Below are 63,354 nucleotides of genomic sequence, written 5' to 3' on the forward strand. Positions count from 1 at the left end.
CAGATTGTTGTATCTTATGCAGAGAACCGTGTTCAGTGCATTTAGAAAGTGCCATTTTGAATTGCAAAATGTGTGTAAAGCAGGAAATGTGTTTAGAGTTTTAGAGACTTGAGAAGAGGTTTTGCTCTCTGTGTGTCAGTTTGAATAATTGTGCTATGCATGTCATTTTTGTGTGTTAGCAATTGTGAAAAACTGTAATCCCAAGGGGAAATTCACAAATATGTGAAGGGAAGTTTTTTTGTTCACTGACTGTGGTATTGTGCACTGCACATGTAACCTTTTGCAACTGTACATGTAATTTTACTGTATAGCAGACCTGCAGTATATTGATCTGCACAATGTGATCTTTTTCTGTATTTCACAGAGTTTTGCAAATGGATGCGGAAGAAGTCCAGCATGATTTTATATGCATTGGTGAGGCTGGATTTAACCTGAGAACAGTGAGAGGAGGGGAAGAAACATCATTGGCCACTTAGCTATTGTCAATATGCCAGGGCAACATGGGGTTAACATTTCACTTTGTGCTGTCATTTCACAGAATGGGGTCCTCCACCGCCATGCCAACTTGAGTCCTTACAACACTGACCTCATTCTAACATTTCTGAACAGATTACACAATATCTGTGTCATCTGGAATAATGTACTGTATCTTTTCATCTTTCTGCTGAGGTTCAAAACTGGTTTCATCAACAACCACAATTTACAGTCCAATACGATAAACCATACTCCCTCTTCCTAAACCCCATTGAGGAGTTCTTCTCAGCATGGCAGTGGAAGGTGTATGATCTCCAGCCTTATGTCCAGATGCCCCTCATTCAAGCTGTGGAGGACCATATTACTGTAAGCCTGTGACCAAATTAATGCAGTATCAATACAAGGGTGGATTTGTCATTCTAGAAGATTCTTCCCATGTTGTCTTGCAAATGAAAACATAGCTAGCAATGTTGACGAGGCCCTGTGGCCAGATCCAGCTAGGAGGAGAGATGATGTTTAGTGTTCTCTTTTTTTCAGCTCTGAACTGGATGCTTTATGTTACTACTGTTAGCTTACACTGCAATGGTATGTTCAGTAATACTGTATAATATCTGGAAAATGTTTCTTATGAATATTTTGTTGAAATGTTCAGTATTGACTGACTTTGAATACATGAAAAGAAATAAATATTTTCATTGGTCTTCCCAATTGGTGTCATGTAGTGTTGGTGAATATATTTTTACACTGGAGTATATATTTTAGCACAGGAGTGCTTAACTGATTCAAATAGAATCAGACCATATGATGGATGTGTTTATGTTATGATAAGAAAATAAGGTTTTTGTAAGAAATTGTATAGTTTTGACTAAAGTGTTCCATTTTTCAAATAATCTAAAGTGTTGTGCTACTTGAGTGTAGTGTTGTGCTAATTGTGTGAAGTGTTTTGGAAAACCGGGTCCTGTTTTCAAAATTGTGCTTTAGCAAATGCAAAAAAACTGCAATTGTAGACACACCAATCAAGTGTAAGCTCTATAAAAAGGCAACAGGTGAAGAGGGAGCATGAGGATAAGATTGGAAGTTTGTGGAGGAGGAGAAGGAGGTGGAGGAAGAGGATGAGGTAGAGAATGACCCAGAAGAGGGGGAGAACATGCACAAAGGAGAAGAGGACCAAAATTATCAAGTGAAATTCGTGCTACACAAGTCAACCATGTGGTAAACAATGCACTAACACTGAGGGAAGCTGAACTGAGAATTCAGCCAAATCGCAGCAGATGCACAATGGTATTAGTAATTCAGATATTTCATCAAGAACACAGGAGAAATACCTGTCTTCTGTATACAGTAAATCAATAGCTTATTGTTTACACTACATCAGCACTTTTTGGTACACATCCCTGTAATATTTTACAATAGCCTACATGTATTTTGTTTAGTCTACATAGGATTGAGGGTTGAGAACACCAAGGAGGGGCCCCATATGCACACAAGAATAAGAGAAAGATCATAAACATGATTTCGGTCAATAACTCAATAGATCATAGAGATATTCAAACTAACATAGTCAATGACCATGTACTTTTCAATAATGTCCATCAGGTCCCTCTGTCAACGCTGCTGCAAATCCTTAAAAAACATAAAGTTCAAATGAAACAACTTTATCTTCCCACGTTGTCTTGGCAATGAGAATATAGCCTATGATGTCAACTGAGTCCTATGAACAGATTCACCTAGGCAAAGAGATTATGTCTAGTTTTTTTTTATTACTGTACAGTGCTGGATACAGCAATTTCTGCTTTTGTCTCTTCAAATGTGTTTTCTGAGCTTACAGTGGTATGTACAGTAGTGGTGTGAAAATTGTGATTTTTTTTTTCTGATGTTCAGTATTGACTGTCTTGAGTATATGGAAAGAAATACAGTAAATAAATATTTCCATTAGTCAGCAGAATTGGTCTGTGTAGTGTTTGGTAAATTTAGTTTTGTATTTTCTCCCTGTACTTTACTGTAACTATTACCCTTATCTCATCTGTACTTTGATGTTGTCAGCTTCTTCTTACCTCTTGACCTACTCCTATTCTGTCACCACTTCTCCCTCTTCCTTGCAGGTTTTTCAGCTCAATTTTACCAAACAAAGATCTTACCTGAGTCCAATTTCCATGTATGCCTTGACATTGCATCACTGTTACCTCATTGTTTGATTCAATAATTCTTCTAAGAATTAAGACAGCTTGTGTTTAGATCATGACAGCTGTGGGTTGATTGTGCTGCACTGAAGGTATGGGGGGTCTTGTGTTTTAAGTGGCTGAATTTTCTGTGGGACAGAATGAGGTTAACTGTGCATTGCCACGACACTTGTGTTTTGGTTTATGAAAGCAGTGTTTATGAAATTTGTAAATCTGTGTGTGAGAGGATGTTTTGTCTAAAGTTGCGCAAAAGGTGTTATCAATATGGCAACAGAGGTTAAGCTTTGGAGAGTTGTTTTTGGAGTAACAGTTTTAGCATCTTAGCAGTTGAAAAAAACTGCAACAATCCTGATGCTCATACTTAAACAAGACATCCGAAGACCACCTAAAAAAGTAAGATAATTTTGGTGTTGTAAAGCCTCAATTTTGCATGACAATGGAGAACACCATGATTACATATGGCTGCACAGAGTGTCACATCACGACCATGTTGGCCATGGACTTCAACAATGACACATTGCCCTCTCTTTCTCCTCTTCATCAGATTAAACCCAGCTTCATCTTCAAAAATGTATTCATTTTTTTTTAGCCCCTCTACGGAATTCAATTCAAACACTCTCAATGAATAAAAATAGATAAGAAGTAGTTATGTAATTACTATATAAAAACTGACAGCTTGAGAGCTAGGGAGTTTGACAGTAGTAGTTGAGGCCATGCATGTACGGTGGAGGATCTCCTCATGGGCTTAATTGAAGTATGTAATAATTCACTGGGCCATTCTCTTCTACATCTCTCCATGCAGCACTGAGAAACTGCCCAGAGAGGGCACTTAACTCCGCCCCTTCCAGTTCCCCAGCTATAAGAAACCAGGCTGCCCTAAAGGATGTGTCTTTTGCAACCAGAGCAACCTGCTGGATGGAGCTCCTGTTCGATAGACCCAATCAATTGTTTAAGTTAAGACAGAGGGTGTTATTTCCAAGAAGCATCATTTCTATTGGAGATTTTCAGACAATTAAATGGGACACCCTGGTTGGTGTCTTAGTATTTATTTTTGTATGACCTATCAGTCCTGCACCTGGCAACAGTGAATAGTATTGTACTGTAAGCATTAGCATTGAAAGTGTCAGTTTGAAAGTACATTTACTTGGACATACTGAAATCAGTGATCGTTGACCTTTTCTGAGCCACATTGAAAGGGCATTCTGTACAGCTGTTTCATGCATACCCTCTTGTGTTGGAGGACATGGTCAATGACAGAAAAGCTGACACTGCTGATTGCTTCAAAATTCACATTGTCTTCAACCTCTCGATTTTGTATATTACTCTGTCTAATAGCATTGCTTTGAAGGACTATGTCAACAATGAGAGTCTCTAAGTGTTGGGAAAAAGAAGTCCTTCCACCCTCACATGACAGGCTTGTGGTTCTACACAAAGGAAAGGTGTAGTTGGAATTACATTTTTTCACCCAAGTCTCCTTTCTATTGGTTCAGTGAGGTGCTGAAATATCAGTGAATCTTGAATGACCATAACAGACAATTATCTGATCTCATCTGTGAATCTTCTGATTATAGTAGCCACAGAGAATCTTTTTCTTATGCTTCTCAGATACTTTACATCCTTTTTTGATATCAACATCCAGCTCACCTGTGCATACTGCACTAGCTTATATTATATTACTTTGATTTTGTCACATCATGAAAAATAAGTGTAAACAATTTTAAGTTGTTGTGTGTAAACAAGGACATCTGTGAGGTATTTGTGTTTAACTTCTGCCACCTGCTGTTACTATTTTGCATCACAGTGCAAAATGTGTTTTGACAAATGAGAATGTATTTAGAATTTTGCCAAACAAGTGAATCAGTGTTAAAGCAGATTAGGGAGCATGGGCACCCTCAGCCCCAAAGAAGGCACTCGGAGTCTCAGGACAGGCAGCAGAATCGAGATTTATTGTATGGCGCACATGCAGACTCAATTCAGATGACTTGAGCCCCCAGTGATGAGCAAACCTTATTTTTATTACAGTTCTTATCAAAAAGTTTACCTCACTCAGTATATTTAACACTCTTACCTGACTCCAATTTCCCATTACCTTGGTTCTAGCTTTAATTAGTGCTACCAATATCCTATCTTATTCATTATGGCCACCTGGCAGGGCCTCTCCTCTCCTTGAACCTGCAGTTCCTGCCACTATTATCTCCAATCCTTGACTCACACTCACCACCTGGAGAAGAAGGGGGCTTGCTTATTAGTCCCTCTCTTCACACTTGACCCCTAATAATTTGATTTTACGTTATTTATTCAGAATTCAAATAAATGGCAAAAAAAAAAAATCATAAAAAATAAATATTTGTAAAAGTCTACTCTTTGTGCTTATACCGTATTCGGATTCGGCTCCACCCCTACATTACAGGGTAAGGCAAAACGTTTAATCTGGACCTAAACCATGTGGTATATTGTGAATTAAGGTTTTATATAAAGTTGTTATGAACCAAATAACCAACATAAATATATGAATAAATAAGGGGAGTGGTTAGTAACAGAAAGTAATGGAGACGGCCGTCTTTTGTAAAGTTCTGTTTAATATGCTTTAATAAATCAAAAGCTTTTCTGAGTTAACCATCTGCCTTTCACTGAATCATGTACTGAAGCTTCCAGAGCGAACAAAGAATATGACAAACCAGATCCAGAATGTCACATAAAACTGAATGAGCTCACGTTCAAGTTCTTCACTTACAAATACGTTACGTTAAATTCACCGTTCTTAGAAAAATAAGCTTGTTCAATGAAGGCGCTCTTTTGAAGTAGTTCATGCACAACACTGGCCAGTGTGGAGTTTACACGTTCTCGTCATTTCTGCATGGGGATTATTCTTGTTAAACTGATTTCGTGAGTTTCGTGTAGTTTTAATTAGGTGTATTAAATTGACTTAGTGCGGGTTTGTGTGCGTGCGGGACAAGGCACTGCGATGAACTGACGTGCTGTCCAGAGGAGATTGCTGCCATTTGCACGATGCTGCCAGTATAACCTCAACGGCACCAGAGGAGGACTGAAATTGTTACACTAAATCCTCGAAAAATGAAAGTAATTTACACATGACAGTCAGAAGAGGGAGCTGTCGTGCTGCTAACAATACCGGATCAACCAAGTAAGCAAATCCACTTTCTGATTGCTACAAAACTTAGAAGAATGGCAAGTAGAGCTCTTAGGTGAAAGCGGCCAATAAAAGGCATCTCTTCTCGTGATGCTACGCAGCTTATCGTGAAAGAAAATACAAAGAAGTTTAACAGTGTTTTCTAAATTTGACCTCTTTAAAGAATTTATTTGCTTGAAAATACTTAAGAACGGTTTACGATTTTCTTAGAAGGGAGAAGAAAGCCAAATGAAAACATATTGTAATGTATTTCTGCACTGTTTTTTCCCCCCAAAAAAGCTAAACATTCAAGAAAGACAAATATAACAACAGATAATTTATTAGATAAATCAATAGAAAATGTTGTTTATTCAATCATGGCATTGTTGAAATGATTTCAAGGGTAATGGAAATAACTAATTCTAATTTTTCAGTTTCAAAAGTAATTGCACACTTTTAAAAGTAAAGATGCCAGAATGGTTTTTACAGAACGATGCCATAAGGAAATCATTGTTCCCTAAAGACCCATCCACATGAAGGTTACAGAAAGAAACATTTATTTATTAAGATCCATAACAGGCTCCATGCAGTAAATAACCATGAATAGATGGTAACAGATTTGTGAAATACCAATGGCTCATGAGTTTAAAAGAACTATCGCTGCTTACAGTAACACAGGTTAATCTGTTTGTGTCCTGCCAGGATGCCTAACATACAGTTCAGTTTTTTATTCTAGTAAAGAACCATGAAGTTCCATTAAAGAACCAGTATTTTTAAAAGTGTAGGAGGGCTCAGGAGTCTTTGGGCCATAGATTTTTATCTTCTCTAGCATCTGTGCAACCTGTAATTTTGTGTTTGGCAACTGGAACATAAAATATCCAATATTGTTAAATCAGCCACTGACTTTTGCCACTAAAACAATTGCAGACCTTCTTATTCCTATTACAATTTGTTTTTCTAATTACAAAATCACTATAAACTACACCTTTCTATGAAAATGTGCAATTTAGATAACTGTTGCTGTTCACATTTATAGTATTTATGAGTTGTAATTCATAATTCCTTAATCATGTTTCTAAGTACTCAAAACACTCAACATCCTTACAATACATAACGGCTGTGTGGTAGTTATTTTTTTCAATAAAATCCCAAGGAGTAGCTGATATGTTAAAATAAAGAATGAATTGGGCCTTATTGAGGTTAACAACTTCACCGGCTGCCTATAACAGCAGTTCATAATTAGCAACAAGAGGATGTTTGGTTGTTTGTTTTGAGAGTGAAGATGGAAACTCCGTTATCTACTGCTTCCCTTTGCTGTGTTTCTTGAATACTACCTTCAAATGTGTGTTTGCATTTAACAGTATTTTCATCTTACCTTGAAGAGGAGATTGGGGAAATCCTAAATGACTATTAAATCTAAAGATTTTAAATTTGTATAAATTAGTTATTTTTTTCAACTAAGCTGACATAGGGAGCTTTTTCTTTTAATATTATTTATTTTATATAATTTTGGATTGAATTAAAGACTATTGGTTTCCACACCATTTGTAAAGAAAGCTACCTGACATTGTATTTGGGCTTATTGAAATAATCAGTTGTTCTATAGTTTTTATGATGTCCTAATTTTGCACTAATTTTGATGATGAGTCAGATTTATTAATTCCAAATGGTCATGAGGCTTATCTGTGATACTCCAATGTCTTCACAAACACTATTAGAAAAGGTGGGCTATGAAATTACATCTATCTATCTATCTATCTATCTATCTATCTATCTATCTATCTATCTATCTATCTATCTATCTATCTATCTATCTATCTATCTATCTATCTATCTATGTCTGTTTTATAGTGCCTTTCAGATCTATCTATCTATCTATCTATCTATCTATCTATCTATCTATCTATCTATCTATCTATCTATCTATCTATCTATCTAAGGAAGTAGATACTGTACATGTTTGTGTAATAAATAAAGTTTCGTGCATATCACGTTATGTGGAACAAGAGAAGAGTAAAGTTTCTAGATATTCTTTAAGATCTTTTTTAAAAATAGAAAAAAATGCAATTTGTTGCCACTGAAAATTCTGATTCTCTCAACTTAATCTCTGCCCCCTGTTGGGTTTCTTCTCACACTTATATTTATTGAAAAAGCATGCTTATTAAAGTTTAATTACCTGTTTTGTGGTTTAATTCATTATGATTCTGAGTAAAGTTAGTGCACACCAGACACAACTCACCATCAATGTTAGTCAATTGAGATTTCACTATGAAGTAATAAAGCAGTGAAGGCCCTAAACACCACTAAGTCATATGCAAAAAGAACAAAAATATGGACAAAAAGTATACACATTTACTAGGATAGCAAAATTAATTTAAGTGCATTTGCAGTTGCAGTATGAGCAATAAAGCAGGATGTTAGCTCAATGACCTTACACACCAGTTGTTTATTGTTAAATCAACACTGCAGGTGTCAAATCTTAGCTTTTTTTCAATGAGTCCATGACTCCACAATATAAATTAACAGTTAACACTTTTGAAATAGGCAAATCTTTCATACTACCAAAAGGCAACTTATTTAACATTTTGTAGTCTATCAATTTCATTTTAACAGAACATTGTCAAACCCATTTTATTCAGTTTAGGACCATGCTGCCCAGAGTTCTGGGCTTATGACAGAAAACAGCCCTGGACACAGCGGCTCCAGTCCATTGCAAGAACAATTCAAACACACCCATGTCCATAATTGATGTAACCAGCACCAGCTTAGAAATCTTGGAGAAGAGGAACAGCAATATCCTACAATATCGTGGTTACATCAATGCCAAGAAACCTGAATGAACATACCACTAGGATAGATGGCAGAAAAGGGAACACCTGACAGAGGTGCTTTAAGTAAGAGAATGGATTTGGTCCAAATGATTTTATTGGCAAACAAAGCTACATAGGAATAGGTTAATGATGTTGAAGGAGAGCTGATGCGGCATTGCCCTGAAGAAGAAAGATGACATTTTAGAAGGAGATTTTCTTGAGGACATTGTTATCAAAGATGGGGTCAATTAGATTCAGTTTATGGAGTGCAATGTCAAGACACTGAACAGAAAGATTAAAAAGCTGAGAAGGGGAGCATTTTATTTCACTTTCATAAATATACAAATAGAAGGCATGAGAATTCATTAATAGAAGTGAAGAAGTGGGGGATTAAAAAGGTTTAGCATTGTAATGAATTCTACACTGTCACTGAAGCTTCAAAGTCCTCAGTGAAAGTGGATTCATGCAGTCAGATGTTTTCTTCAAATCTAATAAAGAAGGACATCTAGTTGAAGTAACAGTGGCAGTGTCTGAAAAACATGAAGGAGGCAACAGATGTTACCTTCAGAGTGATGAGAAAAACAAAATCAGTCAGAGTGGGAGATTTAGTTTGTGCATGACTGTCATAGTTCAATCATCCTCATTGTGACATTTAAGCTGGGCACATTGAAAAAATGGGGTAGTTAGTTCAGGGACTCTTAATGCCTCAGTGCATGTTCTCCTGCTTTCTCACATACGTGTCATGATTTTGCTGGTGACTTTAATTTTTTCTGACTGTTCCTTGGTCTTTGAAGATTTTTTGAACATTATTTCCATTGTGCTGACGCCCAAGGAATCAAATGGTTTAAGTTTGTTTTCAAGTTCAACATGTTTTAATGAGTTGAAATTTAATTATCAGAGGCGTTCAGATGTAAACAGCTGCACATTATTTATTGAATATAATGAAATGAATTATACACCGTTTCTCTATGTAGTCTCCTGCCACTGCAATCCACTTGTCCCAGTGCTTAGGAAGCTTCTTAATCTTAAATTAACGTGCAAAGGTTCGCTGACAACACTGCTATCGTGGGCTTCATCAGGAGTGGGCAGGAGGAGGAGTATAGGGACCTAATCAAGGACTTTGTTAAATGGTGCAACTCAAACCATCTACACCTGAACACCAGCAAAACCAAAGAACTGGTGGTGGATTTTAGGAGACCCAGACCCCTCACAGACCCCGTGATCATCAGAGGTGACTGTGTGTAGAGGGTGCAGACCTATAAATACCTGGGAGTGCAGCTGGATGATAAACTGAACTGGACTGCCAATTCTGATGCTCTATGCAAGAGAGGACTATACTATACTTCCTTAGAAGGCTTCCGTCCTTCAACATCTGCAATAAGATGCTGCAGATGTTCTATCAGACGATTGTGGCGAACGCCCTCTTCTACGCAGTGGTGTGCTGGGGAGGCAGCATAAAGAAGAAGGACACCTCATGCCTGGACAAACTGGTGAGGAAGGCAAGTTCTATTGTAGGCATGGAGCTGGACAGTCTGACATCTGTGGCAGAGTGACGGGCGCTGAGCAGACTCCTGTCAATCATGGAGAATACACTGCATCCACTAAACAGGATCATCTCCAGACAGAGGAGCAGCTTCAGTGACAGACTGCTGTTACTGTCCTGCTCCACTGACAGACTGGGGAGATTGTTCCTCCCCCACACTATGCGACTCTTCAGTTCCACCAGGGGGGGGGTAAACGTTAAAATTATACAAAGTTATTGGCTGTTTTTACCTGCATTTTTTATCACTCTTTAATTTAATATTGTTTCTTTATCAGTATGCTGCTGCTGGAGTATATGAATTTCCCCTTGGGATTAATAAAGTATCTATCTATCTATCTATCTATCTATCTATCTATCTATCCATCCATCCATCCATCCATCCATCCTTCCATCCATCCATCCATCCATCCATCCATCCATCCATCCATCCATCCATCCATCCATCTATCTATCTATCTATCTATCTATCTATCTATCTATCTATCTATCTATCTATCTATCTATCTATCTATCTATCTATCTATCTATCTATCTATCTAATCCCAGAAGAGTAGAAGTCTTTTGTCTGCATGTTGACCCATTCTTGCACAGCGTCAATAACCTCCTCATTCAACTTGAGTTTCTTCCCTCCTAGAAATTTCTTAAGTGGACCGAAGACATGATAATCCCTCTCTAAATGACTTCTACCAATCATACACTCTAGACTGAGAGAGACACTCATCCCCAAACTGCTTTTTAAGTCTCGAATAAATCTGAGATGGAATGACTCCTTCATTTGTCAAAAATTTAATAATAATTTGCTGCGCAATACTACTTTGTACCTCTGTGATATAGTGGGTCCACTGAAAGAATGACCTGTTTTTAAATAAATAATCACCGCACCTGCAGCTTAAGGAGGGGGCTTGGTAGTGTGGTGACAGCAGTTTCCAGGCGTGTTATGGGTCTAGGTGTTTCCGCACTGAAGTGCACAGGTGCAGGGTCACCCGTATCCGTAACTGATGCTGGGAGCTGCTTATCGCCACACTTGTGCCACGTCCCCTTTATCAACACAAGAAATGCGAGTGCTGAGGCGAGAAGTAAAGAGTGAAAAAAGATCGAAGAAAGAATTGAGGTTAAGGGAGAGAAGAGGAAGGTGGGAAGAAAAAAAAGCCAATGTGGGAGTGATGGAGTGATCGAGCGAGAGCAGACTGGCTGGAATGCAGGCAGCTGGGAGGAGAGCCCCTCAGGAGGAGTGTTTGACCGACACTCGGTGGGGCAGTAGTAAGTGGTCACTCCAGCTGAGTGATTATAAGGAGCTAGAGTGTCCCAGAAGGTGGTTGGCTCACTGTGGAAGGCAGCAGGAGTCAGGAGGCTTGTGACAGTTGAGCCCCAGCGTGAGCACCCTGGCCGTTGGGGGGTGAACCCGAGTCTCGGTCCAGCGGAAGCTGAACGTAGCCATGGGACGGAAGGTTACCAGACCAGGAAGAGAGTCACGTGCAGCTGCAGGAAGGGCAACACCCCTGTTGCACAGCCCATTTGGGAGAAGCAGGGGAGCCAGCAGCTAAAAGAAGGCACCAGGCTTTTAAATAAAGGACAGCTTCCTGCCATGGTTTTAACCTCATTTTAAATGATTATTTATTGATTTCGCTACCAATTTTTGGTAGCGAGATCCTGCCCCAAGTGGAGGAGTTCAAGTATCTCGGGGTCTTGTTCACGAGTGAGGGAAGAATGGAGTGTGAGATCGACAGGCGGATTGGTGCGGCATCCGCAGTAATGCGGGCGCTGCATCGGTCTGTCGTGGTGAAAAAGGAGCTGAGCCGCAAGGCGAAGCTCTCAATTTACCAGTCGATCTATGTTCCTACCCTCACCTATGGTCATGAGCTATGGGTAGTGACCGAAAGAACGAGATCGCGAATACAAGTGGCTGAAATGAGTTTCCTCCGCAGGGTGTCTGGGCTTTCCCTTAAAGATAGGGTGAGAAGCTCAGTCATCCGGGAGGGGCTCAGAGTAGAGCCGCTGCTCCTCCACATCGAGAGGAGTCAGATGAGGTAGCTCGGGCATCTGATCAGGATGCCTCCCTGGTGAGGTGTTCTGGGCACGTCTAACCGGGAGGAGGCCCCGGGGAAGACCCAGGACACGCTGGAGGGACTATGTCTCTCGAATGGCCTGGGAACGCCTTGGGATTCTCCCAGAAGAGCTAGAAGAAGTGGCCGGGGAGAGGGAAGTCTGGGCATCTCTGCTCAAGCTGCTGCCCCCGCGACCCGACCTCGGATAAGCGGGAGACAATGGATGGATGGATGGATTTATTGATTTTTAAAATCCACTTTTATCACATCATTTTTATGGATTATTTATTTATTAATCTTTGAGCACTGCACTTTGAACACTGTTTTTGGTTTTGTTTTTAATAAAAGCACTTGAACACTTTTTACACCATCCCCTTGCTCCAAGTGTGATTTGTCCCTATTTGCACAGCTCTTCCGGTTACTTTACCAATGGTGCTGGGTTCGAGAGGCTCCCAGAAGACAGGTGGGAACAAAGAGCAGGACCTGCATCGTCACAACCTGTTGCTCCAACATATTGATTACAACTGACATGAAGGGGGAAAGAGCAGCTAGCACTACTAACGAAAAGTTCATACATGCATGTGTTTGACCAGTGAGTCATGTCTACCTTGCACTCTTTATAAGAACAGAGCATGAAAATTCCTGTTCAAAACTGAACGCCCCTCATACATACATTCTCTTCCAGCATCATATTGTTTTTTTTTTGAGTAATTGAATTCCATTTTCAGAACTTATTCTCTTGATGGTTACTATGGTCTTACCAGGAAAGATGACCAAGAGTGCTCTTAATGTGACTTCATCAATGTGACTTTATGAAGATCAGTACTGTGCATTCCCTGATCGTGTGAGATTTCAGATTTCTCCCAAGAAAAATCTTTAGCTGTTATTCTTGTTATTATATATTATGAAAATTTCTTCTGTTCCTTGACAATGATTAATATCTGACTCCAATTATGTATTCCCATTTTGGCTGCTAAATTCCATACTATACCTCTACTTTGATCTTCAATTCACATCATGCATTTTATTTATTTATTTCACATCTTCATTTTTATTACACTTAACTTGTTATTGTGACTTTGCAACTTTTCCTGATACCTTTTCCATTTAAAACTGCTGCTACCCAGTGGAGTCGGCATATTAAAGTGTGGACTGGGAAACAGTGAGGCCAAAATATGACCATAAGTGTCACTGGAAGTCCAAAGACCAAAGACCTGTCCAGTGAGGTCCAGTATGATTGCAAGAGAACCACATTTTCTGATCACATGATCTGGGAGCCAAGAATAAAAGGGCAACCCTGAGAAATGAGAGTCAATTAATTTTCCACAGATATTCTCCTTGTATCCAGAGATCACTCATGTTGGACTCAAGGAAAACCTGACTGGTGTACAGGGCATAGTAGAGCCCAAAAGGTACTTTAATAAGAGAAGTGAACTTTGTTGAAGCCTAGTAGGTTAGTACTGAAGTTTCTATGGAGTTCCACATTTTGCTGAGACTTTGTTGTTGAATACAATAATCTTTTTTGAACTCATCATGAACATGAAGTAGATTAACCATCAGTTTCTTCTCTAAGTAGAAGCACATCCTAATGGCCACAATAACTAACTCCTGGGGCCTCATGCATAACGCCGTACGCAGAATTCGCACTATAGCATGACATAAGCACAAAAGGCGAAATGTGCTTACGCACAGAAAAATCCAGATGCAGGAATCTGTGCGCACGCAAACTTCTACGTTCTTCCGCTACATAAATCCGATCAATGTGAAAAGTAACGCTATTGCACGTGCCTGCTGTCCCGCCCCAACTCCTCCCAGAATTAAGCCTCTTTGAATATGCAAATCAATATAAATATCCCTTAATCTCAGTGTTCTGTGAAAAGACAATGGGAAAAGCAAGAGGGAAAATGGAAGAATTTCAGCGAATACCAAGTGGAGGCAAGGAAAAACGTACTGTTTGTTGGTTTAAACAGTGATATAAACAACAAAAGGAAGTTAATCGACTGACATAGCGTGTCAGAGAAACTTGAAAGCTCAAGTTCACAAAGTTGCACAGTGCCTGAAATAAAAAAGAAGTTGTCAGATATCAAAGTCACCGTGAAAAGGCGAGACGTAGCCCACCATCTGAGTGTCAAATGAAAGCTTATTACAGTACAGAGAAAAAAAAAAGGCACACAGTGGGAAAAAAGCATGAAATGTCAACTTCAATCTCGAAATTTCTACTTTAATTATGTAGTTTATTTTGTCATTAAAGTAGAACATCATAAACTTCATCTTAAAATCATTTAATTAACCAGTTTGTCAAATCACATCGTAATTAGAGTAGCACATTAAATGCTTTGTTTTGTATGTGTTCTTCCATGTGCTCTGTGTGTGACTCACTACGTGCTTCTTAAACCGGCTTTCTCTTCCTCCAACAGGACACAGAATCCATTAAATTTGTGATATTACAGCTCTCTGAATAACTAAAATACTGAGATGTATACGTGATATCATTTTCATGATGATAGGAGTTAAAGCATGTTATTAAACATGGGAACACGGTGGCGCAGTGATTGTGCACAACCTTCGATGAAATAATTTATTGCAGCAGTATTGAGGGGCGGCTCTAGGCTCATGGCGGCCCTGGGCAGAGAAAGAATCGGTGGCCCCTTCGCCCGCCAATGTCAATATGGTATTTTATGCACGGCGGATGGCCACGTCCATTGCGGACACTGCATAGCTGCCTCGTGCTCATGACACAAGCGTTTAACTTTTGCCGAAATTTGCCGCTGCGTTTTTAGCTCTGTCATTATTTTCTCTGTTTTATATTCAATATATATTGGCGTGGCGGCCCCTGGGATTTGGCGGCCCTGTGCAGGTGCACAGTTTGCACATGCCTAAGGCCGCCCCTGCAGTACTGTCTCTTTCAAATGTACTAACCTCCAATTCCTGTCCTTCCTTTTCTTTCTCCAAGTAACCGATCGGCACACAATCAGCTCTATAATAGACGTTAAGCCATCTGTAAGCTTAAAACGCCGATTCTTCAAAACTTTTAAGGAACATTGAAATATCTTCGTAGTACATGTTTAATTATTCTATCATTCACGTCTGTCCCAGTGAAGCATACGGTGCTTTTATCTGTATAATATAATAAACATATTTTGCTGCATTTCATCATAAAAATGATATTGTCATCATATGTAAATATGCGCTTTATAAAGTGGCTCAGGTTGTGCAATATTATAACTGTAGTGCAAGTGTACAGTGAGGTGATTGTACTTATAAGTCCAAACAGTTCTACAAGGAGCAGTTGATGGACTGATTGAGTGCGTTTAGAGCTCTTGGGATGAAACTGTTTGTGATCCACGAGGTCCGTACAGGAAAGGTTTGAAGCGTTTGCCGTGTGAAAAGCAGTTCAAATAGGAAGCATGGCTGAGGCAGTCTGTGCTTGATGCTGTATACCGATAATTTTCTTTCTGATCAGCTGCTCCGAGTGGTGCAGTGAGAGTAATATGGAAAAAGATGATCTGCTGTGGCAACCCCTAACGGGAGCAGCTGAAAAAAGAAGAAGGTGCAGTGAGAGTAACAACGTTAAAGCAGTTATGGTATTTGGAATAGTTTGACCACTCCGTGGACCATTCTATTGTTACTGGTTAATTACAATCATGCAATATCTATATATATAAAAATGGAATGGGTGGGTCGTCGGGTGGGCCTTTTTTTCATTCCGTCGTTTTTTCGACGTTTTGAAAATGTAGAATGATTATTTGATTTTTTTGTTTTTATTTGATCGTGTGTATGTAGCCGCCGTCGTAATAAAGTATCGCTAAAATCGTCATTTATCGTAATTTATTTTTGACGTATAACGTCGCCGTCGTCGAGGTCAGTGATACCAGTGCAAAAAATCTGCTTACGGTTGAAAGACACGCCCTACTCACTGGACAGTTAAAAACACCAATCAAACTAACGATGACATCAAGTATTACCCAATCAAAAGTAGGAAAGGAGGCATCTTCATAAAATGCGTGTGGGATGATTTGCATGAGACGCTGCTTTAAAAAAAAAATGATAAAAAAAATATGGGATAAATCCCGTCCAGTATTGATTCAAAACGGGACGTGCAATTTCATTCTCAAACGCGGCACGATTCCGTATTTTAAAGGACGGGTGGCAACCCTACAGTGCCAGGTAACCACCCATACAATCACATTGTGATTCAGACTAGGAATGCAATGAATGTAATTACCCCGATCTACATACAAGGCGAAAGTCTTGCAACATTCAAAGATGATGGTTTGGGATAAGTACACCATACAACATAAAAGAGCTTATGAAGCCTTGAACCGAAAAAAGCAACATCTCAGAGATCGTAAAAAAAAAAATAGGAGCTAATGTCGTTTTACTCGCTGTAGATTTTAGTCAAACATTACCAGTTATTTCACGAGGGAGACCAGCACATCAACTCAACGCGTGTTTAAAATCCATGCTTCTCCCACGCTCGGTTATATGTCGCGTGTTCTCGGGTAGGTGCACCAAAAAATGTATACATTTAAGCATGTAATGGGCAAACAAAAAATGAGGTATACCCGAAGGCACAGCAGTAGTACTTAATGTAACTTTACTTCTTAAATGTTAATGTTGTACTGTTTAATAATTTATACGCTTCTTATATGTTGTTCAAATTCTTTTATCAAAATACCACTGACAGCGCAATGCACGATAACATCGAGTGAATACACCATACGCATCCGCCCACGGCTGCCCTGCTGTGCGCAGATAGGACTTGATTGTACAATAAAATAAAATAAAGATAAAAAGACTAAAACATTCATCACCCATAAAGCAGATAGTAGACGTGACGTACTATATGTGTACCACATTTCAAGTGTATAGGTGCAACGGTTTGCGAGCTACAGGTCATTTAAAATCCTGGACAGACACACAAACTGCCACGGTAGCAAATTACAGAAGAAGATTTTACTGTTTAATAATTTATATTTATATGAAATGTGCTTCTTATATATTACTTCATATTCTCATATGATAATGATGTTAATGTTTATATTGATTTCTGTGTTATTAAAACTGCATGTATGTGTGTATATGTATATATATATATATATATATATATACTAGCAAAATACCCGCGCTTCGCAGCGGAGAAGTAGTGTGTTAAAGAGGTTATGAAAAAAAAAAGGAAACATTTTAAAAATAACGTAACATGATTGTCAATGAAAGCCCGTTTCACTCAGTAAGTCTTATGTGTGTGTTATGTATGTGTGTGTATATATATGTACATGTGTATATGTAGATATGTATATATATGTATATGTATATAAATGTTTATGTGTGTGTGTATATTATATATATAATCTATATATATATATATATATATATATATATATATATATATATATATATATATATAAAAAGACAGCAACAGTTATAACAATGACAACACAATTACATTGACAATCATGTTACGTTATTTTTAAAATGTTTCCTTTTTTTTTTCATAACCTCTTTAACACACTACTTCTCCGCTGCGAAGCGCGGGTATTTTGCTAGTATATATATATATATATATATATATATATATATATATACATATACACACATACATGCAGTTTTAATAACACAGAAATCAATATAAACATTAACATCATTATCATATGAGAATATGAAGTAATATATAAGAAGCACATTTCATATAAATATAAATTATTAAACAGTAAAATCTTCTTCTGTAATTTGCTACCGTGGCAATTTGTGTGTCTGTCCAGGATTTTAAATGACCTGTAGCTCGCAAACCGTTGCACCTATACACTTGAAATGTGGTACACATATAGTACGTCACGTCTACTATCCGCTTTATGGGTGATGAATGTTTTAGTCTTTTTATCTTTATTTTATTTTATTGTACAATCAAGTCCTATCTGCGCACAGCAGGGCAGCCGTGGGCGGATGCGTATGGTGTATTCACTCGATGTTATCGTGCATTGCGCTGTCAGTGGTATTTTGATAAAAGAATTTGAACAACATATAAGAAGCGTATAAATTATTAAACAGTAAAACATTAACATTTAAGAAGTAAAGTTACATTAAGTACTACTGCTGTGCCTTCGGGTATACCTCATTTTTTGTTTGCCCATTACATGCTTAAATGTATACATTTTTTGGTGCACCTACCCGAGAACACGCGACATATAACCGAGCGTGGGAGAAGCATGGATTTTAAACACGCGTTGAGTTGATGTGCTGGTCTCCCTCGTGAAATAACTGGTAATGTTTGACTAAAAATCTACAGCGAGTAAAACGACATTAGCTCCTATTTTTTTTTTTACGATCTCTGAGATGTTGCTTTTTTCGGTTCAAGGCTTCATAAGCTCTTTATGTTGTATGGTGTACTTATCCCAAACCATCATCTTTGAATGTTGCAAGACTTTCGCCTTGTATGTAGATCGGGGTAATTACATTCATTGCATTCCTAGTCTGAATCACAATGTGATTGTATGGGTGGTTACCTGGCACTGTAGGGTTGCCACCCGTCCTTTAAAATACGGAATCGTGCCGCGTTTGAGAATGAAATTGCACGTCCCGTTTTGAATCAATACTGGACGGGATTTATCCCATATTTTTTTTATCATTTTTTTTTTAAAGCAGCGTCTCATGCAAATCATCCCACACGCATTTTATGAAGATGCCTCCTTTCCTACTTTTGATTGGGTAATACTTGATGTCATCGTTAGTTTGATTGGTGTTTTTAACTGTCCAGTGAGTAGGGCGTGTCTTTCAACCGTAAGCAGATTTTTTGCACTGGTATCACTGACCTCGACGACGGCGACGTTATACGTCAAAAATAAATTACGATAAATGACGATTTTAGCGATACTTTATTACGACGGCGGCTACATACACACGATCAAATAAAAACAAAAAAAATCAAATAATCATTCTACATTTTCAAAACGTCGAAAAAACGACGGAATGAAAAAAAGGCCCACCCGACGACCCACCCATTCCATTTTTATATATATAGATATTAATACATAATTCGCCTGCCTCCTCACTCACTCACTCACGTCCGTCCGAAGCCGAATGCACAGTCGCCTTCTGCGCACGTATGAAGTCGAATGCGCAGTTGCCTTCTGCACAGTTGCCTGAAAAACCTTACGAGACCGACATCCAACCCCAACATTGCGGCAGGCAGTGGATTTACGGCCGCAAAAATTCAAAGAGAAAGGCGACTTCGATTAAAGCTCTAGAGGCCTGAAAAGTGATTTCGACTACAGCTCGAGGCCTAATTACGCATTCTGATTCAATTACGCATTCATTCAATACACCTATATCAGGTTTGTGGTGCTTATTCTTATTACTATTCCATATTGTATTGGAACATTCATCATTCAATATTATACTATAGGCCTGGAAAATTCATCAACTATCAGTACAAGCCTGTACAGTAATGAGTAAAGCGGACTACAGTCATTACAAAACAACTTCTTCGTTACTTATCATTTGTTCTTCATACACTTCTGACACAAACTCGTGCCCGTTTCATCTTACGTTGTCGAAACGGGCTCATTGTCTAGTATATATATATATAGATATATACATAGAGAGAGAGGAGATCTCTTTTCTGATTTTTCATTCCTATGAGAACATGTAGAAAATTATTAAAATGGTTCATCAAAAATATTTGAATGACTTTGTGCCTTAAAAATAATTTTAGATTTATGAATATCAAGCCATGGATCAACAGTAAGGTTCAAAATTTGCAAAAGTGCATCAGATGTTGATGACAGAGAAACATACAAGATACATGGGCATGACCTGCGCAAAGCAATTAAAGTTGGTGAACATTAATACAGGGATAAGATGGAGACTGAGGATAACAATGTTCTTAAACCACATACAATTTGGCTGAGTTAACAGATAATTACAGATTACAAAGAAATGCTTAATCTATTCACATCCACATTTGATCTCCTTCACCTGGAAAAGCTTCTGTGCCAAGTTTGATCATGATGATAAACTGCCTTTTGTGAGATTGATTCCTGCATCAAATGATTCATTCTCCTTCAGTTTAATGGCTGATTTTAAAACATATCAATGCCCATAACGCATCATGATTCAGAGAGAAATTTAGGATGCATTTTGAAAGCAGGTAGTGTGCAATTACCTGCTATTTTCAGTGAAATTGCTAATATCTCATTCAGTGAATCTGAGGTCCCCATCTGTTTCCAAAAGGCAAGGTTTTCCATGTGTCAAAAAGTCAAAACAAAATTCAACCATCTAAATGGCTATAGACTTGTGGGTCTCACTCCATTGTAATGAAATGTCTCAAGAAACTGGTTCTGGAATACATTTAAAGGAATATTCCAGATAGTTTTGACCACCACCAATCTACATCATATCATCATAAGATGTCCAATGGATGACATATCTTTTGTACTTCATAATATTCTGGCACACCTGAATAATATAAATTCTGTCTTTAAATTTATTGATGTTGGCATAAATGTAGGCCCAATTAGCAACAACGATAAAAGAGCTTACAGAGGAGAGGTGTGCCTGCTGACACAGTGGTGCCAGAACAACAATCTCAAACATAATAGTCAAAGACTTCTGAAGGCAGAAGGTGGGCCATACTCTCTTCTCTGTTGGAGAGAATGCTGTGGACACTACAATATTTCTTAACATTACCGTCACTAATGCTCAGATGTTGGCACATCTCATGTCTCAATGCTTTTAGTTGTTTAGATCTCTGAAGAAGGCCCAGATGTCTCCAGTTTTCCTCATCAACTTCTACAGGTGCATAATGAAGTCCATGTTTACTGTTTTTTAATAATATCCTGAAATGACATCTGCTGTGCTGAAGCCTGCAAGGTACTGCAAACAGTGGTGAAGTCAGCACAGCTAATTACTGATATGAGGTTGTCTTCTGTGTAGAATATTCATAACACACACTACCTTAGAAAGGCAAACTATTATTAAAGACCTCAGCCATCCCAAACCTTCATCTCCTCCTCTTCTTTTCTGCGAAATTGTACAGGTCTATCAGTACTCACAGGCGTGCTAAACATATCACTCTTTATTGGAGCCAAACCTGAATAAGAAAACAAATCCTTTTAATATGTCATATTGGAATTTCTTCATGGTTTAATTATTTAATGTTTAAGAAAGTAGAGATCATTAAAGACACAAAGAATGGATCATCACTATCAAGTTTTCATAATCCACTTATTAACAGTAATTATCAGAAATATCACTATTAGTATATGACAATAGCAATTACACATTGCTCACTCTCACTCTTTGGCAAAACAAGCACAGCCCAGCCCAGGAGGACAATGGAACCTTTTTAGGGGGTGCATTGTTTTGATCCAGTGTTTGTGCAGCAACCTGTGGTCATTTTTTCCAGTCACATGACTGTGTTTATTTCTAAGAAGCCAGAAACGGTTAAGGCTAGCTAACCGCAAAAAATTCTTTGATTGCAAGACATTAGGAGCCAGCTTCCTTTGTTCTGCACAGCATCGATGTCTTCAGCAATGATTTTAGCACATATCAAGATGCATATTGGGAGCTTCTTTATACCACAGTGGTTAGTAATGCTGTCTCTAGGAGCTGCTGTGTGATAGATCTATCTATCTATCTATCTATCTATCTATCTATCTATCTATCTATCTATCTATCTATCTATCTATCTATCTATCTATCTATCTATCTATCTATCTATCTATCTATCTATCTATCTATCTATCTATCTATCTATCTACATAAGAGGCATGGTATGTATTTTGTTTCATCTTCTATGCCTTAGCACCATCTCAGTAAATACATAACTGTTGTGTACATAGCAGTGTACAATGATTCAAGAAGTGCTAGAACTATTGAATCCTCTATAAATTTAGCCACGTATTGCCTGGAAGCTAAAAATTAAAAATACACAACACACACCCCAACTTTATCTTTTGAGCACTTGGCACTTTTCAGTGCAACCACCAATGTCCGTTTTATTTGAGAATCCCCACAGTATGTGATTGAGTTCTGTTATATCGTGCTACGAGTATGAGAATGATTACTGTAGATTCAGTCACGTTTGTGTTAATGAAATTAATAATAAATTCCTGATTAATGCCTTTGTTACTGCTGCTGCTATCTATCTATCTATCTATCTATCTATCTATCTATCTATCTATCTATCTATCTATCTATCTATCTATCTATCTATATATATATATATATATATATATATATATATATATACGAGCTGTATATACCCGGCGTTGCCCGGGGCAGAAGTAACCTAATCGGTGAAACACTTACATATATACCAAAGTAAACCTAATCGGTCAAACAGCTTCATATATACAGAAGCGAACCTAATTGGTCAAACAGTTATGCATGTGCAGAATGATTTTACAAAGATTATGCGTGTTAACAATCATTAAAAAGAAAAGATTGAGGAACCGTTCTTCTATATGTGATGAAGCCACTAATAAGACAGATTTTTTTCAGGACCCAGCTGTTTCATAACTAAACTACTGCCACCCCAAAGTAATGCCTAATAGTGGTTTTTGGGGTAGCTGTGGAATAAAAAGGGTGTTTTTTAGTCAGTAAGAATCTGACAGTACCCTTCAGTACGGGCTGAAGGGTGCCTATGTAAGATTTTACATCCTTCCCGTATGGAAAAAAAAACATACTAAACTTTTTTTTCATCATTACAGATAATCTCAGTCAAATCGAAGTACGCATTCTCAATTTATTTTTATCTAATTTTTACTTTTTCACAAAGCCATCCCATGCCAATTTGTATGAATAAACTTTTGCTAGAGAGTTAGCAAAAGTTTATTCATGCACATATTTTAATACGGATAATCTATCTCTAATCAAGGTTCTCATTTTCATTCTAATTTAAAATAATAATAGATACTCATTTTTTTGTTCTGTTTAAGAAAAACCAATTTATGCCACCTACGTCTTCGTCAAGTCAGCTTCATCCAGCTTCATTACATATAGAAGAAGAGTTCCTCAATCTTTTCTTTTTAATGATTGTTAACACGCATAATCTTTGTAAAATTATTCTGCACATGCATAACTGTTTGACCAATTAGGTTCGCTTCTGTATATATGAAGCTGTTTCATCGATTAGGTTTGCTTTTGTATTTATGTAACTGTTTGACCAATTAGGTTTGCTTATGTATATATATTAGCTGTTTGTCCGATTAGGTTCACTTCTGTATATATGAAGCTGTTTATCCGATTAGGTTTGCTTTTTTTTTATATATGTAACTGTTTGACCGATTAGGTTTACTTTCGTATATATGTAAGTGTTTGACCGATTAGGTTACTTCTGCCCCGGGCAACGCCGGGTATATACAGCTCGGATATATATATAGCAAAATACCCGCGCTTCGCAGCGGAGAAGTACTGTGTTAAAGAGGTTATGAAAAAAAAAGGAAACATTTTAAAAATAACGTAACATGATTGTCAATGTAATTGTGTTGTCATTGTTATAACTGTTGCTGTCTTTTATATATATATATATATATATATATATATATATATATATATATATATATATATATATATATTATATATATAATATACACACACATAAACATTTATATACATATACATATATATACATATCTACATATACACATGTACATATATATACACACACATACATAAACACACACATAAGACTTACTGAGTGAAACGGGCTTTCATTGACAATCATGTTACGTTATTTTTAAAATGTTTCCTTTTTTTTTTCATAACCTCTTTAACACACTACTTCTCCGCTGCGAAGCGCGGGTATTTTGCTAGTATATATATATATATATATATATATATATATATATATATACATATTCACACATACATGCAGTTTTAATAACACAGAAATCAATATAAACATTAACATCATTATCATATGAGAATATGAAGTAATATATAAGAAGCACATTTCATATAAATATAAATTATTAAACAGTAAAATCTTCTTCTGTAATTTGCTACCGTGGCAATTTGTGTGTCTGTCCAGGATTTTAAATGACCTGTAGCTCGCAAACCGTTGCACCTATACACTTGAAATGTGGTACACATATAGTACGTCACGTCTACTATCCGCTTTATGGGTGATGATTGTTTTAGTCTTTTTATCTTTATTTTATTTTATTGTACAATCAAGTCCTATCTGCGCACAGCAGGGCAGCCGTGGGCGGATGCGTATGGTGTATTCGCTCGATGTTATCGTGCATTGCGCTGTCAGTGGTATTTTGATAAAAGAATTTGAACAACATATAAGAAGCGTATAAATTATTAAACAGTAAAACATTAACATTTAAGAAGTAAAGTTACATTAAGTACTACTGCTGTGCCTTCGGGTATACCTCATTTTTTGTTTGCCCATTACATGCTTAAATGTATACATTTTTTGGTGCACCTACCCGAGAACACGCGACATATAACCGAGCGTAGGAGAAGCATGGATTTTAAACACGCGTTGAGTTGATGTGCTGGTCTCCCTCATGAAATAACTGGTAATGTTTGACTAAAATCTACAGCGAGTAAAACGACATTACCTCCTTTTTTTTTTTTTTACGATCTCTGAGATGTTGCTTTTTTCGGTTCAAGGCTTCATAAGCTCTTTTATGTTGTATGGTGTACTTATCCCAAACCATCATCTTTGAATGTTGCAAGACTTTCGCCTTGTATGTAGATCGGGGTAATTACATTCATTGCATTCCTAGTCTGAATCACAATGTGATTGTATGGGTGGTTACCTGGCACTGTAGGGTTGCCACCCGTCCTTTAAAATACGGAATCGTGCCACGTTTGAGAATGAAATTGCGCGTCCCGTTTTGAATCAATACTGGATGGGATTTATCCCGTATTTTTTTTATCATTTTTTTTTTAAAGCAGCGTCTCATGCAAATCATCCCACACGCATTTTATGAAGATGCCTCCTTTCCTACTTTTGATTGGGTAATACTTGATGTCATCGTTAGTTTGATTGGTGTTTTTAACTGTCCAGTGAGTAGGGCGTGTCTTTCAACCGTAAGCAGATTTTTTGCACTGGTATCACTGACCTCAACGACGGCGACGTTATACGTCAAAAATAAATTACGATAAATGACGATTTTAGCGATACTTTATTACGACGGCGGCTACATACACATGATCAAATAAAAACAAAAAAATCAAATAATCATTCTACATTTTCAAAACGTCGAAAAAACGACGGAATGAAGAAAAGGCCCACCCGATGACCCACCCATTCCATTTTTATATATATAGATATATATAATATCCATCCAATTATCCATTTTTAGATCTGCTTAACCCACACCAGGGCCACAGATATCCCAGCCGCATCAGACACAATGTAGAAACCATCACTGGGTGAGACGAAAGTTAATAACAGAGTGAGAGATGATTACGAGATGAGCAAAAAGTAGCTGAAGGAAACTGGATAAACAGAACAAAATGCTGCTGTATTGGGCCTTTTTTCACATATTTGGTTTGTGAAAATCAGATAAGGTGGCTTCTCTATCTTTCCACAGAGCACCATCAGTCTCTTCTCACCACCAATTTCTTTTTCATCTCTATCTGTATGGAATCATTTGGCCTGCTACTTCACACAGTAATGTATAGTGGACAAATGAGACATCCATCCATCCATCCATCCATTTTCCAACTCGCTGAATCCAAACATAGGGTGACGGGGGTCTGCTGGAGCCAATCCCAGCCAACACAGGGCACAAGGCAGGAACCAATCCTGGGCAGGGTGCCAACCCACCACAGGACACACACAAACACACCCACACACCAAGCACACACTAGGGCCAATTTAGAATCGCCAATCAACCTAACCTGCATGTCTTTGGACTGTGGGAGGAAACCGGAGCCCCCGGAGGAAACCCACGCAGACACGGGGAGAACATGCAAACTCCACGCAGGGAGGACCCGGGACCGAACCCAGGTCCCCAGATCTCCCAACTGCGAGGCAGCAGCGCTACCCACTGCGCCACCGTGCCGCCCTCAAATGATACATTAGAACCAGTTTTATATATACAGTATACAGTAACCATTAATACAGGGATGAGAGGGAGACTGAGGATAACACCATTCTTAAACCACATACAATTTGGCAGAGTTTACAGATGCTTACAGATTACAAAGAAAAGTGTACTGTAATCCAATCACATCCATATTTAACCTCCTTCACGTGGATAAGCTTCTGTGCCACAACATTAAAGCCATCTGCCATATATTGCGTAGGTCCCCCTAGTGCCACCAAAACATCTTTGACCCCTCAAGGCGTGGATTTCAGAAGACCTGTGAAGGTGTCCTGTGTTATCAGCAGTAGCTCCTTTAAGTCTTGTAATTTGTGATTTGGGGCCTCCATGGGTTGAACTTATTCTTCCAGTACATTCTACGTATCAATTAGCCTTGGGCACACATGACCCTCTCACCAGTTCATTGGTTGTCCTTCCTTGGACCACTTTTAGGTACTGACCACTGCATACCAGAAACACCCATAAGACTTTCCTTTATGGAGATGCTCCGACCCAGTCGCCTTGCCATCACAATTTCATCCTGGTCAAAGTCACTCAAAACAGGTGCAGTTGTAACAAGATACTCAATGCTATTCACTTCACCTGCCACTGGTTTTAATGTCATGGCTGATTAGTGTACATGTATCAGTGTATATAATTTGTAATTTTTGTCCTTTACTTTACACTCAGTAACCCCTAATGACAAAATGAAGGCATGTTTTCAGAAGGTTTGCAAATTTATTAAAAATCAAAAATAGAAATCACCCATTTATATATATAACAAATTCACATTCAGAGAAAACTGAACTTGTTTTATCTTGCTATCAAATACATGTGTCAAGAATCAAGAATATTTGTAAATAAAATAAAGACAATTAAAATTATTAGTTACTCTCCTCTAGGATGGATAAATTCTTTTAGTTTGGCTCTCTTGCTAGCATCTATTTGGCTGCATCTCTTTCATGAAGACCACTTCTGATAAGACTTCCCTGGACTGTAAATGGGTGCTCCAATAGCTTCTGCCAGTTCTGCACTGTAGCAGTGTTGGACATCTTCCAGTTTCAAAGGGAAGTAAGCTTGACATATTTCTCATTTGCTGCAGTCCGTTTCCATGGCCGACCACTGTCCTTAGCATTGCTCTCTTGTTTGTGCTTTTGTAGAAGAGTGTGGACAGCACATCTGGAAACACCTGTCTGGTTGGGGGAGACCTTGATGATGCAGGATGACCACATTGTGTTTCATTGGCTATGTTCACATTTGCCATGGTGTAACAATTACAGGTTCAGTAAAATCTACTGTGACCTCATCTTTGTAATCTGGTGGTTCCTTGCCCATTATTATGCCCTCTACTTGACTGTTTCTGTTTCATTTCATCACTTTGGTTTAACCTACACATGATGTTATTGATCATTACCATCTTAATCAAGCACTGTCCTGCATGACGACAAAGATCTTAAGTTTTTGAACTGGAAAGTGGTCTATTGAAATGTTGATTTCTTTCTTTAAGGACATTCAAATATCTGTTTGTACTGATTCACTTTTTGCCAAAGGAATGTTTGGAACTCTAAATCATGCTCTTTTCTATTAATGTACTAATTCAGATGACATTAAAAACTGTCTAAGGTAAATATTTTTGTGAACTATCTAAAGTGCTTATGATTTTTGCACAGTACTGTATATATTATAAAATAATGTTTTTAGAGCCACGCAATCCAATTTAGCAGGACATTTCCCAGCAGCACTGGGTGACCCGCAGAAACCAGACCTGGATGGAGCACCAGTTCATTGTGGGTCCACTGAGACACACACTGACACAAGACCACTAATTACTAATTAACCAAACATGCACATGCACATTTAGGTAGGGAAGAAACTCAGATGAAGGAAGAATGTCCAAATTCCACAGAGACTGTGAACAGAATCCAAACCCAGTGTGATAAGAAGAGACTCCAGACATCATAAAGGTTTGGGGCAGCCACTGGTATCTGTTTCCTGGCAACAAAATAATGAGAATTGCAAAGCAAAGTGTTTACAAGACTGAGTCCAAACGAGAACTGAAATCCAGAGGAAGGGAGTGAGGTTTTATAGGGAGTCAGGGGGAAGTGATGTCGTCCTCGGGACCGGGACTGGAAGTGATGTGTCCTGAGCTGAGGCGTCGGCTCCTGGCGGAATTTCCCGGGAAAGGTCTGCAGGAGACTTAGAAAAAGACTTAGTGCACCCTGCCACCCCCTGGACGGGTGTTTTTGCAATTATTCTCTAAGCCCTTCAGCTGCCTCCTATTTGTACGTGTGTGACACCAGGTTTCTGCATCTGTGACAGAGGAACACTAACCACTGTGCCTCCACGCTGTACATAAATGTAAATTGTGTAAGTCTCAGTAAACACATAGATAGATAGATAGATAGATAGATAGATAGATAGATAGATAGATAGATAGATAGATAGATAGATAGATAGATAGATAGATAGATAGATAGATAGATAGATATGAAAGGCACTATATAATACACATAGATGAAAAAGAAAGGCACTATAGATAGATAGATAGATAGATAGATAGATAGATAGATAGATAGATAGATAGATAGATAGATAGATAGATAGATAGATAGATGTGAAAGGCACTATATAATACACATAGATGAAAAAGAAAGGCACTATAGATAGATAGATAGATAGATAGATAGATAGATAGATAGATAGATAGATAGATAGATAGATAGATAGATAGAAAGGCACTATATAATACACATAGATGAAAAAGAAAGGCACTATAGATAGATAGATAGATAGATAGATAGATAGATAGATAGATAGATAGATAGATAGATAGATAGATAGATAGATGTGAAAGGCACTATATAATACACATAGATGAAAAAGAAAGGCACTATAGATAGATAGATAGATAGATAGATAGATAGATAGATAGATAGATAGATAGATAGATAGATAGATAGATAGATAGATGAAAATTTTAAGAAGGTTCTGCATGACCTGGAAGTGCTTCCAGGGTGTAATCATATGGCAATGAAAGTACTCCAGAGTCTGGCATAAAAGAGATCGCTCAAACTCATACAGATGACCTGGAGTTGGGAGGTGGAGGACAAGGCTTACCTGGAGGAGAGTAGAGAAGAATTCATGTATGAACGGTGTTTATGAGCACTTTCATAAAGAAAGGACCTGAAAATGGTATTTTTTGAATAATAAAATGTACTTTATTTTGAACCTTTGGCTTTGTATGCACACTGTGTCTGGAGTCTGTGATTCTGTTGTGCACCCCATCTATCACAGTGGTTATCCCTGTGCTTCCAGTACACTTCAGAAGACATGGAAAGACAAGCCTTGACTCTCTGCATACAATGTAAAGTGTTGCTTTATTAGCTTTTACAGCAGACATGTAATGTGGAACATATCAAAATTGCTTTTACATTATTAATGTGTCACATGTGCAAAGACTGAAGCAAACAATCAACTAAAACAATATACAGTATATTGGAATAAACAAAGGAAATATTTATTTTTTAAAAAATATCTTCAGTTTGTTTTGAAAGAAGGAAATGGTTTACTTGACTGTTTGTCTAAACTGCCAATTAACCACATTGAGATTGTCATGTATAGCAGCTGGACAGCCATGGCCTCTATAGTAAGCAAAACTATGCGGTTGAAAACCTTTTGGCGTGAACACTTTTGTCACCTTTAGCTACTCCACCTCACAAAAGTCAAACATATACAACTTGTTTTATCTAGGAAGCCCACTTACTATAACCACAAAGCTTTTCTTCCATGGAAACTCTGAATAATATCTCTATTGTCTAAAATCTTTAGAGACAAATTTTAAGATGTGTCAAAAAACAAGATGATGCGGTTTCAAGGTGTCTGTAAAGCTGTCCAATGACAATGTTAGAGCTCACAAACAACACCTAAACTTTCAGCCCCTTTCCAACTATGCAAACCTTTTCTCAGTCCACTTTTTAACTTCTGGTTCACCATGGTTGGAGCCAGGGTAGTTCTTAGGTATACGCGAACTATGTATCCGCGTAGGGCCCCGACCGTGAGGGGGGCCCCTGGCCTGGCCCTGACTTACAATTTTTTTTTTTTTTTTTGTCGGGCTCTGGGCCTGGGGCCCCTGTCATGCCCCTGGCACTGCAGCCATCTGTGCCAATCCCAGGAAATTCAGTTCAGTGCATTCTCTTAGACTTATTACTAATGGTGATTTATTATCCAAATTGCAGTCTTCACCTAAATCCCTAATAATATTGTCACGCCGTCGTAACTTTGCCAAATGCACTATAGCAAACGTTAATTTTAGAGATTTGTTTCGGATTCATTTCAGAGAGATCCCCATAAAATCATGAAACATCCTTATATTACCGGCCTTTATCAGATCCAGAACAAAATCAATATTTTATCACTCTGCATACACACAAGCATACATGTAGGCCAACTGGTCATCTAAGGCCTTTTTCGGACGTTTTATAAGAACACCTTCCTGAGCTGACCCCCCCCACCCCCCATCCAGGGCTTGCACATCCAGGGCCTGCACATTTCTGAACTGCGTATTGCCCCCAAACTGCTAAGAACGCCCCAGTTGGAGCCTTTAATGGCAGCATTGGAGTCAAGTTAAGAACTGTCCCTGTCCCACACTTATGCACTGGGGCTAATATATAGTGGATAATCAAGGTAACCTAAACATCTCAGGGATACTGGAGGAAACTAGAGTACCCTCAGATAATCCAAATAAACAAATGGAAAATCTGAAAACTCCACACAAACCACTAGCTACACATTTTAATGTAGTTGTCTGGATGTGAGAGGCATCACAATTAACCAGACCTGTTTTAGTAATACATTATAATTCTGATTCATTCAGTAGCAGATCAAATAAGAAAATAAGTGAAAATACAATACAATTTATTTTTGTGTAGCCCAAAATCACACAAGAAGTTCTGCAATGAGCTTTAAAAGGCCCTGGCTTCTGGCAGCCCCCCAGCCTTGACTCTCTAAGAAGACAAGGGAAAACTCCCAAAAAAATCTTATAGGGAAAAAAATGGGAAGAAACCTTGGGAAAGGCAGTTCAAAGAGAGACCCCCTTTATAATACATCATCAATAAATATTAAAGACGTATATGACAATCAGTACCACAATGTACTTAAGGGTTGTCAGTAGTCAGATGCCCATTCTGGTAGAACCAGTTATAAGATAGATAGATAGATAGATAGATAGATAGATAGATAGATAGATAGATAGATAGATAGATAGATAGATAGATAGATAGATAGATAGATAGATAGATAGATAGATAGATAGATAGATAGATAGATAGATAGATAGATAGATAGATAGATAGATAGATAGAAACAAACTTATGGCCTGGGGTTTCATACTGTACATGTGAAGCATTTCCTAATGACAGCGGTCTTTGTGAACGAGTGCTATCACTTGAGAGTGACGCTTACTAACTGTGAGCAAGTATTAGGCAGAGCTGGCCCTGCAATGCTAAGTTAATGTGACAGAGCGTGGCGAGCTAGAAAGTCAAAAAATGATGCAGGTATTACAAGACTCTGGGAAGCTTTAACTGCTGCATGGCCTAATTGAGCTGACTGTCTGATGATTACATGGAGGGTGCACAGTTTCCGACTGAATCCTGCTTATTTCAGCCCCTTTAGAGTTGATCCCACCGGTTCAGGATTGGCCAGCTTTCTTTAGTTGGAGCTCAGTATGGCCCAGTTTGCCAAAGATGAAGGCGCCATGAGCTTTAAAAGGCCCTGGCTTCTGGCAGCCCCCCAGCCTTGACTCTCTAAGAAGACAAGGGAAAACTCCCAAAAAAATCTTATAGGGAAAAAAATGGGAAGAAACCTTGGGAAAGGCAGTTCAAAGAGAGACCCCCTTTATAATACATCATCAATAAATATTAAAGACGTATATGACAATCAGTACCACAATGTACTTAAGGGTTGTCAGTAGTCAGATGCCCATTCTGGTAGAACCAGTTATAAGATAGATAGATAGATAGATAGATAGATAGATAGATAGATAGATAGATAGATAGATAGATAGATAGATAGATAGATAGATAGATAGATAGATAGATAGATAGATATTTTTTTTATTTTTAAAAACAACTTTATTAAATTCAGTATGAAATACATTAAAAACACAAAATCTAACCATGGGAAAAAAAAACATAATAAAATCACATTTTGAACTTCTAAATACCCCCAGTCCATCCCTTTTTTATTTCATAAATACCCACCCAAACCCTCGCCCCTTCATTCATCCCTTCCATTCCCACAATTCCACTCATTTATTACAAAAACTCTATAGATTTCTGCTCATACATATTCTATTAATAATCAAATTATAACTAGAATACAAAGTGCAGTTCATCATTGTCATAATTACACAATACATTATTTACACACCACTTATCCTTAAACTATGAAAGATTTCTAGTTTGATTTATAAAAATTCAGATCTACTTCTATTCTACTTTTACAAGTCATTTTAAATAATACTGTGGGGTCTGTGTTGCCTGCTCCCTTAACTTTATTTTTCCGGGTTTTCCATATTCCCAGTTTCGCCTGTCCTAAAATAAAGTTAACCAGGTTAACATTTGTATTTGTTTTGTTTGAGCTCTTTACCCCAAACACAAACACCATCCTATTATAACAGACCCCCAGACCCTCAATCAGCTGCTTTATCATTTAAAAAAAAAAAAAACAATCTTTCACAAAACATAAAACAGTGACATACAGTCTCCCTTAACCCACAGAAAGGGCAGGTATCTAAAACCCCTGGACAAATAACTGATAAAAAGGAGTTCACAGCAACTATACAATGCAATATCCTCCACTGTAAATCCCCTACCCTACTGGTCAATGGTGGTCTATATAGCGCTCTCCAGGCTGGCAGTGTTCCTTCAGGAATGGCAATCTTCGTCTTCCAGGGTGTGTCAGCCTTCAGTGCTTTCAGTTGATCCTGATTCTTTATTTTTACGCAGATCCTGTAGAGCTGTTTTCCTTTGATGGTGTGCAAGGGCAAGTCTCTCAGATCTTTTGTCGAAAGTAATCTGTTGGTGTTACTATTGTCCCAATCTCCTACTGGAGACACCACAAGTGTAGTGAAAGTCTGATCTTCGGGTGGTTTCAGCTTGTCTTTAAAGGTGGTCTGAAGGAGTGTCCTTACTTCACTTCCTAGAGATGCTTTAACTTGTGTTAGGAAATTCCCCACAAGCCGCACTGAGTGCACTTCTGTTTCTGCTGCTACCGTTTCTGGACTTTTCCAATTAAAATCATCCCAGTTGATTAAATGTTTTAATTGTGTAATGTTATTTCTACAGAGACTATGAATAAAGCTTGCAGACTGTCCTATTGTGGTGCAGATATTTGGATTAAATACAATGGGCTCTTCTAGAATCCAAAACAATGATAGGTCATCACAGTCTCTTTGAATTGATAAAAATTGCCAAGCTTTAAAAAGACTCTTGTAAAAGTCTGGTACTTGTAAGGTCTCAGGTTTCTCAAGATGACACCATATTAAGCTTTTGCCCAATCCCATTTGTCCCACATGGTTAAAAAAGAGCAGTGCTAGATTCATCCAGGGCTCAGGCGTTATGGAGTATAACAGTTTTTGATAGATAGATAGATAGATAGATAGATAGATAGATAGATAGATAGATAGATAGATAGATAGATAGATAGATAGATAGATAGATAGATAGATAGATAGATAGATAGATAGATAGATAGATAGATAGAATGTTTAAGATTCTTTATGTAACATGATGATATTTTTCCTCTTGTTAATTTATGTTGTTTATTTAGAAATAGTCAAGAGTATAAGCTTACTTACACAAACAATATATTAAAATACTTCAATGGATAACATTTTTGTAGCAAAAATAATTTAATAATGTTTAGATTTCAAATGATTTTTTTGTTGTTTTATATCTTTAATAAGCTAAGCAATCTGCACAATATATATCTCTATATCTATAAGATGGAGGCCAATGATGAGTACTGGCTACATACCGGAGTGTCCACTGTGGCTGCAGCTGGATTCTCATGCATATCCAGAACAGCATAATCTACACAGTCTTCATATTCTGCCATGCTGTCTCCTTTTGGCTTTGCCTGTGTATATATACACTTGAGCTCATTTTCATTTTTTGAAAAAGAACATTTCTTTAGATTCTTGTGCACAAGAGTTGAGTACTGCAGTTCTTTTTCCTCCTAGACAAAAAGAAGAAGAGCTGGCATCATTCAAAATGGAAAGCACTTAGCAACAAAAATAAAATGATATTAATAGTGCCTTTATGACACAATTTCTCAAGAGCTATCAAAGTTAGAGAGTCAGAGACAAAGTGCAGACTTAGATTAAAAATTAATGAGGCTTGAGATGAGCTTTTTCTGATGAAGAGTTTCTCATATCTTACTCTTTTGAAGTTTCAAACAATGACCAGTTTACAAAAAAATAAAAAAAACAGTCAGTCTTCATTTTACATCTGCATTGCTATTCAGCCACATTGATTGCTTTTCTGAGTCTGTATGTTAATTTTTTATAGGTTTACGTATCACAGTTTCCAACATTCATTACTAAATACCTTCAATACATGTGATGCCAATGGTCTTTTAAAGTTATTTTTTACTAAGAAATAAGTGGATTGTTTCCACAGGCACACAGTTGCCCATATATTTGATTAATCCATTTATGACATCTGCATACTAATCCAGATCTGATGAGGGGGTCTATAAACATATGCCAATTTACACTATAAAAGCAGTCCTGCAGTTTTTCCTCTTCCTCTTTTTGCTAACACTGTGCCACTTTTCTTCTTCAGACTCTGTTTATACTGCATGGATGATCAGACTGTTTGAGGTAGGGGGACAGTTGCAATTGGTAAACCTCTTTCAAGGTACACCAATGATCCAGGGTATTAGCACCTGTCATGGAGCAGGCAACATGTTGGTTAAATTTAGGGTAAACATTTCTTAAATTTGCCTGCTGAGGTCCCCAGGATCAATAAATAATCCCTCAAGATGTAAAGTTTGTATTCTGTGACAATGTTGTACTTATCATTCAGAACATTGTTTATGTTGGCTTGCAGTATAATTTGGTATTAGGTGTGCCTACTCAAAGAATGTTGTGTTAAATACAAAAATACGACAGGTTGTGCCATTTTAATTAAGAATGATTCCAATTATGCTACTCCATAATAGATTAATATTATGCTTATATATTCTGTTTAATACAATTCTATTACCTAATATACAACATGAACAATTACTGTAATAGATCCTAAAATAAGTGTGTTGTTAGTGTATTGTATATCTATGATGAAAGACACAGTTTTTTTCAAGGGTGATGATTTACCTCTAACTAGAAATAATCATAAGTAAAGTGAATGAAAATCATGAACCAGACGAGTGGTACTTTTACTTGTACTTTAAGCATCTAAATGAAAGACGTTGATGGCATCATACATACACTTTAGCACTCCTGCTAAGTTCTACTGAAATGAATTGTTTATTCTTGGGATTCGATTCAAAAAGACTGGATCTTTTGCAAATTGCCCACTACTATACTGTGCTGTCATCCTATTAAAAAACAAAACAAAAAACAGCTGTGTAGAGGAGTAGAAAGTTGAGATATTAACTGTAAGATGTTGTAGACTAAAAGCCAAAAGTATCCATAACTAAATCTACTTAAGTAAAGTACAGTTACATGAAAAATATACTTAAGTACAATAAAGAAATGATCATACTTTCCACCACTGTATGCTAGATAAATAAACTGTTATTTAAAACCACAAAGAATGGTGCACTAACATGAAGATAAGAACCCACACATCAGGAAAAAAGAAAGAGAGCTTAATGATAAGATACTGAAATAGGAACGCAATAAATAGATTGAGCCAAGATAATAAAGTATTCATCCTGAGATGTGACATGAGTCCAGTTCCAAAATCTTTTACGATTTGGTCATGTTGGCACTGCAATCAATTTCTTTATTATTAATTACAGGCAGCGTGTCTACAAATTATGAATGTGTGGCCTATATAGGAAATACAATAAGGAATACAGAAAGACCGGGGGCATGGTAGTGAGATGGCTGGTTCATTAGTTTAGCGTGTTAATTTAGTGTGTTTTAGATTTCTTTTCTGTGAAAACTTACCTCTTCTTTGTTCCCTTTGTCTCTGGATTTAGCAGCATCTGAAGGAGAATTTAATAAAATTCATATGGATATGTTTACATTAATAGCAAGAAAGAAAAACATATGCAAACAAGTGATAACAACTAAACAAAGAAAAAAAAGGTTACACATTATATAACACACTAAATATAAGAATACACTTCAAATGTCTTATAAATATAAACCTGTGACACAATCCAAGCAGATCTAACCTCCTCTTACTGCCACATACAAGCCTATTAATGACAGTAGCAGCTCTATCTATCTCTATCCATCTATGTTATCCTGCCTCCTTCTTCTTCTTCTTTCGGCTGCTCCCGTTAGGGGTCGCCACAGCGGATCATCTTCTTCCATACCTTTCTGTCCTCTGCATCTTGTTCTGTTACACCCATCACCTGCATGTCCTCTCTCACCACATCCATAAACCTTCTCTTAGGCCTTCCTCTTTTCCTCTTCCCTGGCAGCTCTATCATTAGCATCCTTTTCCCAATATACTCAGCATCTCTCCCCTGCACATGTCTAAACCAACGTAATCTCGCCTCTCTGACTTTGTCTCCCAACCGTCCAACTTGAGCTGACCCTCTAATGTACTCATTTCTAATCCTATCCATCCTCGTCACACCCAATGCAAATCTTAGCATCTTTAACTCTGCCACCTCCAGCTCTGTCTCCTGCTTTCTGGTCAGTGCCACCGTCTCCAACCCATATAACATAGCTGGTCTCACTACCGTCTTGTAGACGTTCCCTTTCACTATTGCTGATACCCATCTGTCACAAATCACTCCTAACACTCTTTTCCACCCATTCCACCCTGCTTGCACTCTCTTTTTCACCTCTTTTCCACAATCCCCATTACTCTGTACTGTTGATCCCAAGTATTTAAACTCATCCACCTTCGACAACTCTACTCCCTGCATCCTCACCATTCCACTGACCTCCCTCTCATTCACACACATGTATTCTGTCCTGTTCCTACTGACCTTCATTCCTCTCCTCTCTAGAGCATATCTCCACCTCTCCAGGGTCTCCTCAACCTGCTCCTTACTATCGCTACAGATCACAATGCCATCAGCAAACATCATAGTCCATGGGGACTCCTGTGGAATCTCGTCTGTCAACCTGTCCATCCCCATTGCAAAAAAAAAAGGGCTCAGAGCCGATCCCTGATGTAATTCCACCTCCACCTTGAATGCATCGGTCACTCCTACCGCAGACCTCACCACTGTCTCACTTCCCTCGTACATATCCTATACAACTCTTACATACTTCTCTGCCACTCCATCAACATCCTCAGAGCAAATAACACATCTGTGGTGCTCTTTCTAGGCATAAAACCATACTGCTGCTCAGTAATCATCACCTCACTTCTTAACCTAGCTTCCACTACTCTTTCCCATAACTTCATGCTGTGGCTCATCAATTTTATTCCCCTGTAGTTACTACAGTCCCGAACATCCCCCTTATTCTTAAATATTGGCACCAATACACTTCTTCTCCACTTCTCAGGCATCCTCTCACTTTTCAAGATTCCATTAAACAATCTGATTAAAAACTCCACTGCCATCTCTTCTAGACACCTCCATGCTTCCTTAGGTAAGTCATCTGGACCAGTGGGCTTTCCGTTTTTCATCCTCTTCATAGCTGTCCTTACTTCCTCCTTGCTAATCCGTATCTATCTATCTATCTATCTATCTATCTATCTATCTATCTATCTATCTATCTATCTATCTATCTATCTATCTATCTATCTATCTATCTATCTATCTATCTATCTATCTATCTATCTATCTATCTAAGAAAGTAGATACACATTTGCTTAAAATTAAGCAATATTAAGATATTCTTTAAAAAAAAAAAATGAAAAAAAAAAAAAAACACCTAGGAGCATACAGTTTGTTAATATTGAAAATTCTGATGCGGTCAACCTAATCTCTGCCCCGTCTTGGGTTTCTTCTCACAGTTAGTTTTATTTAAAAAGCATCCTTTGTAAAGTTTAATTACCTGCTTTGTGGATTAATTAATTACAATCCTGAGTAAAGTTATTGCATACCAGACACACCTAACCATTGATAATTAATTGAGATTTCACTATGAAGTAATAAAGTAGTGAAAGCCCTAAACACGACTATGTCATGTACAAAAAGAGCAAAAATATGGACACAAATTATATAAATTTACTAGGATAGCAAAATTAATAAACATAATTCCTAACATATGATGGCAAGAAGTCAGGGCTCATCTCAGCTGCACATGGTATTTATGTCTAAATAACATCAAGGAATTTTTAAAACTATTTTCTTAATGTTCCAATAAGGTCATTGAATGTTCTACAGTAAATCAAACACTCAGGAGTAGCATTCTAGTTTAGGGCTCTTAAAAATGAAATGAAACTCTCCAGCATTCTCTTCCATGTGTATCTGTCATTGAGACCACTGTCATGAACTAATCAAGTATAACAATTCAATTCAGTGAGCTCATAGGGGGCACTTGTTAAAAACGGCAGCAGGTACTGATGTTACAATAAACGCTGTTAAATTCTGCTACTCAAAATATTAACATATAGAATTCACACACTGCCAGGTCTGAATTTTCAGTAAAGTGCATCTTCAGATCAAATATTCATGAAAGCGTTTACAGAGGACAGAATCAAAAGATTGCATGCTTAAACTTTTTCCATTATTTTATCAAGGGTGTAATCTTTACTTTTATTTTATTTATTTATTTATTTATTTATTTTACTAAAGTTATGCTGATACACATGAAATTGGACTGATGTCACTGCCAAATATAATGAAATCAAAGTAAAAAATCTAAATCTTGGTAAGATGAGTTTTCTGGGAAACATTTGAATTTTCTTACTAAACAAAAATCATTTTACTTAAGGTTTCAACTGTAATTTAAAAATTGGTATGGACATTATTTAGCTCTTCTGGACTGACAGATACACTTTTTTCTTTTTTTAAGATTGAGCCCCACTTTATCATTTATTATGTCATTATTATTATTCATCAGTTTAAGTTATTACCATTGGCAACCAGCAAAATATTTTTCATTGCATTAAATGTTAAAAAAATTCCCTGCATTTGAGAAAATTAAAACAACAACAACAAAATTAACAAAGTAAACAAACAGACAAACAAATAAACAATTAAATTAATTAATTGATTGATTGATTGATTGATTGATTGATTGATTGATTGATGCCCGATCCATGCAGTAAACAGAAAAACTTTGCTGCTAATAATCATCAAATTAAACGACTAAAGTGAATTTGAGGCTAAACAGCAGCAGTTGATGTTATGTCAAAACCATCCAATACACATGCATTGTAAATTGTTGAAAATGTAAAATTTTCTGGTTGTTACCTGATTCTGCTTTGGTTTTGAAGAAATTCACAATGAAATAAATGCAGCCCAAAATTATTGGCAGAGCAAGAAGAGCAAATAAATATGCATATTCCAAACTTGAGTCAGCTAGATAAAAAGAAAAAGGAAGAAAATATATTTAGACTACACCTTTTGTGATCAATTATTTATTGAATATTTCCAATACAGTAAATAAAATAATTTTTAATAACTTTATTAATGCCTGGAATAAATGACACTAGGGCGGCACGGTGGCGCAGTGGGTAGCGCTGCTGCCTCGCAGTTGGGAGATCTGGGGACCCGGGTTCACTTCCCGGGTCCTCCCTGCGTGGAGTTTGCATGTTCTCCCCGTGTCTGTGTGGGTTTCCTCCGGGCGCTCCGGTTTCCTCCCACAGTCCAAAGACATGCAGGTTAGGTGGATTGGCGATTCTAAATTGGCCCTAGTGTGTGCTTGGTGTGTGGGTGTGTTTGTGTGTGTCCTGCGGTGGGTTGGCACCCTGCCCGGGATTGGTTCCCTGCCTTGTGCCCTGTGTTGGCTGGGATTGGCTCCAGCAGACCCCCGTGACCCTGTGTTCGGATTCAGCGGGTTGGAAAATGGATGGATGGATAAATGACACTAGAAGACAAAACACATTCACGTATGTTCCATCATCAAGTATTTTACAGTATAAAAACACATTTAATAAAAATACAATTATAATTTGCATGCAGCTGAATCATAACAATGTGCGACCTCACCTTTCTCCAATGGACTCCTAATGTACTTCTTCAGAGGCCTTGTCAATGATGTATGATTTGCTTCACACCCAATCTCAGTCCCCGGTGCCCACAGTGTCTTGGTGACCAACATAGTGGAGCTTCGACTGTATGTGCCAACCTGTAGGACTGAGCGTGCATCCTGCTGGGTGGGATGGAGCACCTCAGGGAGAGAATGGTGCCAGGACAGTGTGAAATCAGAAGAGTAGAAACCCACAGCACTGCAGGTCAGGATTAGGTCTTCAGGATTGTTAGAAGAGAAATTTAACTGGAGGTGCAGACTGGGGGTCTCTTTGAGGGAAAAAAAAGGGAAAAATAGAAGTATGAGAAGGAAAAACCTGGACGATTGACAGTAAATATTACTGGTAAAATGCCTCAAAAATATATTGGATAATTTACTTTTACTGTCTAAAATAATGGTAATGAGACATTAATAAGTAAAATGCACAACTGCATGCATTCCAGGTACTGAGTTCATGGACTCAGTGATAGCAATGCAGTATAATTTAAAATAGTAATAATTCAATAGTTACAGTTTAAACAATATTGGCCAAAAGGCATTTTTCTGCCTTGAATGGGACACCAGTCCCTCACAGACACACTGAGGCAGCCACTTTCAACAACTTCTGCATGGCAGATATATTAAAATATATTATCTTGCTTATATAGTGAGACAGAAGTGAGGTTTAAGCCTGTGGCCAACTCCTGAGGCTTGCTGGCATCAAAAAAACTTATACTACCAACTACAAGAAAACGCTGGGCTTTACAAACTGCGGGGTTTTGGAGTGTTTGAAATGCACGTGAAAATGCCCCGTGTTTGCGTAGCTATATTACTACAATATTTTTGTAGTAGTAGGGTGTTGTACCGTGTTAGCCATTATGAATGTAGTGAAAAGTCAAGCAAAATGAAAATAGCCAATAAAAGGTATCATTTTGGTTGACTTTTCACTACAATATTACTGAAATGACAATAAATTAACTTTGAAAGCCGCGCGAACTTTAAAGATTTTCTTACCCATGACCATTAAACGAGTCCCGTTACCACGTACTGGTCCAGGGCTCTGCTTCAAGCACTTGTGGATCACTCGGCAGTAATACACCCCACTGTCAGAACCCGTCACGTTTTCAACTCTAACAGTGCCGGACACAGAAATCGATATCCGGCTGGTATTAAAAAGGTCATCTGTTCTATTTTCGCATTCTGTGGTTTTATTCCAGAAGTAACGTCTGGGTGCGCAGCCTAAGAGACTGCAATGGATGACCGCGGTGTCTCCGACATATAGCTGCAGAAACGTTGGGGACTGGATAATCTGGAAGACAGCACCCGTTCCGATACCTGAAAAAAAAAAATCAAAAAGGTTTAAATTGCAAATGTAACAAGCACGTAAACAAAGAAAAAAATAAATAGTCGCTTTCATAAATTATGTACTGTATTCAATATCGAAAATACCTTCATACGATTCCGCATTATCAATTTTACGGTCGCAGAAGCAGACCTATCGTGCACTGTAGAGTAGAAGTCCATCGAAGACCATACACTCACACTAACACCGAGGTGTAATTGGAATCGCAAATTAAACTATACTGTAGTGCTTATGTCTTCTAGAGGCCGAGGAGGAAAAACGGGCGTAAAAACCTATTCAAACTCAGGAGACGTATTTTACAGCGTAGGTAGTAACTTTTGAAGGAGCGGCTAATTACTACGGCAGCCAGGAATAAATAATGAAGGAAAGAAATCCAGTTAACATTTGACAGTGCGGAAATACGCATTTATCCTGAATGCGACTTTATTCCCTCTAGACTTTCCAGAAAGCGAAAACAGCACGAGGGACGTTCAAAAAGTTTCCGCACTTTTTTTTAACTCTATTAAGTTTTTCAAGAACAAATTCCATCACTTTTCAACATCGTCACCTTCGTTTGCGATGCAGTTTTCTCAGCGTCGTACCAACTTTTTAATTCCCAATTACTACTACTCCCGCCGTCACCGTTTCCAACAAAAATATGAAAGTGCAGAAACTTTTGGAACGTCCCTCGTACAGATGTATAAAGTGTAAAAATATAATTTAGATATAAATACGTAAATAGACATGATTAACGCAAAGATATGTTTCAAACTAATAATTTCCTAACAACTTAAAAAAGGTAATGTTAATCAAAGTGAAAGAATAAACCAGAGAAGCTTATAAAAAGTTGATGAGTTATTGCTTACCTATGAAATAGATCCAAAAGTGCAGATAATGCATGTTTCAAATTTGCCCTTTAACTTAGTGCTGAGGACCTTTGTCAATGTGGAAATCTTTTAAGATCGCAGCAAAATATTACGTTTGGCAATGTGCAGCACTGGCGACAAATATCAAAAGGCTCTCGGTTCTCTCTCTCTCTCTCTACGTCTCTCTCTCGTACTAAGGAATTTTTAATTGACCCCCGCTTATTCTACCCAATCATCGAAAACGACACTTTAGTCTGTGTAACCTGATTTGTCTCTCAGACACCACCATACGACAAAGGAAAAAATAGTAGCCAGGTGACTCAATTTTGGAAAGGTCGCTTTTTCAAGAAGGTACTGTAAAGTCTTAAACACACACACGCACGCACACACACAGACCTTACGTCATTCTTTGGATAATTTTGGCATAACAAACGCATTTGTACATGTTATATTGGTGTATTTTATCAACATATATAACCAACCTATGGTATAATAACCAGAGACTGAACAATACTCAATAAGGTGGTGCATTGAGCACATTTTCAGTCTCACATCTCCAACTGATACAGATATGTGAATTTTCCTTTGAGTTCTCCTGTTTCTTTCCACATCTCAAAAAGTGCTTGATAGTGTCTGCAAAAGGGATGGCTTCACTACTTAGAATGATTGTGCACTTATTGGAGATCTTCTTTGCCATCCAAGGTCTTTGTCACCCAAAGCGACCAACAACCATTCAATTGAAAAAGCCTGCTCAGAAAAAGAATAAACGACCATTAGGTAATATACCTCAGTATAGGTATGATTTATTTGCCTGAATTCAAAGTTTTTATTTATTCCAGTATTAACACTGTTTTATAGTACTTCACTAGTAGAACAGCTTCCTCACAATAAGGAGTTGGGATCCACATCATGGATGCTCCCTGCATGCAATTTTCAGGTTCTCCCCATGTCTGCATGGGTTTCCTCGGGGTTTTCTTCCACAGTCCAAAGACATGAAATTAGGTGAACTGACATTGCTAAATTGACCAAAGTGTGTGTGTTGACCTGTGATGGGCTGGCACCCTGTCCAGGTGTTGTTCCTGCCTTGTGCCTGATGCTTACTGGGATTGGTTCCAGTTCCCCAAAGCCCCTGCCCTGTATAAGTGAATTCAGAAAATGGATCAATGGAATATTTATCTTGAAATGCCAGACACAGGAAGACAACACATTTTTTCTCACTTCAAAACAACACCTCTAAACTTCCTTGTAATAAAAAAGAAAAAAAAAATAAAGAAAATCATACAAAGACGTGGCAGCTGGCATCCAGTATTAAAGACTGCATTGTTTTACCAACTTAGCTACTGATGTTGCTGTACAATTGAATCACATTGTTATAACCTGTGAACTCAATTCTGCTTAAATCTAGTTATTTTAATAAAAAAACAGTTAGTGTTCTACCCACTGCTGCAAAGTCACTCACATAAATGTAAAACCGATTCACATTTTCCATGTCATGAAATCTTATCAGTTTGTCAACAAGCTTGCCTTAATCAAATTAAAGTAACATCAAAAAGTATTTATACTTTTAAACCTTTTTAATAATGAATCAGACTTACTAAGTTACAAACATCCATTATGACGAAACATTAAATTTCATTCTTGATTGCTTTGACATTTCTGCTTAACAAAACTGGGGTTTATCTGATCTCCATCTTATCTTAAACAGGGATTATGACTGGTACCCTGTATCTTTACTGCCTAATGATCCCGTTCTTCACATAATAGGCAATTATCAAAAACATCTGAAGAAGTCCGCCCAGTGCTCAGCATTAAACAGTTTATAGGGAAAAAAGTTATAAACGAAGATAATAATAATAATAATAATAATAATAATACATTTTATTTATATAAAAGCCCCCCTCCCAAAAAATCCAGCTAAGCACCACAGTAATTAATTCCTTATCTTCCTGTTGTTCAGTGCTCAAATTTCTTTCATGTGATGTAATTTATGTTCAACCTCAAATGAAGTTATTGCTTCTAATGGAAAAACAAACCACAAATTCTGGTTCCTGATCTTATTGGAAGAGCAGCACTGTATGCAGTACCATCTCATAAAATTCTCAAACCAGCTTAATCCACGTAAGGGTGCATGGCACCAGAGCCTATCCTGACAGCACAGGGCACAGGGTAGGAAACTGCCTTTGTGAGGATGCCAGTCCATTGCCTACTGGTGCATATACTACAAAAAGACTAATTTTGAACAGACAATGGGATTCCAACCAAGGATACTGAAACAGCAGCATTAACCAATGTGCCATCACTTTGTATAACAGAATAATACTCCACAATATGCTAATATAATTTATTTCATAATGAATCTACTAGAATCTAGCAAATATTCTGCACCTAATGTGTAAAGGCCATGGTCAAGCATTGTGCTATGAGTTTCCTGTGTAACATCAGCTCTTTGTATTTGCCTTTGAAATACTTCACTACCTTCAAACTCTTTTCCTCTGAGTCTGTGTCTCCTTTGTCATTTTATTCATTTTTACCCTTGTTCTCTATACTTGGCATAGTCTTGCAACTGAGAACATTTCCCTTTATATGTGAATATGGACTGATTGCTGATTAATCATTTGTACAATGAAGTTTTGCAGATGCGCAGAAGAGGCTTGTTAATAAAACAGAAAGTATACAGCACTAATGGGATCATAATAAGCTGGCAGCCATTAATGCAAATAAAAGCAGATGCTTGGTAGAGTTAATTTGTCCTCTTCCAAGTCAGAGCTGCTTCCCAATCTTGTCATACATTACAAAAAATCAAACCAGCTAATGAAAAAAAAAATACAAAACATCTGGCTTGTGTCGTGTTCAGGCTTTAATATCTTTACTGTACAAAAGATTGCTATGATCAGTGTGTAAATAACAAATGGATATTTCTCTCTCTCTAGCCAGAAAGGTCACTCCTCCAAAACTAATTTGGTAGCAAATAATTTTATTTTATTTTCCTTATACTGTATATATTTCTGCTGGGAGAGATAATGAATAGTTTTAAATATTTCTTTACCATTTCTTTGTCTGATGATAATCATTTTTACTCATATATTAAACTTGACAAGACCGAGAAGTTACTTAGCATGACTGAGTGTCTGAATGCCAATGTTTGGAAGAGTGATAATTAAATGAGGATAACACTAAATTTCCGTGTCTTGCTCCTGATAGCTCTATTCCTACGATTAGACAGACTATTGGATGTTTATCTTTTCCTTTTCAGCCAATTTTATGGAATGTAGGTGTCACTTTTGACAGTTCTTTAATTTTTGACTCACATGTAAGGATGATGACCAGGCCATGTTTCTTTCACTTAAGAAACATCCAATAAGTCTTAGGTGGAAATGTTTATTCATGATTTTATTTTTTTATCATTTAGACTATTATAATGCACCTTTTACTTGTCTCATCAAGGCAGCAAGGCATCAATGCAACATTTACAGAGTGTCCAAAATGCTGCTGCAAGGCTTTTATCAAGGTCCACCAGCAGGTCCCATATTACCCCCATTTTAATCTCAATTTACTGCCTTCCCATTACATTCAAAGTTAATTTTAAAATCCTAGTTTTAACTTAACTAACCCAAAGAAGGCTTAGAGTTGCCACTTGGTTTGCGTATTTGGCCAGTGTAAAATGGCAGTTGTTTTGAAAAGCTGTCGTTTGACCGTTCCTCCTCCTACTAAGTGGCTTATATATTTGGCTTCCTTTAGCCCAAAAAACAATTCTTAGGGTTTATTCAGAGTCCTGCCTCACAGAATGAGCGAAGAAGAGCCCAAAGGTGCTGTTCATGTTACTCCCAGGTTATGGAATAGATGATTACGTCATTCAGTGTGACCAGTAGCAGCACAACAAACCCCAGAAACAAGAATACAGACACAATTGATTTATTGCAGAAATACCTTTCTAATATGGGCTTCTTTCAAAACACCACACAATAAATCCTTCTCTTCCATCATTCTTTCCTTCTCTTCCTTCACTCCCCTTAAGTGAGCTTCATCCTCTTCTCCCAACTCTGACTCTCAGTGTCAGAACCTAGGAGTATTTCTGGTGTTAACACAGTGCATCCAGTAAGCACTCCCAAAATTGTGAAATCTCATTCTCCCCGCTCTCTCTGGTGGTTCTCACAAGACTGAGCAGGGCTGCCCATTGCCCTACTCCAATTCCAATGGGAGACCCATAGGAAAGTTGTTGTCACTTCTTATATTAGGGGAAAACATGGCCCAAAGTGATGGTCTTCTTCCACTCTGACATTAGCAAGGCATCTCAACCAGGTTAGGAATCATCCATCCTGGCTGTTATGCCAGCTAACCTTTGTCTTTTATGATGCCAGGTAGGCAGCACTGAAAGAATTGTGGAGGCAAAGGACTTTCTCCACTGAATGCCTGAAGGTGACTGGCACCCTGTGCAATCTGTATGGAAGAACACGGTATTGCAAATGTTTACTAGGGGTGCTAAATGCTTTCTTTTCCTAGAAAGATTTTGTTAAAGGAATTTCCCTGTACTCTTTTATCATGTCTGTGGTTGCCAAGAAATATGCCTTTCCAAGTTCCTCAAGGAGTTCATCCACTTCGGCATCAGTTAGGTATCAAAATCGGAGATTTGATTAAGCCAAAGGAAGTCATTGCAAAAGCACCAGTGACCATATGGCTCTAGTAGTAACACAATGTGGCTAGTCCAGAGACTAACATTTTTCTCAATAGCATCAAGATCTAGCATTCGTTTGACTTAAAGCTCCATTTTTGCTTTCTTTGCCTCCAGGAGACAGTATGGTTGTTCTCTGACAATCACACCAAGGTCTATAATCAAATGGTTTTTTGTTCACAACTTCTCTAACAGACAAGATGGCCACTTCCAGCTCTTGTTGTCATTAGTGGTTCAAATTGTCTCCAAAATTTAACTTAGTTATGGGAATAATATGAATGCAGTTGGCTAGTGGGGAGCTTGGGTTCCTGTTCATTCCTGGGCTTCAACAGATTCACATAATAAATCCTTTCAGCAGGTGGATCGTTTGGTTGTTTTGCCAAAGAGTCCACCAAGTCAATTGTCTCTTTAATCTCACAGGTCCCCTGCCAATGAGCTAACAATTTAAAATGAAAAATTGGAACCAGGACCATGACACAGTCTGCAAGGTAAAGTTCATGGAGTATCATGTCATGATTATATAGTTGGGCATAAGCTGCTTGTGCATGCTATATGTGCTCTTGTGGCCACATTTTGTCAAATCTATCACATAATTGTACAACATATTCTAGAAAATTGGTGGAAGGAAACACCCGTTTTCCATCATTCCTTTACAATGTCCACTAGTCCACTGGTTTGTCTGCCATATTAACAGCTCAAATGGTGAGAATCCTGTTGAGGCTTGAGGAACCTCTTGATTTGCAAAGAGGATGAGGGAACAAACTGATCCAGTTCCTTATCCTCACTGAGCACCTTAGGCAGTATTTGTTTGAGCATGTCAGTCAGTCAGTCAGTCAGTCATCATCCAACCCGTTATATCCTAACACAGGGTCACGGGGGTCTGCCGGAGACAATACCAGCCAGCACAGGGTGCAAGGCAGGAACAAACCCAACCACAGGGAATAGACACACACACACCCAGACAACAAGCACACACAAGGGACAATTTAGGATCGCCAATGCACCTAACCGAACCCAGGTCTCCTTACTACGAGGCAGCAGCGCTACCACTGCGCCACCGTGCCACCCCTGTTTGAGCATGTGATTAAACCAATCCACTAAATCATCAGTTTGAGCAAGGCATAATGAGGTTTTAATATGCTTAATACTGAATAATTTGGTAACCTGGATGAATGTATCCAAGGTAAAAGGCATTTATTCATCTGTCAGCACTTATTTATGGATGTCGACATACAAGGAGACTCTAACTCTTGTTCAATATTTTGTGAATTAGTTTGACATAAAGGAAAACACTCTGGCTATCAAGTGGCATATTCCACAAGGATTAGAATGCATTCATGTCTTCAGGCTGAGGATTTGGATGAGCTGACTATATGAACCCCAATCCACTCAAATGGAATATCTATTTAAGGCAATGGAATGAGAGAAGAACAAATAATTCCTAAGAACATGACATAATCAACATTCTGGACACAAACTACAAAAACAAAGAACCTCATTATTAATTCCAGGAAAATAAAATCTGAATATTTATATTATGTTTTGTTGGAGCTGAGATGGGACACTAAGAGGTGGGAATGTGCTAGTTCTCAAACCTGCCACTGGTAGGATTTTGAATTTAGCAACGTTATCCAGACCTCATCTTCATGCTCTGATACTTGATACAATAGATTATTTTCTAATATAGAATGTAGTCTCTGTGGCATGTGCTCTGCCAACATTTGACCATCAACCATGGCGACTGCATTTTTAGTGAATTTCTGGGAATCACCATTACACTGTTCCCTTTTAAATGAAGTTGATAAATGTCAAAACTGAAAATGAAAACCAACAAGAGGATCTGGAATGACAGCCCAGGGATGAGTCTCTGCACTCAACGTCTCCTCTGGCACCTCTGTAGAGATATTACAAGAATACATGGGATTGTCACTTAAGTCATACTAGGTAGCCTCGGCTGTACTTTCATGATGTGGTTGTAAACACACTATCTTACAAACAGACCTCAGTATGTGCGTCTCGGGAATTGCAGATCTGACATTGTGGTCAGCAACACAGGAGCGCCGCAGGGGACTGTACTTTCTCCGGTCCTGTTCAGCCTATATACATCGGACTTCCAATACAACTCGGAGTCCTGCCATGTGCAAAAGTTTGCTGACGACACTACTATCGTGGGCTGCATCAGGAGTGGCCAGGAGGAGGAGTATAGAAACCTCATCAAGGACTTTGTTAAATGGTGCAACTTAAACCACCTACAACTGAACACCAGCAAAACCAAGGAACTGGTGGTGGATTTTAGGAGACCCAGGCCCCTCATGGACCCCGTGATCATCAGAGGTGACTGTGTGCAGATGGTGCAGACCTATAAATACCTGGGAGTGCAGCTGGACGATAAATTGGACTGGACTGCCAATACTGATTCTCTGTGCAAGAAAGGACAGAGCCGCCTGTACTTCCTTAGAAGACTGGCATCCTTCAACATCTGCAGTAAGATGCTGCAGATGTTCTATCAGATGGTTGTGGTGAGTGCCCTCTTCTACGCAGTGGTGTGCTGGGGAGGCAGCATTAAGAAGAAGGATGCCTCACGCCTGGACAAACTGGTGAGGAAGGCAGGCTCTATTGTTGGCATAGAGCTGGACGGTTGACATCCATAGCAGAGCAACGGGCACTCAGCAGGCTCCTATCAATTATGGAGAATCCACTACATCCATTAAACAGTGTCATCTCCAGACAGAGGAGCAGTTTCAGTGACAGACTGCTGTCACTGTCCTGCTCCACTGACAGACTGAGAAGATCATTCCTCCCCCAAACTATGCGACTCTTCAATTCCACCAGAGGGGGTAAACGTTGAACATTATTCAAGTTATTGTCTGTTTTTTACCTGCATTTTTTATTACTCTTTAATTTAATATTTTTTGCTGCTGGAGTATGTGAATTTCCCCCTGGGATTAATAAAGTATCTATCTATCTATCTATCTATACAACCTGAGATGGAGATTCCCCATTTTAAATTTAATTATTGATTGCTTTCTACTTATAGAGCTAGAGTGCATTCTATGTATGGTTGACTTCCACTCCTTTTCTGAAATATAAGCTGAAAGATCCTTTTTCCCACAGTTCCCTGGGATTGTTAAAGGAAAGATTCTTTGAGATGTTTTTATATATTGTTCTTGATTGTCTTCAAGACTGATCAGTATTTGCTCTGGAATAGAAATGGGTGGGAGGTGTGGAAAATTATGTAGATTTCATTAAAGAAAAATTCTAATTTGAAAACAGTGGAAAAACTGCATTGCTGGGAAGTTAAATTTGGAAGTGTAATTGTTCATAAGATGCAAATATGTTATCTTGTTCTCTAAGTGTCTTTCCAAAGATGAAATATTGAGTAAGATTGAGAGGGTTGAGAAAGGTGATATTGTGTAGAAGAGAAATAGATGAAAGTTTTGCTGCCCTGACGTGCCTCCAGCATTGGTTCCATATTCAGAGTGTTTGGTGGACAACTGGAGTATTGGTATATTGACGAAAATTAGTATTAACTGGGAAACAAAGAAGAGCATATAAATAAGTAGAGCTAGATTCCATTTCCATTGATGACCAGGCTGGATGTAAACTCATTAATTTGTGCCGAAGTTTTGACCCCTAATAATAAAACTGAAAGTTAGGTAGTACCATGCCACCTTCTGTTTAAGTCTTTGCAGAATTGCCTTTGAATCCATGGATATGGATTTATTATTTTAGCATAGTATAGCATTAGTATATTAGATTTATTATATTTTGTTTAATGGATGTTTCATAATAGGTAACAATTTAATGTTATTTTGATTTAAATATTGATATTACATTACATCCAGAAGCATGCATATAAACATTTAAACAATTCTTCTGTCATTCTTGGAGTTATTAAATGTAAACTGTATCTTTTGCTTTGCATTACTAAACAACTTCATTAAATTCCAAACACAACATTTCTTGTAATAATGAAAAGGCAGCAGTAATTAAGAACTCTTCACCATAAGCCACAGTCCGGTGATGAATCCACGGTAAAACATCGGCCATCCCCTGTGGTATCATCCGAAGTCAGACATGTATCCACCACAGCATGAACCAGACTATCTTCAAATTTTATGAAATCCCCAACTTTTAGCTTCACCTGTTTGTATAAACACTTGGTGATGTTTCTGTTTTTGAATGAAGGGAATTTCTTTAGGTCCTTGTTCAAGAAAATGGAATACTGCACTTCAACCTGCTCCTCCTGGACCAAAACAAACAAAAAAAAAAAGAAATACTTTACAACTGAGTTTTGCTTAATCTAAAAAAACTGCATGTGTGTTTAGCCAGACCTTTCAGTACATATTAGAATAAGGACCTTGTATTCAATTTAGGGGGCTAAAAGCCGGCAAGGCAGGGCAAAACTTGGATTTAGGGTTCAAAGTCTTGCCCTGAACTCTTATGCTTATTTATTCTCAAGCACTACTGCATGAAGAATTTCAAGTGATTTTGATGGTTTTAAAGGTCATTTACAATGAGCATTTAAAGAAGCAAAAGAAGGAAATGGTTTTAAAACTTTTTACAATTAAATTATTATCTACATTGTGAAATGCAATTTGATCTTTATCTAAATGCTGCTAATAAAAAATAGATTCTGATTACTGAAATATCACATAGAAATTGCACTTTTCATGTGCTTTTTAACACATTTATCCAAAAGTACCTGTGAAGATACAGTATATGAATCTTAACTGATGGAGGTTTCTTTCTCTGGAGCAAATTCAACCAAAATCTTTTCTATACATTTTTATCAAAACATCTCTTAGTAGGAGTCCTGTTCCAGAGGAGCATCACCTTTTGATATTATTGAGCTTTTTGACCAGAACATTTTAGATCAAATCATGCCAGAACATTTCCCTTAGATAACATCAGGCCTTAGTCACTGAAAAAACACAACCTTCATTCATGTATGTTATCATGGCTCATTTGCTTTGGTGATGATACAAAATATGGGTTCACAAGAAGAACAAGTGATGATGTAGGAGATTTCTTAGGATGCTCTGCTTTATTACAGGGAAAAAACTGGAGCCTCATAGAAATATGTATACAAATTGGGAATAACTGGCCTTTTTAGAAGTACGTACAATAAGGAATACAGAAAGACCAGGAGCGTTGTAGTGAGATGGCTAGTTTATTAGATTAGCCTGTAGAGAAAAGCCAAGCAAAATGACACCTTTTATTGGCTAACTAAAAAAATTACAATATGCAAGCTTTCGAGGCAACTCAGGCCACTTCTTCAGGCAAAGATGTAATCAAGAAGGGGCCTGAGTTGCCTCGAAAGCTTGCATATTGTAATTTTTTTAGTTAGCCAATAAAAGGTGTCATTTTGCTTGGCTTTTCCCTACATTCATAATGGCCAACACGGTACAACACCCTAGTACTTAGATTAGCCTGTTAATTTTAGTGTGTTTTAGATTTCTTTTCTGTGAAAACTTACCATTTCTTTCTTCCTTTTACCTCTGGATGTAGCAGCATCTGAAGGAGAATTTAATAAAATTCATATGAATATGTTTACATTAATTGTAAGAAACAAAGAAATGTTCAAACAAGAAATAACAACTAAAAAGAGAAAAAAACACAAAAAACAAAAGAGTGTTACAGATTATGAAACACACTAAATATTAATATACACATTTAATGCCTTATAAATATAAACCTGTGCCACCTACAAGCCTGTTATTGACAGCAGCAGCTCTTTATTATTCAAACCAGACGTTTTTATGTATCTTTGTGGGTTGGGTGATGTTGGGGGATGCATCTGTGGTGCTCCTTCTTGGCATGAAACCATACTGCTGCTCACTAATCATCACCTCACTTCTTAACCTAGCTTCCACTATTCTATCCCATAACTTCATGCTGTGGCTCATCAATTTTATTCCCCTGTAGTTACTACAGTCCTGAACATCCCCCTTATTCTTAAATATCGGCACCAGTACACTTCTTCTCCACTTCTCAGGTATCCTCTCACTTTCCAAGATTCCATTAAACAATCTGATTAAAAACTCCACTGCCATCTCTTCGAAGCACCTCCATCCTTCCATAGGTATGTCATCTGGACCAATGGGCTTTCCATTTTTCATCCTCTTCATAGCTGTCCTTACTATCTCCTTGCTAATCCGTTGCACTTCCTGATTCACTATCTCCACATGATCCAACATCTTCTCTCTCTCATTCTCTTCAGTTCATTAGCCTCTCAAAGTACTCTTTCCATCTGCTCAACACACTAATATCTATCTATCTATCTATCTATCTATCTATCTATCTATCTATCTATCTATCTATCTATCTATCTATCTATCTATCTATCTATCTATCTATCTATCTATCTATCTATCTATCTATCTATCTATCTATCTATCTATCTATCTATCTATCTATCTATCTATCTATCTATCTATCTATCTATTATATACCATTTTGTTTAATTTTAATGCTTAAAACATTTAAAACAAGCATTCACAATTAATTTGGTGTAACCTACATAATCCAAACCTATGGTGGCAAAAAAAGACAGGGCTCATTTATGTTTAAATTAATTCAAGGAATTTTTTTAACTGTTTTATTAATCTTCCAATAAGGTCATTGAAATTTCTAAATCAAACATTCAGGAGTAATATTCTAGTTTAAGGCTCTGAAATGAAATGAAACTCTCCAGCATTCTCGTCCATGTGTATCTGTCATTGAGACCACTGTCATGAACTAATCAAGTATAAGAATTAAATTCAGTGAGCTCATAGGGGGCACTTGTTAAAAACGGCAGCAATTACTGATATTACAATAAATGCTGTTAGATTGTGCTACTCAAAATATTAAAATATAAAATTCACACACTATCAGGTCTGAATTTTCAGTAAAGTGCATCTTCACACCAAATAATTCATGAAGCTTTTACAGGCAACAGAATCAAAAGATTGCATGCTTAATTTTTTTCCATTATTTTATCAAAGGTGTAATCTTTATTTTTATTTTATTTTATTTTTTTTCATGGGTATAATCTTTACTTTTCATTTTTTACCAAAGTTATGCTGATACACATGAAACTGGATTGCCATCACTGCCAGACATAGTCAAAGCAAAGACAAAACTTTAAATCTCGATAATATTAGTTTACAGGGAACCATTTGAACTTTCTTGTTAGATAAACGTAATTTTACTTTATGTTTCAGCTGTAATTTAACATTTGGTATGAACATTACTTAGTTCTTCCTGATTGATAGGTACATTTTTATTTTTTAGATTTAGCCCCACTTTATCATTTATTACATTATTATAATTATCCATCAGTTTAATTTATTATCATTAGATGCTGCACTTCGTAAAATAGTTTTCATTGCTTTAAAAATTTAAAAAATACCCTACCTTTCAGAAAATTAAATCAACAGTGACAACAATAAAATCAATTCAGCAAACAAAGAAACAAATAAATAAATGCCGGATCCATGCAGCAAACAGAAACACCTTGCTGCTGATAATCATCAAATTAAATGACTAAAGTGAATTTAAGGATGAACAGCAGCAGCTGAAGTTATCTCTAAACCATCCAGTACACATACGTTGTAAATTGTTGAAAATGTAAAATCCTCTGGTTGTTACCTGATTCTGCTGTGGTTTTGAAGAAATTCACAATGAAATAAATGCAGCTCAAAATTATTGGCAGAGCAAGGAGAGCAAATAAATATGCATAGTCTAAACTTGAGTCAGCTGGATAAAAAGAAAAAGAAAGAAAATATATTAAACTACACCTTTTTGTGATCAATAATTTATTGAACATCTCCAATACAGTAAATAAAATGATTCTTAATAACTTTATTAATGCATGGAATAAATGGCACTATAAAGACAAAACACATTCACGGACGTTACACTATAAAAACACATTTTAAAAATAATCTTCAATTATAATTTACATGCAGTTGAATCATAACAATGTGCGACCTCACCTTTCTCTAATGGACTCCTGATGTACTTCTTCAGAGGCCTTGTCAATGATGTATGATTTGCTTCACACCCAATCTCAGTCCCCGGTGCCCACAGTGTCTTGGTGACCAACATAGTGGAGCTTCTGCTGTATGTGCCAACCTGTAAGACTGGGTGTGCATCCTGCTGGGTGGGATGGAGCACCCCAGGGAGAGAATGGTGCCAGGACAGTGTGAAATCAGAAGAGTAGAAACCCACAGCACTGCAGGTCAGGATTAGGTCTTCAGGATTGTTAGAAGAGAAATTTAACTGGAGGTGTAGACTGGGGGTCTCTTTGAGGAAAAAGTGAAAACAGAAATATAAGAAGGAAAAACCTGGACGATTGACAGTTAAAATTACTAGTAAAATGCCTGAAAAAATATTGGATAATTTACTTTTACTGTCTAAAATAAAGATCATGAGACATTAATAAGTAAAATGCACAACTGCATATCCATTCCAGCTACTGAGTTCATGGCCTCAGTGATATGCAGTATATAATATAAAACAGTAATAATTCAATAGTCACAGTTTAAACAATATTGGCATAAAGGCATTTTTTCTGCCTTGAATGGGGCACCAGACCCTCACAGACACACTCACACACCGAGGCACCCACGTTCAAGAACTTCAGCAGGACAGATATATTAAAATATATTATCTTTCTTATGGTCATATACTGTATATTGAGACAGAAGTTTAAACCTGTGGCCAACTCCTGAGGCTTGCAGGAATCAAAAAACTTATATTACCAACTACAAGAAAGCGCTTGGCTTTACAAACTGTGGTTTTGCTGGAGTGTTTGAAATGCACGTGAAAATGCCCAGTGTTTGCGTAACTATATATTACTGAAATGGCGATAAATTAACTTTAAAAGCCGCGCGAACTTTAAAGAATTTCTTACCCATGATCATTAAACGAGTCCCGTTACCATGTACTGGTCTAGGGCTCTGCTTCAAGCACTTGTGGATCACTTTGCAGTAATACACACCACTGTCACAACCCGTCACGTTTTCAACTCTAACAGTGCCGGACACAGAAATCGATATCCGACTGGTATTAAAAATGTCATCTGTTCTATTTTCGCATTCTGTGGTTTTATACCAGAAGTAACGTCTGGCTGCGCAACCTAAGAGACTGCAATGGATGACCGCGGTGTCTCCGACATATAGCTGCAGAAGCGTTGGGGACTGGATAATCTGAAAGACAGCGCCCGTTGCAATACCTGAAACAAAGAAATCAAAAAGGTTTAAATTGTATATGTAGAACAAAGAAGCAAGCAAACAAACAGATAAATAAATAGTTGCTTCATCAATTGTATATTCAATATCTAAAATACCTTCATACGATCCCGCAGTATCCATTTTACGGTCGTAGTAGGCAGACCTATCATGCATTGTGGACAGAGTAGTCCATCCAAGAGCATCCACTCACACTAACACTGAGGTGTATGTGAAATCGCAAATTAACCTACAGAGCTTTTGTATTCTAGAGGCCGAGGAGAAAATACGGGCGTAAAACCTATTCAAACTCGTATTTTACAGCGTAGAACATAACCAATCACTACGCCACCAAGAAAGAAAGAAAGAAAGAAAGAAAGAAAGAAAGAAAGAAAGAAAGAAAGAAAGAAAGAAATTCACTCAACATTTGACAGTGGGGAAATATGCATTTATGCTGAATACGACTTTATTCCCTCTAGACTTTCCAGAAAGTGAAAACAACGACGACGTTCAAAAAGTTTCTGCATTTTTTTAACTCTATTTATTAAGAATTTCAAAAAAAAATTCCATCACTTTTCTACATAGTCACCTTCGCTTGCAATGCAGTTTTTCCAGCGTCGTACCAACTTTTTAATTTCCAATTACTACTACTCCCGCCGTCACCGTTTCCAATGAAAAAATGAAACTGCAGAAACTTTTGGAACGTCCCTCGTACAGATGTATAAAGTGGAAACATCATATATATATATGAGAGAGAGAGAGAGAGAGAGAGAGAGAGAGAGAGAGAGAGAGAGAGATGATTAAAGCAAAGATATGTTTCAAACTAATAATTTCCTAACAACTTCAAAAAGGTAATGTTAATCAAAGTGAAAGAATAAACCGGAGAATCTTATATAAAGTTGATGCGTTATTGCTTACCTATGAAATAGATCCAAAAGTGCAGATGATGCATGTTTCAAATTTGCCCTTTAACTTAGTGCTGAGGACCTTTGACAATGTGGAAATCTTTTAAGATCGCACCAAAATATTACGTTTGCGAAAGCACAGTACAGACGGCAAGTATCAAAAGGTTCTCAGCTCTCTCTCTCTCTCTCTCTCTCTCTCTCTCTCTCTCTCTCTCTCTCTCTCTCTCTCTCTCTCTCGCGTACTAAGGTCTTTTTAATTGCCCCCCGCATATTCTACCCAATCATCGAAAAAGACACTTTAGTCTGTTCATATTGGTTTGTCTCTCAGGCACCACCATATGCTACGACAAAGGAAACAAGAGAGGCGAGGTGACATGGAAAGCTCACCTTTTCAAGAAGTAACTGGGAAGTCCTAAAACACACACCTTACGTCATTCTTGGGATAATTTTTTGGTATAACAAACGCATTTTTGATGTATTGGTGTATTTTATCAACCTATATAACTAACCTATGGTATAATAACCAGAGACTGAACAATACTCAATAAGGTGGCACATTGAGCACATCTTCAGCCTCACATCTCCAACGATACAAATTGTCTATGTGCATATTCCTCTGAGTTCTCCTGTTTCCTTCCACATCTCAAGAAGTGCTTAATGGTGTCTGCAAATGGGGTGGCTTCCCTACTGAGAATGATTGGGCACTTATTTGAGTTCTTCTTTGCCGTCTAAGGTCTTTGTCAGGTGAAGCGACCAACAACCATTCAATTGAAAAAGCCTGCTCAGAAAAAAGATAGACGATGATTAGGTAATGCACCTAAGTATAGGGATGATTTATTTGCCTGAATGTGAATGTTTATATTTTTTCCTGCATTAGCATTGTTAATATTACTTTATGGTAGTTCACTGAAAGCTTCCTCACAATAAGGAGTTGGGATTTACATCATGGATGCTCCCTGCATGCAGTCTTCAGGTTTTCCCACACATCTGCATGGGTTTCTTCCTGGTGCTCTGGTTTTCTCCCACAGGCCAAAGACATGAATTTAGGTGAACTGACATTGCTAAACTGACCGAAGTGTCATCCACAACCCCTCTAATAGACAAGATGGCTGCTTCCAGCTCTTGTTGTCATTTTTGTTTCAAATTGTCTCCAAAAGTTTAGCTTACAGTTATGGGAGTAATATGAATGCAGTTGGCTAGTGGAGAGCTTGGGGTCCTGTCCATTCCGTGGCTTCAACAGATTCATATGGTAAATCCTTTCAGCAGGTTGGATGGTTTGGTTGGTTTGCCAAATAGATCACCAAGCCTCTCCTCTCTTTAATCTCATAGATCCCCTGCTAATGAGTAAACAATTTAGAATGAAAAGTTGGAATCAGGACCATGACACGGTCTACAAGATTAAGTTCATGCTCCATGATTGCATAGTTGGGCCTATGCTGCTTGTGCACGCCAAATGTACTCTTGTGGCCAAATTTTGTCAAATCTATCACATAATTGCACAATTAATTCTAGAATATTGGTGGAGGGAAGCACCCCTGTCTTCCATCATTCCTTTACAATGTCCACTAGTCCACTGGTTTGTCTTCCATATACAGTAACAACTCAAATGGTGAAGACCCTAATAAGGCTTGATGAACCTCTCGATATGCAAAGAGGATGAGGGAGGGAACTGATCCCAATTCCTCGTATCCTCACTGAGCACCTTAGGCAGCATGTTAGGACCTGAGTGCAGCCATGCAACAGGTGGAGTGTAACAGTGTGAGGTTTTTTATGGTGGCTGGAGTGCCAATTCTGCCACCAACCCCCAAGTTTTTCCCTGCAGGCTGGAGGGCCTACAGTGCATCCGGAAAGTATTCACAGTGCATCACTTTTTCCACATTCAGGAGCTCGTCCATGCAAAGCTCTGAAAGGAAGTATCAAAAGTTTAAAATGAATTCTATAAAACACTGGGAGCCAGTGCAGTGTGTGCAAAATGAGGGTGATGTGGTCACTCCGGCTAGTGCGAGTTAGGAGCCTGGCAACTCCATTTTGAACTAACTGAAGGCGTGAGAGAGAGGACTTGCTCAAACCCGTACAGAGAGCATTACAGTAATCAAGCCGTGAGGAAATAAAAGAATGAACAAGCATCTCCAATTCTGATTTTGAAACAGCATTTCTTAGTTTTGAAAGATTTCTTAAATGAAAGAAACACGAGCGGCTGACTGATTTTACATATTCATCAAGCATCAGGAACGGTCAAAAATAACCCAAACGTTACGTAGACTCGACTTAATAACAGGGGAGACAGAAGATAATTTTAAACTGATCTCAGAATGAAGAACAGGAAGAGCAACAATGAGTACCTCAGCCTTTCCTGAATTCAACTGCAGGTAATTACTACTATTTGTTCAACTTGATTGCATGCAATGTTATTTTCTTAAAAAAAAAAGAGATTTTTCACCACAGAAAATGGTCAAGGCATCAACAGAAAAAACAAATAAATAAAGCTCTGTCACCGGGAGCATTTTCTTCTTGTGAAAAGTGTGATTGAGGTGTCATTAGGGGTTTTTCCAAGCCACGGAGTCAGAAGCTTCAAAAAAAGGATTCATATGACTTTGCTATCTATTTCCTTATTATTAAAGCCCATTTACAATGCTGAGCTCCTTTCCTTTTAAGGTAATATTACAAATACAGAAACACTAGGGGACTGCTTGAAGTTACTGTGAGATGACATATCCATTATTGGGGTATCTAATTAGCTTTATTCAGTTTAAGATTTTAGCTTTGAGAAAACTTACCATTTCATTGGTGCCTTCATTTCTGGATTTAGTGGCATCTGAAGGAAAGCAAAATAAAAATCATATGGGTATGTTTACATTAATAATAAGAAACAAACGAACAATAACTATCAAAGAAAAATAAACGAGTTACTGATTTATAATGCATTAAATATAACTATTGTCTATATTCTTAAATAATATTATTCAGTTTAGTTCCAATAAAATAAACATGCATGCATCTATCCCCATAATCCAGGCCAATATGACAAGAAGCCATGTCTCATCTCAAATATTCCAGGCATTAGTCTCTATATAATTCCAAGGAATGGTTTAAACTCTTTTTATAATATTTAAATAAGATGAATGGGATTTTAAAATTTACATTAAGATGTTATTGTCTTGTTTAGTACCTTAAACAAGAAAATACATTAATAAAGCATTTGATTCTATGCATATCTATCACTGAGATCACTCACAAAGTAATTGACAAAACAATTTGCACTCCAGAAGGAATCTGGTCAAAATGGCAGCAGTTACTGATGAGCACTATGAAGACATGCTGCTCTAAATGTTAAAGTAATGCAATGTCTGGTCTGAAATTACAGTAAAGTGCACATTCATACCAAATGTTTACAAAAGCATATTATCTGATGGTGAAAACAAAGCCATGTCTGCTGATAATAAACACCGGATGAAAGCTATGAAGTTGAAATGTTGTGTTTCTAATCTTTTCTATTTTTTCAGCATGGGGGTAACCATTACATTTTATTTATTCCTTTAACACCTTTGCTAACCACACCTGTTTGTGGTCAGCTGTAGCTAAATAAATATATTGTGTCATCTTCTTAAATGAAACAGTTTCATGCTGAACTACCTAGTGTTATTTTATTTATGCTAACATAGCTTACTTCATTTAATCTTTTATGCATGACAAAAGGAGCAGTTACTTGGGATCTGCATTCTAACATGTGGGATGTAGGCTGTTAAAATGGGATTGATAATTGATACCGTCACCAAGAAAACAAATCATATTTTTGCAACTCTGAGTTTATAGTAAACAAGCTGAACTTTTTTTATAAGGTAAGCAGTGGTGTTGTAACATTGGAGGCAAGTAAAAATTAAATACGAGGGACGTTCAAAAAGTGTGGACACTTTTTTATTTTCGTTGGAAACGGTGAAGGAAGGAGGAGTAGAAATTGGGCATTAAAAAGTTGGAACGGTGCTGGGAAAAGGTAGCCATGTAGAAAAGTGATTTAATTGGTTTTTGAAACTCTTAATAAATAGAATTAAAAAAAAAAAAGGACGAAAACGTTTTGAACTCTTAAAACAACTTAACCCAATTGACAATCGCATGGGGCCAGAAACAATCGCAGAAAAAAATTAAGGTACCCGGCGGTTCTTCAGAGGCATACCACAAGGGAATAATTTTTGTTTCCCATCCCATGAAAGCCATCCACATAAAGGATCCAGGAAGAACCTTTTATTAAGATCCCTAGCAGGTCCCATATGTAGCCATATGACCAGATGACATGGTTTTACATGGACTTCTGCTGCATACAATAACCGAAGCATACATTCAGATTTTCATTATCTATTAGTATCCTGCTAGAAAAACTATAGATTTCAGCTTTGTACACATTAAACCTTTTTATTTATTAATTTATTGTGTGGGGAGCGATGGTTCCATAATTAAACAGAATTTTTAAGAGTGCAAGTGCAAAGCAACAAACAGCCTAATAGAAACAAATAGCCTCACCAGTTCAATTCAATTCATTTTTTCCATAGTGCTCCTCGCTGAATGCATACAGGTTAAGCGCCTGTGATAAGTTCGAAGGTAAAATGCACACATAACATTTACAAATGAATGATTACATATTGATTTCACAAAAAAACAAAAAAATTGCTTAAACAGACAGCAAAACAATGTAGTTTGAAAGGTTCTAACATGATGAATGGAATAAAACATCGTTAATTGTTGGCTATATAAAGTTAAAACATGATCAACAGCATGACATGTAGGACAGTCCTCACAGGTGGCGCAGTGGTAGTGCTGCTGCTTTGCAGTAAGGAAACTGTGGAAGATTGTGGGTTCACTGCCTGGTTCCTCCCTGTGTGGATAGCGCTTTGAGTACTGAGAAAAGCGCTATATAAATGTAATGAATTATTATTATTAATATAAGACATTTAGAGAAGCATATTTAATAGTGGGATACATTTAAAACAACGCATTTCTTAACGTTGCATAAAGTATAAAAATAAAAAGGAAAACCTATATTATTAGGTTTATGTGTTGAGAAAAGAAACCAGTTCAATTCAATTCGATTTATTTTCAACTTACGTGTCACCCATAAGTGTAGGTGTTGCATGTCCTGGTGCTATTTCTCTTGCAGCTCAACACCTGTGACAATGGAGAAATCCTTTAAGATTGCACCAAAATGATGCGTACTCAAATATACTGTACTAGTAATATAAATCAAAGGCCTGGAGCTCACTACGTATCTCACATGTGCTCAGGAAGTCCATCTTGTTCCCTTTATGATGTCCGCGCAGTCTACGTAACAATCGAAAACGACACTTTAGTTTGTACAACTGATCACAATTTGCGGGCCCTTAAGCCATAAACTTGCAGTCAGATAAAATAAAATACATTTTATACAGATCATTTTTTTATGGCTCACACCTTTATGGAGGTACAATTTTCTTTCTTTCTTTCTTTCTTTCTTTCTTTCTTTCTTTCTTTCTTTCTTTCTTTCTTTCTTTCTTTCTAAATCACCACATCTTATTGATTGATTGTGCTCTGTTTTGGCTTTTTAAGCACAATAACAAACTTTAGGAATGACGATAAGGTGGGCTTCACTGCCGTCTAACGCCTAGAGAGAACAAGATAAAAAAAGTGAACACTGGGAAGTACAGTAGAACGACTACACATTGTAATTATACAGTCAGTGTGCATTGTTAAGCATGCCCCTTAAGATTCTTGGCTACAGTCTTTCCCTGTTTTCTCACTGACCCTGACTGACAGCATTTTATATCCATCAATCCATTATC

The 63,354-nt window shown here is 37.6% G+C and overlaps 1 protein-coding gene and 1 long non-coding RNA gene across 2 annotated transcripts; both read right to left on the minus strand.

Moving 5' to 3' along the window:
• Window positions 1-34,068: 34,068 nt before the first annotated feature.
• LOC127529787 (tyrosine-protein phosphatase non-receptor type substrate 1-like) lies at window positions 34,069-57,724 on the minus strand. The gene is made up of 6 exons (XM_051934600.1): window positions 57,561-57,724; window positions 41,562-41,882; window positions 40,529-40,837; window positions 39,791-39,898; window positions 36,408-36,445; window positions 34,069-34,465 (listed from the first exon to the last, which is right to left on the minus strand). The coding sequence occupies exons 1-6, from the start codon at window positions 57,592-57,594 to the stop codon at window positions 34,226-34,228; spliced, it is 1,050 nt and encodes a 349-aa protein (XP_051790560.1). The 5' UTR covers window positions 57,595-57,724; the 3' UTR covers window positions 34,069-34,225.
• Window positions 51,183-55,169, minus strand: LOC127529796 (uncharacterized). The gene is made up of 3 exons (XR_007936416.1): window positions 55,060-55,169; window positions 52,904-52,941; window positions 51,183-51,670 (listed from the first exon to the last, which is right to left on the minus strand). It is a non-coding gene; the product is annotated as an uncharacterized LOC127529796 (long non-coding RNA).
• Window positions 57,725-63,354: the final 5,630 nt, after the last annotated feature.

This window comes from Erpetoichthys calabaricus, chromosome 12, assembly GCF_900747795.2.
Source record: "Erpetoichthys calabaricus chromosome 12, fErpCal1.3, whole genome shotgun sequence".
NCBI lineage: Eukaryota > Metazoa > Chordata > Cladistia > Polypteriformes > Polypteridae > Erpetoichthys > Erpetoichthys calabaricus.

Excerpts from the sequence above, each read along its gene's own strand:
- LOC127529787 (XM_051934600.1), bottom strand. The coding sequence starts at position 57,594 with ATGCATCATCTGCACTTTTGGATCTATTTCATAG. Across the intron at positions 41,883-57,560 it reads CTTTTGGATCTATTTCATAG|GTATCGGAACGGGTGCTGTC; the intron begins GTAAGCAATAAC and ends TTTTTTTTTCAG. Across the intron at positions 40,838-41,561 it reads GACTCGTTTAATGGTCATGG|AGACCCCCAGTCTGCACCTC; the intron begins GTAAGAAAATCT and ends TTTCCCTCAAAG.